This window comes from Excalfactoria chinensis, chromosome 19 (genome assembly GCF_039878825.1).
Source record: "Excalfactoria chinensis isolate bCotChi1 chromosome 19, bCotChi1.hap2, whole genome shotgun sequence".
Lineage (NCBI taxonomy): Eukaryota > Metazoa > Chordata > Aves > Galliformes > Phasianidae > Excalfactoria > Excalfactoria chinensis.
This window is the reverse complement of record NC_092843.1, coordinates 8,557,211-8,628,361: the sequence shown is the minus strand read 5'-3', so window position 1 is coordinate 8,628,361 and position 71,151 is coordinate 8,557,211. Positions and strand designations below refer to the sequence as shown.

General features: G+C 46.0%; 1 protein-coding gene across 4 annotated transcripts; it reads right to left on the bottom strand.

Annotated features, from left to right (window-relative positions):
- Positions 1-42,393: 42,393 nt before the first annotated feature.
- Positions 42,394-65,377, bottom strand: WSCD1 (WSC domain containing 1). 4 transcript variants are annotated; one of them, XM_072353218.1, is made up of 9 exons: positions 65,239-65,377; positions 57,795-58,586; positions 54,698-54,812; positions 54,074-54,258; positions 51,642-51,763; positions 47,247-47,412; positions 45,715-45,879; positions 45,204-45,404; positions 42,394-43,838 (listed from the first exon to the last, which is right to left on the bottom strand). In XM_072353218.1, the coding sequence occupies exons 2-9, from the start codon at positions 58,204-58,206 to the stop codon at positions 43,819-43,821; spliced, it is 1,386 nt and encodes a 461-aa protein (XP_072209319.1). In that variant the 5' UTR covers positions 58,207-58,586; positions 65,239-65,377; the 3' UTR covers positions 42,394-43,818. The 4 variants fall into 4 exon arrangements, with proteins under 4 accessions (XP_072209319.1, XP_072209317.1, XP_072209318.1 ...); XM_072353216.1 differs by having other exon boundaries at positions 42,394-43,427; XM_072353217.1 differs by having other exon boundaries at positions 57,795-58,397.
- Positions 65,378-71,151: the final 5,774 nt, after the last annotated feature.

Genomic DNA, 71,151 nt, shown 5'->3' with positions numbered 1-71,151 from the left:
GAGGCCTTATAGTGGCCTTCCAGTACCTGAAGGGAGGCTAAAAGAAAGCTGGGGAGTGGCTTTTTATGAGAGCAGGTAACAACAGGACTAAGGGAAATGGTTATAAACTAGAAGAGGATAGATTTAGACTAGGAATTAGGAAGAAATTCTTCACAGTGAGGTTGGTGAGACACTGGAACAGGTTACCCAGCAAGGTTGGGAATGTCCCCTCCCTTGAAGCATTCAAGGCCAGGCTGGATGGGGCTGTGAGCCACCTGATCTAGAGAGTAGTATCCCTGTCTATAGCGGGGGGTTGGAACTAGATCTTAAAGGTCCCTTCCGACTTAAACCATTCTATGATTCTACAATTCTTTGATTCAGAGTGTGTGCTCCTTGTAAAAATATTAGCAGTCTGATAAATATTTCTGAGCAAGCAGATTGAGGTCAAAACAAGCACTTCTCTCACTTTTAGAGTTCAGAGTTTCAAAGCTCCCGAACTGAACAGCTCCCCACAGAGGTTGCTCCTGGTGAGGGGCCAGGACACGGGCATGGGTAGCAGTGCCAGCTGACCACCAGTGCAGAGCTTTACAGAAAGTGCCAGGCCAAAGGCAAGTGCTGTTCATTGCAAAGAGCCTGTTCCCTCTCCTAAGAAAAAGGTCTCCTTCCCAGACAAAGGCAGGTTGATTTTGTCAATCCTTGAGCTCATGAGCTTCATTCACAATGTATCTTCCAAAGCAGGGCTTATCTGAGGTAGATGAAGGGTGGTTCTCTCCGTTGGTCATGGGAAAACAAGCACTCCTTTTGATTGGATTGCTCCTGTATAGCAGTCCTGTGGTCCTCTGCTGTCTCTGCATTTCAGGCTGAGTGCACATCAAGCACTCCAAAATTTATCTTCCAGCTTTGCAGCTGGAATGGGAACAAATTCAATTCCAGAAAATTCCACTTAATATAAGAAACAACTTTGCCATGGGGGTGATTAAATTCTGGCACAATTGCCCTGAGAAATTGTATGGTCTCCATCCTTGGGCATGCCCTGTCTAGATTTGGTCCTGGGCAACCAACTCAAGGTTACTTCTAACATAACAGATGAGGATTTGCACACCCCTCTCACACTGATTAAAACAAGCTGTTCCATGCTGGCATGCACCCACTCAACTCCCCAGCCTGAACACCTCCCTAACAAACCCCAGTGCACTTTACAGGGGTGGACAGCCACTGCCATCCTGGTGGCAAACAAATGGCTTCTGCTAATGAAGTCTTGTTTTTCCAAGTCAGGCTTTAATTCCTTGTAAATGTAATTTTGGGTTGTTTGTCAGCATGCTGAACACAGAATGGGCAAGGTGATCATGTCCTCGTTCCCTGGCCTGCCTTGTAAATCAGGGAGGTGACATGTTTTCCATCTCCAGGGGATAGTTTGCAGAACAGATGGAGATTGCAGAGTACAGATGACATTGAGAGACTCATTTGAAAATCTCCCCTATATTAAGTTGGATGTTGACCCAGAGATTGAGTGATTGTGCAACTGTGAGTGTCCCAGTGATTTAGGATCAAAAATGACAATTTAAAAACATGGATCTGGAGAATGCTACTTCACTGAGGCGCCTAAAAGACACATTTCTCGAGGTCTAAAGCCACCGTGTAGGACTCTCAGATATTTTAAAAATGTCATTCACTGCCTGCTAGTACCTTTGCATATCAGTGAAGTCATGGCTATGGATTAGAAATACCCTAAGAATTAGCCTGGAAAATAATGTCTAAATTCCACATGATCCTGTACACTTCATGGTAGGTTTCAGATTGGTGAGATACCTGCACCTGTTTCAGTACCTTCACCTTTGTGCTGAAGTGCTCTATGACAGAGGGGGATGGGGCTGTCCCACAGCTAACAGGGCTTTCCCAGACAAGAGACAGCTGTGAAACCATGCTCCCTCCTGCAGTATGCAGCTCACAGCTCAGGGTTCTGACTGCCATGCAGAGCAGCCATCACTGAGCATTAATGCAGGCATGAAATCCATGTCAGCTGAAGAGAAAATTTCATTATGTTCCCAGAGCTGAAGAGGTTTTGTTCTGCTGAGATGGTCCACAGGCTGCATCAGCCCCAGCACAGCCATTTCCACAGGCTGCATCTGTTCCTTCTCTGCACGCATGCAGTGTCCCATCAAGGCACAACATACCCTGTACACCACCAGCCAATGGGAACAAGCACCTTGCCAGGAGTGGCAAAGATGCTCCTGCTGCAGCCTGAGAGCAGCCAACGTTCCCAGCAGTGAGCAGCACCCTGCAGTGCATTGCATATGCACTTCGGAAGAACCATCTAGTAGCTGGGTATTGCGACAACACACCAGCTCCCAAACATACATATATCACTGTTTTCATCTGCACAGGGAAAAGTGCTTTATGAACAGAAATGGAAACCGATGCTTTAAAAACAGTGCATATAGTTGCAGGAAGAAAGAGAGTGTGAAAGTCTGGCCCAGCTCAGCCAGGCAGTTCTGCCTTGCATCCATGGAAACAGCCTGCCTCAAATTTGCCAGCATTTGTTTTTCACCAGGATTTGTATGACCACATAGTCATCAAATGCTGTGTAATCAGTCGGTGTTTGCTGCTCAGATGCTGTGCTTTCTTCTGGAGACACTGTGCCCTGCACAGTGGGGATGTGGCAGCTGCCCTGCTAGTGGCTGGAGCCAATGGTAGTCAGGAGCCGAGGGGAGCTGAGGGGGCTGGGCCATGTCTCTGGGGTGCACAGGGGGCCTCTGCTCAGTGGCACTGCAGATATTTGATTTTTGGAGTAATTTTTCAGAAGAAGGAGTTAGCTGTTTTGAAAGTGCTTTTCTGGGGCAGTGGTTCTGGCCTGACGAGAATGGAGGTATGTTGCAAGAAAACCAGGGAAACTTGGACTCCCTTCCATCTGTCCTATTCATGAAGGCCAATTTTCTTTCCCTACTTAATGCAATTGTCACGTTGTCAATCTAATATTCCAAGTTTATGAAGAACAACAAATCAATACTCATTTTTGAAAACTGCTGATTAATTAATTGCTGGTGTCTGCTTGCATGCTATGGTTCTATTAGATGTCAGCAGTAATTAATTCCTAAAGGAAATTGCTCTTGCTGATTTTTGAGCACTAGGTCGGTTCTCCGCATTGCTGCATATTCATCAGAGGAACCTTGAGAAGCTCTGTGATGGGTGCAGCTTGGCCCAGCAGGGCAATGGGTAGAAAAGGGGCGCTGCACTGCAGCTATGGGAGATCTCACAGTGTGCCCAAGTGAAGTATGCTCCTTTGGTCCCCCCAAAAAAGTGAAAATGCATGCAGGTCATGAGGTAGAGATGTGTATTCCTTTAGAAAAACAATCAAAAATTTGCTATATTTAACAATTTGCAATATTTAACAATTTGCGAAGTCCCCGTCTGCTGCTTTACAAAAAACCAATCCTCTTGTATCATAGATACTTTGAAGTCAGATGAAGCCTCAGTTTTTCTGACTGGCATAGAAACTGCTTCTTGTTAACAGCCAAACAGAGCCCAGCTCTCATCGGTCTATAGAGTACTCCAGGATAAACAGGAAATCACCTATCCTCTTCTCCTTTATCCTCACCAGTGATAAACATAATGTGCTTCTGAAAGTTTTATTTAGATCAGTTCTCTTCCCTGAAGATCAAGTGAGGCAGTTCACGGATGACTCACAGCTGGTACCTTCTGAGCCAGCTCGAAAGGTATTTGTTCACCAGAAAGGGATCTTCAGGCCTGAATTCTGTGCTCTTAACACAGCCTCTCCTTAATAGTACCACTTGGAGCCTTCTCTTCTTATATATAACAGATAAACAATACAATTATTCTATCTATATAGTCTTTCATCCTGAAGCATGCACATTAAGCTATCTCTTGTGGGTACAGGAATGGAATACAGTACCGTTTTACTGGCTGGTGAAGCACAGCCGCCCCTTGGACTAGAAGCTGCAGCTGCTCAGCAGCGCAGAGATTGAGGAAGGCACAGCAATAGCAGCTTGTCCTCCCAGCTACAATGTGGGTATTTGGGAATACGAGGTTACAATTAAGCAAACTGGAGTTAAGCCGGGACACCTGAGCTAACAGTGTCATAAACTCCGGTGTTACCAGGAGTCCCAATTCACTGTGATTCTGACAACTTTACAGCCTAATAAATGACACAAACAGCCTTGGAACATCTGTATAGCACCAGTGTGAGCCTCAAGCTGGTGACATACCTGCAGGTTGGCCTCATTACAAGCATGTGCTGAGGTCCCACGGAGCAGTGGCTGAAGGGAAGAATGCTGCTTGTAATTTACAGTTATACTTTAGAAATAGCCCTTCCTGAGATTTGACAGGGAAAGTTTCTAGGGAAACCTCAGCTCTCTCAGTTGTTTACATGGCATATTAATTTAGTTTCTTAATCTGATAAGCTTTTCTTTCTACCTGCACCATGTTAGTTCAGGGTTTTTCCTACCAAATCAGTGATATGGGGCATAGATGTATTGTAATGCAGGCAGCATTTTATTTATTCTGTTTTACTGAGAAGTAACAGATCCTTATTCAATGATGCCCACTGCAATAAATATAAATCTGAGGGTTGAGCTGTCAATTTCCAGCTCTGACATGGCAGGGGGAACTTGGGAACAGTGCATGGATGGGAGATGACTTTAGCCTAGATTTCCTGCTCGTTTTACAGCATGTGCTTTATTGGATACTTTTCCTTATCCTGACCTTTGTGTTCTTTCAGCAGCTTCTCTGCCGCACTGCAAGGTGAGAGGACATCAACTTGGAGGTGCATCTCCTCAGGCTCTGGAAACAAATATCTCGTGCTGCAGGAGCACTGTATGTCCATTTACAGCTTCTGGAGGACTCCAATAAACTTACTTCCATATTGGAGCTCTGTTTGAAGAAGAAGGGGAAAAGTCCCTGAAGACTGCAAGCCCTGGCTGCTGCAGCAGACTCTGCTTCCTTCAGAAGGCTGCTTCTGCCCTGCCTGGGGAAGCGCTCCTGCTAGACAGCAGGAGCTGTCTTAGAGAACAGAGTTTTGACTTGAGTATCCAAAGAAAACAATATTCATTAAACAAAAAATCATTCAGAATAAGGCTTGTTGATGTTATCATAAGAGCAGGAGCTGAGGTGTTGCATGCGGGTGGAGATGGGGTAAGCACAAGTAAATCTGTAGCGAACTTTGGAAAATTTATAGTGAAGCTAATTTGGGCCAAGTTTGGTAGCTTGGTTTCTGAGTTTTATTTATTTATTCATTTATGTAAATTCTACTTACAGCTACATTTCTGCTCAAACCTTCAGACCATCAGGAATTTCAATTCCTGGAAGAAAACTGGAAGAAAACGCAGGATATAGGTTGTGTGTACTGAATGGTGAATGTTGGTGACAAATCTGCATTGGCAAATGGTTTTGGTTTGCTGTCATTATGCTGGGTGCCATGTAAACATTCCTTTGGGAACTGACACAGGCTCCCTCTGTGTCTGAGATACCTTATCTACCCCTATTGATGCTCTCTCTCCATAAATGCTGTGATGGTGGCATAGCCTAAGCTTTGCTTGTTCTCTCAGCTCCTAAAAACTCCTCAGTGTGGAGCTCTGCAGCCAGAACAGTGTCTTGTGGTGGTGCAGGGTGGCAGATGAGATTGGCTGGGGCCTGTACATAGTGTGGTTGCGGCTAAACATGGAGCTTTAGGCATGAAGGAGTGAACAGTGTAACTGCAGGTCAGGTCTGCATGGTGGGTATGTTGGTCAGAGAGCTGCCTCTTTGTCAAAACTTTTTTGGACACAGGAAGGTAGAGTGGTGCTAAATGTTCTGACCATTTGTTTAAAAGCATTTTTAATTGCAGGGCTCAAAATGTCTGGTAGTAAATCTTGAATGTGGCAGTTACATTTTCTATACCATGCAGGAAAAAGGATTACAGTATTTACTGCAGAGACAGGAAGATTGATTCTCACTTGGAAAATCTGCCAGATTTCTTGATTTAGAGGACTGATGATTGGTGGAGTTCTTAGACTTGATTTATATCATGTTTCTTTTTATTCTTTTCCCTGCTTGTTCTTATGATAACATCAACAAGCCTTATTCTGAATGATTTTTTGTTTAATGAATATTGTTTTCTTTGGATACTCAAGTCAAAACTCTGTTCTCTAATATCTGCTTGTTTGCAGTAATGTGACTCAATTTCACTTGCATGAGATCTAAACAAAGTTAGGGCGGTGCCTTAGAGAAAGACAACCCACATTTTCTGTGCTAGAGACAGGCACATTATTTCAAAAAACAACAGTCCCTCCCAAGGACATAACCTGAAACCTTTAATAATCATGAAAGCAATCTAAGCTCCTCAGTATTTTTCTTCCAAAGCACTTCAGACCTGCTCCTACGTTTGCATATGATTTGCCACAAGGGAAGGCAAGTCGCCCCAGCATGGGCTGGGGTCCCCATGCTGGGCTGCCCTGTGGCTGTGTTGCTCCGTGCCCTGAGCAGGAGGTCCCATGCAGGCTGAAAGTGGGTGGCAGCTGTAGTCAGCCCTGTTGGTTGTCAGTCCAGCTCAGAAGCTCCAAGTTTGTCTGGGTGACTTAAAATGGTAGAAAGTGAGCACAGAAATGAAGCCATTAGAGATGAAGAATATTAAAAGGATAATTGATACCCTGACATTATTGCTACATCAAGCATCTTAGATCATCAATGTAATACATGACACTTCTATATTTTACCTGGTTCTGTACAATTAATCATATGAGAAACTTCCTTTTTGGCACCCTGCTTTCTGCCCTTTCAAGCCAGGCTCTCAGTGCCTGTAAATAGCCTGAGCTGATGTGGAGCTTTTCCTCCAAAAACAAAAACCTGACTCATCAGGCTCTTCTGCCTTCTCTCTTTCCCTTATTAATTAATGGTAAGGATAATGCTTTTAAATGAGCTTTGTTACTTACAAAAACTAATTGACCAGCTCTCATTCTTGTTTTCTGGGACTTTAAGCAAAGTGCCTTACAGTGTCTGATAATCTGCTTGCAGGTGGACACACAACTTTGAATTGCTTAGAGTTGATCTTTGCACATTAGAAATCACAGAATCACAGAATTGTAGGGGTTGGAAGGGACCTCTAGAGATCACCGAGTCCAACCCCCCTGCCAAAGCAGGTTCCCTACACCAGGTCGCACAGCTCGGCGTCCAAGCGGGACTTGCATATCTCCAGAGAAGGAGATTCCACAACCCCCCTGTGCAGCCTGTTCCAGTGCTCCGTCACCCTCACCGTAAAGAAGTTCTTGCACACATTAGTGCAGAACTTCCTATGTTCCAGCTTATGTCCATTTCCCCTTGTCCTGTCTCCACGTACCACTGAAAAGAGACTGGCCTCACCACTATGGCCCCCACACCTCAGACATTTATAAACCTGGATCTTTCCAAGAGGTCCCTATCTTTTTTTGTCACAGGAACGCACTGATCCTGAGCCTGGAAGAAGAGCAGTTTAAATGCTAACCAGCTCTCACAGGCCCCCTTGCCTTCTAGCACCCTGGCCCACGGTATAGCTCCAAGTAGATCCCAGAAGAGATCAAAGTTGGCTCTCCTAAAGTCCAGGGTAGCAATCCTACTTTTTGCTTTGCTTCTTCCACTCAGGATCTTGAACTCCACCATCTCATGATCACTACAACCCAAGCTGCCCCCGACTTTTACTTCCTTAACAAGTCCTTCCTTGTTGGTGAGAATAATAAAGGAATAAATGCCCATAAAATTCACACTTGTCTTCATATTTTGAAGGGGAGTTTTGTTTTGTGTTCTACTGTTCAAATATCACGTAGCTGAGTAGCAGCAAAGTGAGAAAGAAATGAATGTGCATAATTTTGATCAAATTACATTGGTATTGAATTGCAGGTGAAGCATTAAATTGATTTGAAAATAAAAATCTTTGCAAGTATCTAGTATTGATGGAAAGGACATTATGAATTTGTAGTGAAGTCTGCTTCTGTGCAGTGAGGTCAGATGAAGACAAATGCACTAGTTGTGCTTTCAGGGTCTGAGTGAAACTGTACGTCAGCATAACGCAGAATGGCACAGGCGTGAGTTCAGCCTAACTTCATGTAGCTTTCATTTCTTCATGAGAAGACGTTTAAATTTGCCTCCTATTAAATCTTTAGTGCTCTTTTAACAATAAATTAATGTATAATTAACACAGATAATCTTACTCAATCCATATGAGAGACCTTACTCGAGACAATTGAAATTTTAATTGCAGATGTTACTAAGGGCCTCTCCCTGCGACAGTAATTGTAATTGCTCACTCACTAAATGCATCAAACCTGGATAGGGTAAAACCTGCTGGGGATAGATGTCCAACCTCTTGGTGTGTCTGGGCTGCATTGGGAGGGACTGTCTTGGGCTGCATAAACATAGGTCACTCCAAAAGTAATGCCTCCTATTTATTTCCATGGAAACAACAATAGATACAAAAAGCAAAATAACACTGTTTGATGGAGCAAATTCCTGGCTACAAAACGCTGTTTTTCCACATAATCACCACTATAAGCTATGCATTTTTGCCAACAAGAGCCTGCATGCTATGCTTATAAAAATCTGTACCAGCAGAAGTGACCACTGTTGCTGTTGTTACTGCTGAAATGCACCATCTGCAGCCTTACTGGTTAGTCTCTACAAACATTAAGTGCTGATGAATGTCAGTGAGTGCATGGAGGAATTCAGTTCCACATCTTTGCTCCATGTGCGCTTCCATGTCAGACGCCATCGTGTCAGACAGCCCCTCTGCTGCCGTCTGTCGCACAGCAACAAAATGTAACGGGATATCGATGGGAAGGTTCGTCTCTGCTTCCATTGCGCCGTCATCCGCCTCTGATGTCATGGGCCAACATCATAAAGTAGGAGGCATTATTTTTGGAGCAGCCCTCAGTAAATATATAAGACAGTTAATGCATATAAGGAAGCTAAACTTGATTTAAATTCTCATGATTTTTATTGAAACATATACAAAAGAGAGCCAGGCAAACCTAAAACTAATGGGATACATGACCTTACCTTTGTGAAACTAATGCATCAGTCTGCTTGCAATTGTTAGTGAATTTCCAAGGTGTTCACCAGAGATTTTTTATGAAATTTTACTTCTCCCATACTTCATCCTTCAGAACAGTTGTTCACCAAAAAGTGATGACACAAATAAGGTGTGACTGTGAAGTGAGGGATGTTTCTCTCTGGTAAGAGAGGTCTAATACAAGTCTGGTAAAGAGACATGATCATATTTTTAATTGCAACTCTGTACATTCCACTTGAAAATTCACAAGTTTTGCATTTGTGTTTACTGAAAACTGAGTTCCAGATAAGCCAAACAGTTGATGCTTTTATCATCAACTTTGAAACATATTCTCAAATTCCTTTGTCAAAGTGGGAAGCTCAGCATCATATTCTTTGCTGTTCACAGGGCTGTATTTAGCCAGTGCCTCAAAATCCACTGAGTTCTTTGCTGTCATCTAAGCTGGCGCACTCTGCACCCTGTGCTTGGGTGTCAGCCCAGATGGACTTCACATCTCTCTGCCCTTTGATTGGTGCTGCAGCGCTGGGCCAGGCCGCTCTGCCTGGTGCAGGTTGGACGTTCCTGCCATCAGCTGCTGCTTGGCTGGCATCTCTCTCCCCCTGAAATCAAACCAGTGGATCATATTGAATCATTTCACTTTTGATTACCAGTTGTGTTACTGATGTATCGAGTGCTTTGCACATGGCTTCCTCATCTGTAGGAGTGGCTCCAGGTGGGCAGTACCTGTGGGGCTGGCAACAGGGAGCACCAAAGACATCCCCAGAAAGCTGAATTTGCCCCAAGTCCTGGCAGCCACATCACTTCTCTCCATTGCTAATGAACACAGACTTGCTTCTCTTGCTGGCCTGAGTGGCAGCTCTCACTTTTCCTGATTTAGACCTCTACTGGTGTCTCAGCACCAGGGAACTTGGCAGTGTCTTTGCTCTGAGCAGTTTGCTTTTAACTCTTCACTCTTGTATCTAAACCTGCCTCTCTCTGTCTTCATTACTTTGACGGGAATGCTGAATTAGTTGACCTTGTGCTGGCTGGTTGGATTTTTTTTTTATATATTTTTAATACAAAACAAGCAAGCAAACAAACAAACAAAACACAGCTTTTAAAATATCTCATTCAGCTGTGGGTCAGTTCTAGCTGGATGCTACATGAGTGCCAGACAGTCTTATTCTTACATCACCTTTCCCAGCAGCACCTTTCTGTGCAAGTACCTATAGCTGTGGTGGTGCCACAGGGTCAGTCCAAGGCACTGCCCTTGTGGGCATGATTTGTACAGGCAGAGCAAGCTGGAAGTCATGAGAAAATAGGAGACACTGAAATGAAGCAAGCAAATGCAAAAGCAGATGGAAGTACCTCAAGGTCACTTCCTTGTTTTCCTGTTTTCATTTTTCAGGCAAGCAAAAATAAGCATTTTCTAGGTACAGCTGCTGTCATTGCTGCTACCATTTTTTTCATCATCTTCCTCTTGATGAATATGTTCAGATTATATGCCAGAATTTTTTTTGAAAAATCATCTATCGTGCTTGAAGGTAGAGGTCAAGAGAACATCTGCCTTTCCTACTTTATTTTATACTTACCAGTGTAAAAATCATGCACAGGAAACATCTGCTATGGAAATAACTTCAGAAGCTCAGAAGCCCAGCTCTGAGTCAGAGCATCCTGCTTGTCATTACAGTTCTTTGCTTTTCCTTTGCTGCAGTGAGCCAAGCTACACCTTAAATTTCTCCATTCAAACAGTTCTCTTTTCTGCAAGTCAATGAGGATCACTGGACCTGCAGGCAAGCCTGTCAGACCAAGTTTCAGAGAAGGAGCAGATGACAGGGCTGTGGCTGCCTGGGGCAGGACATCATCCTTGTGCTCTTCTGGCACACCTCACCCACGGAGGAGGCAATTTGCAGCAGGCTTAGGAACAAGTGAGTGGTGTGGGTCACAGAGTGCACACGTGTGCATAAAGATGCATCAAAACCTGGCCTTTCTCAGCGTGTGCATTTGTCATCCTGGGTCAGCCATCCTAACCCTACTGGGGGTGAACAGTCCCCAGGCAGGGACCAGCAGAGGCAAGGGTTAATGCTCCCAGGCAGGCTTTGTTATATTTCTCTTTTCCAGTACTGCAGGCATTGCTGCATGATCATTGATTTTGTAAGAGCTACTAAACTGCTGCACTTCCTGAATCATTTGGTGTTTTATCATATCCGGTAGCAACACGTACATTTTAGAAACATCTTTCCTATTCTTTCACAGCTCATGCATTCAGATTTATTTCCGGCACTCAAAATGTCAGAAAGATCCAGCCAAAAGAAAGGTTTCTCCATACCCTTTTACAGGAGCACTCACAGACCAAGGTTTTCAAAAGACTTGAGTCAGGTTTCCATGCTCATCAATAGAAACTTAATGTCTCGGTGTTACAAAAAGCCTGCATTGCCAAGGCACTGAATCCAGTATGTAGTTGTCCCAGACGTACACAGCGGTCACTTATGTAAACTCTTACATTCCAGGGCTTATTAGTAGAGTAAGAGCAAAGCCAGATGTTCTCAGCTGCAGTTCTAACTGCATTATGAAGGAGTAAAAGATTGGTACCTGCAGTGAAACAGATGCAGAGAGGGAAAATGACATTGTTCAAAGTCAGCCACTGGACCACTGACAAGCAGGAACAGATGTAGTAGGCAAATATGTCTGTGGGGAAAACTGTCTCCTTCAACATCAACCAAGAACATCCTCTTGTGGTGTGAAGTTCATGTTCCTGGTAGAACAGTGCCAGGTGGTAGCTTGGACCAAGAACTGTCCTGGTCACTCCCCAGGACAGGAGATGAGTACTCAGAACCATTTCCTCCTGGCTGCTGATGTTTGCAAAGACCCGGGGACAGGAGATACCCAAGGCATTTGGAGAGCAGGAAGAGCCCATTCTCACTGATGCTTGTGGAAGTCATTGACTTGAGTGGGCTCTTTTTGCCCCACTCATGCTCATGGAATTTCTCTGTTCCTTTGGTGAAGCCAGATTTGGGGCTCAAATCTCAAAGCACAACAAAAATTTATCTGGGACTGCAAGTGTTTTTTCCAAGAGAATGTTCCACAATGACTTTTACTTGTTTGTCCGTATGATGGCTGTGACTGAAGGACTTTGCCACCTATTTTTGTTGCTGCTTTTATTGCAGTATGTTGATTGTAATTAATGTAATTTATTTGGTAAATTATCCGTTATTTAGTAAACTTATCTTTGGGGATTTGTCCTGAAGAACAGTACTTCATTAGAAATAATCCTTAGCTACTCAGTTCAAATAACATTCCGTAGCTGGAAGTCTCTCACAGAGAGACCAGTTGTGACTATTAAAAGGGATTTGGAGAAGGAGGAGGCAATAGTGACATTTTCAAATATTCCACAAAGTTGAAGACTAAACCAGCAATATCAGTGAATCCCTTTTCAGGCTCTCAGCCTCGTGTTGCTTTGTGTTAAAAGATTCTTGGCTGAATTTTAATTGTGTACATAAACTTATTGATATTTACCAATTGCTTCTGTCACCCTCCACCTTAGTCAGCGTCACAAAAGACAGCTCAGACTAACTGGGAATTAATTTTCTGGCTAATATTTCTTTCCATCTCTCAAGAGAACCTGATACAACAGCCAGCAAATCAGGGATCAAACAGTCAATTTCATGGACCCACTCTTTCTCTGGGCTCCATGTCAGCTCCAGTTGAAATGAAACTTATTTTATCTTGCATTATGAGTGTATGGATTCTGAATTTTACAAGGTAAGCAGCTGTTCTCACTAGTTCAGGTGGGATGTGCAATATGACTTGTAATTACACATGAGACACAAAGAAAGCAGTGAGATGTTGACCCAGATTCACAAAGACTCACTTGTGCCCATGTGTAAATACTCTGCTTTGCCGAGGGCAGAAAATTATGGGAGAGCTCCAGGGGTGCGGCAGGGCTCCTTCCCATTAGTGCTACCTGTGGAGGTTTCCAGTGCTCCCAGGCTGCCAACCCCTGTGGTAATCCAGTGGCAGCTGTGGGGTCGGCCCATGGTGAGTTGTGGCTGTGCTCATGGTGCTCAGGGCCAGGGGACAGTGGTCAGGAGGCCACAAGTAGCAGCTGCTCAGCGGGGATCACTTCCGCTAAAGAGCTGAGTGTGGACCCTCAGGGCAGTGCAGGGCTCAGAGTGTTTGCTCCAGGTATTCCTCAGTGTTGTTTTGGCTGGGACCACTCCAGAAACAAGTGTGGAAGCAAACAGCCTCATTTTTCTCTCTGCTATTTGCTTTTTGTTTGTTTTTTTGTTTTTGTTTTTGTTTTTGTTTTTTTCCTGTAGTAGTTATGTACAGCAATTTTTGTAGTTAATACAGTGTTTGTTTTGTCTGCCTGAATTCCCTGCTTGCCATTGATTTAATTGCTTGGTTGGGAGCATGTTAATTGTTTATTGACACTGTTCAGCTCCCATGCTGGGGTTAGAAAATCTTCAGACAGAACTGTGCCGTGGGCTGGAATCTCAGCCAAGTTGGTGCTCAGCGAGCAGCGAGGTGGCTGTTCCTGCTGCTATGGGCCGCCAGGACTGGGCTGTGCTGCCCTGTGGTGCTGGGTCTGCCCATTCAGCTGTGCCAGTGCAAGCAGCAATGTACACAGCTGCTCTGCATCATCAGTATGTAAATATCTGCATTTCTTGGGTTCTGTTCATGTGTTGGGTCTATGAAATCTGCACATGAGCTATAATGCACATTCAGTGCAGATGCTGGTGCTGATCCTGACTCACAGCCGTGGGCTGCAGAAGCTGATGGCTGTGCAGTAAAGAGAGGAAAGGCAGGGTTGCTCATTACAGCCTCTGCTTTAGCAGCTGTGCAGCCCTGCTTGTCTCCCTGGATTGTGTTTTGGTGGAGTTTGTCACTCTGAGCTGCACTTATTGGTATGGAGCAAGATGTTTCAGGATTGGCCCTTCTCCAGTTTTCAAAGCCTTTGCTCATTGCATTGGCTGATGGTGTCATATCTGTGCCACAAATGGTACCTGTCCTCTGTAACTAGCAGCTGTTTTGCTTTCCACCTGATCACCAGACATTAGCCAGTGCTTTGCCAGCAGTTGCAGATAAGCACTGCAGGGCCATCTGAAACCCATTTTCTGATATGTAAAACACGTTTTCCTCAATGAGCTTTGAATCAAGCTCTAACAGTTTCAGAGTCAGTCAGAAGTGGAAAAGAAGGTCATTTGGAGAGGGAAGAGGCTGCATGTATTATAATATCTTCATGTTATATATAAAAAATCTGCTCAGCTGCTCTAATTTAAACATGCACAGCGTGATAACAGAGCCGTGACTGGCCATCACCAGATTATCTGGTAGCAGGGAAGTTTTAATTTAACCTTTTGCTATTCTGAATGTCTCAGAAGGATTGCTTCTGCTGGATACAGCAATGGTTTTTGTATCACTAAATTTTGCTAACCATCTTCACCTCAGCAGGGAGCTAAGAGCTGCAGTACCTCACAGTTTGGAGTAGTGTTTTACTGTGAGTCAGCCACCTGTGGCATAGTGCTGGCTGTGTGCAGCTGGCACACTGATGGGGCTGTGCTGAGGTGTCACCAAGGGCCATGTGCTGGGGGGTGTGCATCTCTCCCCAGAGAGGCAGTGCAGGAGGCAGTGGGGGCTGTGTGGGTGGTGGGTCGTGTTGTGTGTCCTACTGCAGGTGGGAAATGCCAGCAGGGAGCTGCCGGCCCTGAGCACCTGCCAGCCTGTGGGAAAATATTGCCCAGCAAAAGGAAATAAATTAATTCTGAGATTCACCACTGCCAGAATAACTGAGTGCACTCCAGGACCCGATTTAATTGAGATAACTGTAACTGAAGAGCGAGATTTTCTCTTAGGTAACACTTAACTCCTACAGTTCCTATCATCAACACCAAGATGTTCTACAGACACAGGGCAGTGCTGGAGCAGGGAGGCTGGTGCTGGGAAGCAGGGCATAATGTGGATCTCCTCCATGCTTCCCCATCTTGGGCAGTGCTGTGGCTGCTGGGCAGTGGCTGCCATGTCACTTTGTGCTTGCTTTGTGCCAGAAACTATCCCCCCTCAGCTTGGAGTGCAAGCTCCATCCGGAAAGAAGACAGCAGTGTTAGCAACGCCGGGCACCATGGCCTGTGAGGGAAGGGACATGAAGCATCTGACTGAAACAACGGGGGAGCAAGACCTTTTCTTCAAGTGTCTCTCAGTTCTTCAGGAGTGATTCTTTTGCAGGGTGAATGTTTCTGCTCTACCACTCCTGCCCACAGAATGAGACTTTCTGCTAGCATTAAACAAAGCTGGGAGCAACCTGCTCTTGCTGGGAATGCAACCTAGTTCTGCCTTCATGGGGCCTCTGGTACAGCACAGTCAGGGGAACATGCTCCTGGATGGCTTCTTGTTTTTTTCCGGTCTGTGAGAGGTGGCTCCTGACGTCAGCCCCTCAGACACTGCCCCACTGGGAGCAGCTTCATGGGGCTCCGCATCTCTCCCGGCTCCCACCAGCAGAGTGATGTGCAGCACAGCCTGCCTGATGGGAACCCGCGGCAATGTCAGCTTGGAAACCCACTCAACCATGAGCAACCCCAGAGGGCTGGCAGCAAGGAAGCAACCGCGCCTTCCCAAGTTCATCTGAAGACAATGCAGCATTGAGAATTGTGAAGTAAACAAGAAATGCAAAAAAACAACAACAAAAAAACCCAAAGCAGCAGCACCACTGTCACCTGCTGGATAATTACGGGAACCTGAGAAACATTGGGTGACCTAATAAGACTTTTTTAAGCTCATTCTCTGCTTTACAGGTATTTGGTGGGATTTTTTGTTCTTGCTGCTGATTAAACATTTTGAACGAGCACATATTGCAGAAGGGATTCCGCACTGGTATCCATGGAAACAATAGAATGTTTCTTTCAAACATACATATTAATTTTTTAAATTTAAGCTTTAAAAAGCTGTTATTAGCTCTTCCTGCCAACGAGGTTTAAAGCAGCATTAAGAAATCAAAATCAAGTAGCTTGATGTGAAACAGAATCACAATTACAGGTATTATGAGGAAAGGATTTTTTTCAGATATTTTTCAAACTGTGCTCATGCATGAGACAATTTGAGGCCACATCCTTTAACTCCACAGGAGTCGCTGGTGTCAGACACTGATTTTGGGCTGTCACCCCAGCAGTGCCAGAAGACCTGTTTGAGACCTGTTTGTACTCTAAAAAAGATGATCAATATCAGAGGACTTTCCCAATGTGAATGGGGGAAAAAGAAAAAAAAAAGTCTGGTTCAATTCCATCTGTACCCACATCTCCATAATATAGATTTCTTGCTATTAAACACTCCCCCTGCCTCCTCCCCCCCCCCCCCCCCCAATAAATAAATAAATAAATAAAGTTTTACTCCAGCAAAATCAACAAATGAAAAAGGACCTGGAATGACATTTGATTTCTGGAGAGATACAAATTGGGACGAATTTAAGCTGTGCATTCACAGAAAACTTATGAAGGACTCACAAAAATTGTACTTTGGTCAGGATGGCACCAGGACAACAGTGCCACGTTGCCTGTGGTAGTGACCACTTCTTCCCTTTGGTGGGGAGTAGGGAAAAACTGCAGAAACAAGACTATGGTACAGCTGTGATAGCATAATCCTTACTTATTTCTTTGGCATCTGTTCTTGTTAGATGAATCATAATGAACTCATCTGGCACTAATATAAATGCAAAATGTAAATTCTAGTGTAAGTCATCATCACTCAGTGTACCGTTAAACTTCTTCATGAGCTTCTCCTGACCTGAGATCTTTCTTTAAAGGAGTCCAGCTATTACTGACAAATCGAGAAGTAATAATGTGACTACAGGGCGCCTTTGGGACTAGCAGAAGGTGACAGGTGCTGTCAGGGACTTAAGAAGAGACACATTCCTTAATTTGGAAATTAAAGTTGAGCAATGTAAGGACACTGTGCAATTCTAGCATCAATTAAAAGCCAGTTATTTTCTTTCATAGCTCAGTAATTGCTTCAGATCTGGGGTGTTTTGACTGAAGGTCCATTTTGTTGTTTCTCCCACTTTCTCAAGCTACTGATGTAGCTTTCAGCTGTAACTTTCTTAGGAAAAGGCAGCAGAAACTCTACTGAAACCCCTCCAGCATTGCTGGCCTGCTTTCTTGCTCCTCTGCTGCTGCAGGAAGCTGGCCCTGACACAGTGCAAGAGCTGGGTGGGCAGCAGGAGCTCTGCAGGGCCTCAGAATGAGCAGTTGAAGGCAGACCCTCTCATATCTATGTTGAAGTTGTAGCATGTTAGCATTCTGCTTACTTTCCAGTTGCCTTGCTCTAACAGCCTCTTCCAAAAGGCTTTGAAAAGTGTCCTCCATCATCATTCTGTAGGGTAACAGGTTCAGCACTGACTTCTAAAGTTTTATTTCTGGGAATGTCTGCGTGCAGCTCCAATTCAATTTCCTTTGTGTTTTATCCACTCTTGCAGAAGTTCTCCTTGGCAGGGACTTCAACAGCCGTCCTGGTTTAGACAAAATTCTCATTAAAGAAAAACCAACAGTCAGTGTCCTATTTGCAGAAACCCATGAAGTGTCTGCACCGAGAGAGGTGAGCTTTTATACCTTTTCTTTCACAGATGCATGTGGAATACTTTAATACATAATGAACACACGGCTTTCACTGTTCAGTAAGGCTTAGCTGTGAAGAACAGCCTGAATTTGTCTAAGTTAAATTCAAAGGGAAATGTAATGCTTTATTCTTAACTGAAAGAACATGCACTAAAGCTGTGGAAAAGCTTTTGCAATGGAAGTTGCAGCTTCCACCCTCAGGTACAGGTACGCTGGAACCAGCGCTACTTGGCATTTCTTGTGAGGTTTAAGAAGACTTTACTGATGAGACCATTCCCACTCTCTCCTCTTCTCGTGGCAGTGGAGCCCCTCCTTGGAGCTTTGTCCAGGCCAGTGCCGACCTTGCAGGAGAGCAGGAAGGGAACCACAGGGGGAACCAGTCATTTTCTTAAGAGTGATTTACAGGCCTGTAACATTGCTATAATTAATTATTTACTGTCCTTCCAGTCAAAAGCAGTGCAGAACAAAGGAACATATTATTTCTTTTTTGTAGGAAATGTATTGAAAATCAAAACCCAACTTATGACACACGAGACACCTGCATGATTATCATAATTAAATTACAAGTATTTGTTCATTTTTGAAAGATGGATAGCATTAAATATGAGGTGTCACTTCCTTTAACAAAACGTTGCTAGCCACTTTAAAACCCGACACTCTGAAGTCAGATCAGTTCTCATTTGAGCAGCATCCTTCATGCAGAGAGCAATGAATTCACCTCCTGCAACCTCCACCCCATCAGTTCCAGTTAACATATTAAGTCTGGCACAGACCCGGACATGTACAAGTGTCTCTGCTGTGGCTGTGGAAGGCATCCATGAGCAGCCAGAGTGGGACAGAGCTTTATCTGTCAAGTGACTGCAAGACGTGTTCAGTAAATGAGTGTAAATTCTTTACATGGCGTGAGCAAAACTGGGATTTGTAGGTGTGGTGAGTTAGAAAGGGAAGATTTTTTGGTGTATTTTGATGGAAGGACAAAAAAAAAGAATCCAGTCACCTTTTGCATGATCAAGACCAAACCAACTGCTTTTGTAGAAACACTGCTGTGTTTATGAGTGGTGAGCTAAGGCAAAGCAGAAGTAAGGAGAGAGGCAGGTGCTCACAGGTCCTGGCTGTGCACTGGCCCTGCAGCAACCACCGCAGCAGATGCTTGGAGCAGTGCTTGGATCTGCGCAGCACAGGGAGTTGTGTTCAGCCCTGAGATGGTTCATGAGAGAAAAGGATCTGCTTTACTGGTTGGTGGTATTGATCTCTCTGAGCAGAAATGAATCAAACTGTTTTTCTCTTTGTTGCTTCAAGGCTTGCTGTCTAGAAGTAAAAATAATTTGTCTGTTTTTGATTCTCCTTGCAGTTGCTTCTTACAATAATACCTGGCCAATATTTCCCCATCTTTGTTTCTTCTCTTTTTAAAATGTGCGCATTTAAAACATTTTTCACACTGAATATGGCTTGGAAAGAAAGCTTTGGTGCTTAACACCAGGCAAGATCACTTCTGATGATACAGCAGGCATTGAAAGAATAAAACTGCCCTCCAAGAAAGGGTGCACATTTGCAATAGTAAGTTATGAAGGAAGATTATTGCTCTCAGTGTCTAGGTACAGCTCTTGCGTGCTCTGGCTTCTTCCATATTGGAGATAAATGCATGTCCTTTTGTTCAACGTGACAAGTTATGAAACGTCTAAGATTTTGTTGGCTGCTTCCTAAATGGAGTGCAACTTTTCACATTTAAATGCTATCTCTATACATGTAATAAGCATCTGGGAATATAGATAGCATGTGGCTTTTGGATCAGCCCCAATTTAACATACTCAGCTGTTTTCTTGTCCTTACTCTACTTCCAGCTTCTGTTTAAATGTTCTCCCCTGACAATTGAATATGTAAAACTCCAACCTTGCAAGTAGCCAAGGATCAATGAGGGCTGACGCTGAGCAGTGCAAATATATGAGCTAATGGCTCGCCTTTTATTGAACCAATTTAACACTCTGTGACAAGGGCTTGGTCTCCCCCTCACTGCCACCATATGAGTAAATCTGCCCCTACTCCCCACTGATACGTGCCTGAATTTAGCATCAGACATTAGGATTGTTTGTATGCTTAATCCTGCAGAGTCTGCTGAGTCAGGGCTTCATCAGGACATGTGTCTAAAAAAAAATCAAGAACCGGAGGGAGAAGGGATGAAAGGCAGCAGTGCTGTATGGGATGTAATTGGCCACTTCCAGGACACATTAATCAAACTAGCTGAGAGGAGGGTGACTTAGCACGGCACGTCCTGCAAACTCTTTAATTGCTCCAGAGCAAAACTGGACTTCAGCATGAAGCCAGCATCCCCAGAGGACACCAGCGGGGCCAGAGACAAGAAGCTGTCAGGAGCTGCTTAGCAGGGCGGCACTCCCGGTGGAGGCATGGTTCTATGGCTTGCCGAGCCGCTGTGCGGTGCAGCCCTGCCGCGGCATCAGCCTGCCGCACCGGATGGAGCTGATGTCCCTGGGACCTGGGGAGTGAGTGCACCAAGTCACTGCCCATCTGCGGCCTTGCAAAACTCAGAACCCTCAAGCAGGGGGATTTAAGAAGTCAGTAGGAATACACACAATTCGGGCTGTGTTAAGCAAGCCCTGCTTTGTCAACAGGATGTGCACGCTTTGCACAAAAAACTCTTTTCTGTGCATCCATGTATTTTTCTGAGATAACATGAAGTGTACCAGATACAGAACTTGGTGGCCCTGCCTGTGGCAAGGGGGGATTGGAACTTGGTGGTCCTTGGGGTTCCTTCCAACCAATACCATTCTACGATTCCATGACTCTGCGATTAAGTGCAATTGTAATTTAATATTTGGGTTTGTTTGAGTTATGAGTTCGTTCTCTTTTCCGCTGCCTGCAAGCATATCACAGCTGAACTTTTTAAAATCTACCTGGCACTGTGCAAACAGCAAAATGCTGAAAACTACTCTTTATTAATGGCACAAATAAAAACCTAATCTTTATTTCCTAACCCCCAGTGAGGTGTACTTACCTATTATATTTTTCCTGGCTATCTCCTGCACTTCTGAACCTCTCAGCTGCAAGGACAGTGAGGCAGCAGCCACCCTGTGATGCTATCTAATTATTTAGATAAGTCGTTAGTGCCTTCTCTTGGCAGAAAAACCTACACTCTTAATCATGTGGCACAGCAGGCATTGTGTAGCTTTGATTTATGGGGAACAAGGATGCTCTGGCACGTTTTGGGCACCAACAAAAAGAGACTCATTCAGACTACCAAAGTGCAGTCATACGCTATCGTGTTGAGTAGCAGTCCTGAATCTTTGTATGCCTCTGTTCAAATCACATTTCCATTTGTTCAGGTGTTTTTTTTTTTCATTTCCCAGAAATCCTTATGCAGATATCAGAGCACTTTTTTTAGTTTTTTTTTTCAGCAACGCTGATCAAACTCTGCTCAAGTGACCAGGATCCTCTTAAACACCTCTGGCCACCAACTAACCTCAGCCTGCACTGAGGCTCTTCTAGGGCAGGGGGGTCACCTTGTTTGTCAGAACCTTCTGCATGTCTAAATGTGCGAGCTGAGGGTGCTTGCCATGCATTATTTTCATTGGTGGGGAGGCATCAGTCATGGTGAGCTGAGAAATATTTTAATTCCCAGCCCTGCAATTATTGAGTGGCGGTTAGGATCTAGGCATGAGGAATACACAGCCTGAATCCTTTGGTGTGCGGAGGGGCTGTGTAAAAACAGCAAGCTAATAGCAAAGGTGCAGGTTTTGGGAGAGCCTACCTCCTAGTTTTATGCTCAAGAAGTGAGAAATTATATGTTTTCTGCCTGCATAGATTTTGAATGACAAGAGGGCTGCACTGGGTGTGATGAACAAAGCTTTCTGTCACTCAGCATTGTCTCTCCCAGTGCTTGGTACAGACAGGGGCTCTGAAAGTCATGGTTGGGCACAGGACTGCTCAGCCCCTCTGGAACTGTCTCAGCCACAGGAGCAATGGCCACATGCTGCCTGTCCAGTGCTGTGGTGAAGCCAAGCTTTGTCCTCATCCTGGTTACCACCCGGTCAATGAGGCTGAGAGCACCAATGAGAAGCTCCCCAAAGCTTCTCTTTCTTCTTCCATTCTGGACTAACCAAAGTGTTCTGAAGCTGCAGGTTTTTGCAGGGAAGTCACCAAGGTTGTGCAACTTGTTCAGGAAGAGCATACAGTATTTGCTCTCAGCACTTTTGCTCTGGGTCAGCCCAAAAGTACTAATGGAACAGTTTTCTCTGAGCTTTCTTGCCATCCACATGGCATTTTGAGTGAAATAACTTCCAGAGATCTCACATCACTTACATACCTTCACAAGTTTTCTTTTTCTATCTTTCCGGTTCGCCCCTACATGTCAACAGAACATTCCACAAACACTCTTCAGCCGTTCATGCGGGCGCATATCAAATCAGAGCCATAAGCTGTTCTTCTAGAGGTGTCCTTGCTTCTCATGCTCTTTATCTTGATTCACAGCTGCTGCTCCTTACAGTCCTTCTTGTATTCCCACAGATGGAGACAGAGGATATGGTCCACAGAAGTGGCTGCATGACTTAAAAGCAGCAATCTGGGGACTTTCAATAGGCTTCAGTTTGGTCACAGGACTCTGGGCCACTTTATGAGAAGTTTGTGCTTGTTTGTGCTGCCTTTCATTTGGATTTCTCAAAACTGCACGTAGACATTATTGACAGATCCTCAAACCAGGCACGGAAGTGGGTAAAAATGGTTCTAGACCTTACAGAAACAATAATTAAAAATAACACTTCTGTTGTGTTTGCTTGCTAGATTGGTTGGTTTGGGGTTTTTTGGCTGGGCAGCCATTAAGGAGGTCCACTGACACATCAGGAGCCTGACCAGCACCTTGCTGCTGTCACAGCCTGCAGGCACAGCCTCAGCTGCATGCAGCAGCCCGGCCTTGGGCTCTTGAAGGCTTTCTGGCTGGACACAGGCTGCTGGCAGCAATATGCACAAGGCCCTGCCAGGAAACAGCCTGGAGGAGGCACAGGGCTTTGCCTCCACCTTGTGTGCCTTGTGCTGTTCCATCCTCCTGGGGAGGAGGCTTTACCTTGGTGCAGAGCATGCCTGCAGTGTTAAACAGTCCTTTCTGTGAGGAAATGGGAGGGCATTTGAGTGCATTTTATTCACTGTCAAATCATAGGCAACATACACTGCTGAAACCATGACTCCTGAAAACAAGGCTGGATCTTCAGCTGCTGCAGACACGTTTGTAAGTGATACCTGTAGAAACAACCCCTCAGACTTAATCTGATTTCCTTCATTTACATCTAGAAGCACAGAATTATAATCAGCACTAAATCGTAGCTGGAACTATGATAGGACTGCTTGGATCCTTGTTACTGATTAGAGTTTTCTTTTTCTACTTTCTTTTCACGGGATTTATTTGTAGCGCTCAAATGTATTCTTAGAGCTGAAGGGTGAATATCACCTTCTATAATATAATTAATAGAACTTTCTTTCCCTGTCTAAGCCCGTGGAAATGAGAGTTGCACTGGATAAGACTGCACATGAACATTACCGTAATTCTGCTCTGTCAAAGATTTGATCTCATCAGAACTTAACTGTGCCACTAATTGGAGAAAAGGGCACAAGCATTAATGCTGAGGTGCCTAACCTTTAGCAGCCTTTCGTTTGTATGGAGGGTACCCAGGATGCAAACTGTTGGGCATTATGATCTGAAACATTCCAATAACTTTTAAACTGCAGAATCACGGAACTGTTGGAATTGCAGGCACATCCACCCCTCCTCCCACACTGCTCTTCTGCGCTATATTGCAAATCTGACATGCTCCTTGTACAGAAAGATGAATGCTATTAGTATTCAAATGGATTTCCTTTTCTATGTGAAAAATGGAAGACTTCATTTCTAAAAGTAATTTTAGTGTTAAGCTACCTATTTATGGTGGATTCTGCACTCAGCCTGTGTGAAGCAGAAGTATAAATACTCTCTCTAACTAAGGGCTAAATTGTGGCTCTGGCTCTAAGGCCGTGCACTGGGAATAGGCCCTAGATATAATTTCAACCAAGGAATAATTTCTCTGTTTTCTTGGGTCTGAGGAGGTGCAGAATCATCTTTTGCAGTTGTTTGAGGCATGCATTGCTCCATGCAGTTGAAATACAACTGCCAAAACTATTTTCTCTTGCTATCCTGTATGCTTGAACAGCCAGGTGTGGAAGGGAAGGGTATTCCCTGACATCTGTGGGGGAAACTTGCCTGATTTTTTGTTTGCATCTTCTCTAGTCTTTTTCTTGTGAGTGATGTGAGCCCAGGAGGCATTGCAAAGCCTTTCTGTGTTTTTGTTCTGAGAGATGGAGCAACCCTTGTGCAGGGCAGCACCTGGTGCATCCCCATGGGCAGTAAACCCAGGTGTGCATAGGGACCAGAAGGAGGTGTGATCCCTTGTCCTGCTGAGTTGCACAGGAGAGCTCTGGTGCTGAGGATGATGTTGGCAGAAGTTCTTTCATGCTCCTGGCAGAGCTGGGCTTTTCCCTGTGGGAGTCAACTAGCAGTCGTGGTCCTTCTTGCCCCCATCCTTGCCAGCGGGCTCTTCTGCTTCTCTCTGTACACAGGGAAAGCAGCACAGAGAGGCTCTGTGGAAACATTAATGGAGTTAATGGATGTGGCTAAATGTGATTGACGAGATGCTTGTAAATGTGGGTAGAACTTGTCAGTGGCTCTTTAAAATTGAGTAATACCATTTTAATTTTTAGTCTTATTGCTATAGATCACAATAAGGTTATGCTGATGGAACCATCAAGCATAGTAAATGCTATAAGCACAATATGTTAGTGTTAATTATAAACTAATTTAACAACAGCGTATATGAAGAGGGCAATTTTGCACTCCAATTCACCATAATAAATTTAATTGTATGGAAGTAGTGGAAGGCAAAATATTCTCAATAAAGGATAAAATGATGGCTACTGGGTTGCTTTTCTGGTGCTGGTGAGTCACCACAACTTCAGCTAATTAAGCATGTAGCCAGGTATTGCATGTTTACAGGGCAGAGATTTGGGACCAATTGCTGGACAACCAGACAATTGTTAAACTCTGCCAAAGCCAAAAGGAGCTTTTTTTCTTTCTTTCTTTTTTTTCTTTTCCTCTGCTCCACTGAAGGAGGAAATTAGGAGTTATATTGATGTGGAATGTTAAGAAGACCACTCACAGGACTTATGCTTTTGGAGGGCAATATAAAGATAGGTCCCTGCTTTTTCCTTCTTTCCCTCGGGCTGCAAGAAGCCAGAAACTGTTACTCACTGAAATGAATATTTAATAGCTTTGATCTTTTTTCTCCCAATTATTGTAATTTGCAGACCTGAGAAATGGCTGAATTTAAGAGGAGTTTCATCGGCTTAAGTAAAATTTCCTTCAAGCCTCAAAGACTTTGTTCTTGCACTGCAGTTGCCTCTGATGGTTCTGGAAAGACCAGCTCTGGAGAATGTCTGTGACAATCATCTGTGCTGCTAAAACCTGACTTTGTCTGGCCCAAATGGTTTTGCGGTGCAGTAACAATATTCTTAGCCTCCTTGACAGCATTTGTATGAAGAGGTTCCCGGGAGTTAATGTGCTTCTGCCAAATTCACGGCTGATCTAGAATAACTGAGAATTTGGTCATGACCGCTGCGTTTGGCTGGGTTCAGCACACTGTGCTGTTTGCCTTCACACTGAGATCTCTGACAGCCTTCGGATGTGTGTGTCCTGGGATCACCCTGGCCAGCCTGAGCTGTCTGCAGGGTGGTGACACCCATAGTTCTATGGAGCTTCTTTATAACTGCTGCCTCTCCTGCTTCTACTATTGAGAAATCCTCTGGCTCACACTAAGCCCAAAGTATTGCAGTATTTGTATGTCAGAGCTTTCTTTGCTGCTTTTGACAACCCAGCTCATCTCTGTAAAGCTGATAGTGCTGAACTGTTCCACTGTTTCAAGTGCTGAGACATTCTCTCCCCATCAGTGACTGGGCAAAATACAAATAGGAAGGTGACCTGCTCTGTACTGAATCTTAAAACAGCCAAAATATTGATAATCCCTTCTTCAGGGTAGTTACAAATTGTTGTTGTGCTAGCAGTTGTTACACTATTACTGCCCACGGAGCATAGCAGCCAGTGGATATTAGCAGACCTCTGTTCTACTGTATAAGGCTTTTCCATTTAAAACTACATCCCTGTTTATGCCAACCTTTAGACAACCCTACTCAAACACAAATCTGTCTCTACAACTATACTGCATCTCCTGCTGGTGCTAAGCAAGCTGGTGCTTGTTTCAGAGCTGCCTTGTGGTGCAGGCATGGCCTCTGTCTAATGGAGAGCTAGCACTTCAGAGACCAAATGCTGAATGCTTGAGGGCCTTGTGATAACCTGTTTAAAGACAGAGATGTTCTCTGAAGTTTTCTCCCATTGCTGCTATTGGTTTGAGGCTTGGTGCTGATGTACTGACTGGAAGGGGCAAGTGTTTCAGGGAGTATGTTAACATAAACTTATTTCTGCACTAAGAAATACTAGATGGGAACAGCTAATATTTACTCTGAATAGCTGTTGCACTGAAAAATCAAAGACTGGAGAAGAGAAAGTGCTGTTTTAAAGCAGATGTTTAAAATGCATCACAGCAATTGTGCACTAATTGTGCTCTCTGGTCTCGGCTGACTGAAGAAGCAGTGCAGCTGTGGGGCTGACAGCAGGCCCATGTGCTGCAAATGTTGTTCAGGGTGCAAACCCAGCCCAGGTCTGTCGGCAGAAAACTGGGACTGTCCTCATTCAGAGCAGAGGAGCAAACAGAGCTGATCTTGTACAACCCCTTGATATGTTCACAGAGATCCTTAACAGAAGCATGACTAGCTTTTGGATTGATGCAAAATTCAGCTCACAGTACCAAGACTAGTTTGCAGTAAATTAGGTACTGCATGGTGCAAATCCCTTCTGACTTAAAAATAAAGTATAATAAACAAAAAATCTGAGGCATCTTTGTGACTCAGAAAGCTGCTTAATGTTTTACCGCATCTAAATGTTGTTTTAAAGCTCAAGGAAAACAGGGTCTTTGAACCTTGCCCCATAGCCAATACACTAACCCTTGCAAAGTGCAAATTACCATCTGTCCTCTGGCAGCTGGGTCTGATTGCTCTGGTGGGCTCAGATGGGATACTGGACATAGGAGACAAGCATGTGTCATTTCCATGAATATTTGTTTTCTGCTCCTCTGTAACATCATTACATATGCATAGAGTTGTAATTATACTAAAATGCAGTTGTAATTACAAAGTGAATGGATAGCCAAAGGATATATAAGAAAAGACTCAACAGTGTTGAGGCTCACAGTCAAGATGGATGCTCACCAATGTTGAGGCTTGCCACAAAAACTCCACACAGGAGCAATCACCAGAAAGAGATGCTACCTTAGTGGTGGTCAGCCCTTAAATGGGATCTAGGAGAGGTGGAGCTCCTTCTGGAATTACCTTCATCTGTGCTCCCACAGCTGACCATCATTTGTCTCAGATGGTTAATCAGAGGTTCAGGCTGGGATTAACAGTTTCCCATACAGTATAGCATATGGCATATGTAATAATTTAACAGTGTAGTGGAATTCCAGGGTCACAGCCTGACCCAGTGGGTGAGCTGGGAGAGTAAGTGAGCACCTGGAGAGGCTGGGGGGTCTGGAGCCGCCCTACTTCTATGCTATCTGAGTCTGCGTGGGTTCCCCCCTTCCACCCACCCTTTTCTCCTGCAGTATGACTGTACAAATGGGATGGTCACATTCCTCAGCTCGTCCCTTTCTCCAAGCTGTCATCGGGAGGGATGAGTTAATTCCTTTTCATATCTTTTCCTATAGCACCAATTTCTCAAATAAAGGCTCTGTCGTTGCCTTCATTTGCTCTATGCACAGCCTTCTTAATTTTTATTTCTGTTTCACATAGGACCAACAAAAGACAATGTCTTGTATTATTACTTAATGGTACTTTTGAACTAGTAGTTAAACACTGCATCATGGGCAGTATCAAAGCTAAGAAGACATAATGTTTATACAGCCTTGTGTATATGTAGGTATAAATGTAAAATTATGTTTATACGCAGGTGAAACATGGGAAAATGTTCTTTACAAGGGAATCTTTGGGAGTAGATCTTAAAAGAATGAGCATCTGCAGTTGGGGTTAACGTTTATAAATATTTTGCTTCCCTTCCCAGTGCCAAAACAAGACGTGGACTGGGATCCAGGAGAGAACTGTGAGTAGATGGTGTAATAAGTAAGCAGGGCTGCCCTGCAGAGAGTTACAGGGATTGCTGGTTGGGGGACAGCAGAGGTTTGTCTCTATGCAACAGACTCTGGGCAAGGTCCAGAGCAGTCAATTAAAGTTACAGCTTGATCACAAGGGTTCATCACAGATTTCTAATTTATATTAACACAATAACAATTAATGATTCTCAGTTGATTAACATCTTCAAAAATAGAAACTGAACCAACATGCTAAATTTCTTGTAAATCCTCCTGTGTTTTGGTACACGTAGTTTTCCCCTTTCTTCTGTGTGATACTTTTGAAGGAGGTAACAACTATACTGCCTGTGATACTGTCTCTTCCTAATCTAATTATCAAGAAACGTTTCCTGAAATCCACGCTGCTCCAGTACAGCACCTTCCCCTCTATTTGCCCCTTCTGTGCATCCAGCAGAGCCCCTGCCCTCACCCCTCAGCTGCCACCCAAGGGCTTGGTGCTGTGCAGGCACTCACCAGGGGCTGGAGCCAAGGCACTGTAATGACAGACGGCCAGGCATTCTGTGCAGCACAGTGCCCCAAGGGAGGGCTTGTCTCCTCAGAGAGTGAGACTCCTGCCCAGGTTCTGCAGTCTTTCAATTTCTGTATCAGACTTTCTTTGCAGAAATTGCTGTTAGGATTCGTTGTGAAAACTGTGCTAAGATGTACAGTACCACCGAGTAAAGTTTAAAATTGCCAGATGAAGCATCTGGATAACAAAAAGCCAATAGAAGCCAAAGCAGAGCTATCAATGGACTTTTTGTTTAAAGACAAATTCACAAGGGGGAGGAAAAAAATAGACCATTTTCAGTCCCAAGAAGGTCAGGCTGTGTTCTTGCTTCTTTGATGTTGCCTCTTAGTGACTGTTTAGTTCCATTAATGCCTTGGTACAGCTCTCAAGCTGGAGATTTCTTTCTCTGGAGTATTTTTTAGATGTGTGTTTCTAAATACCTCTTCTACCCTTTAACAATCACTGGCTGCACCTTTGCACTTACCATAGTGAAAATGGAGTTTTATGGCAGCTTTGGACTAATGGAGTCATCCTTTTGTAAGCTTTCTGGCTTCTTCCCAATATCTACTTACAGATGACAGGATAGTCAAAGTGCACATGCCTGACTTGTATGAAATCCAGCCCGATCATCCCCTGCGGTGGGAGTCTTTCCACAGTTCCAACAAGCTTGCTTTATTGATTGCCAGAGAAACTAATGAATTTAAAAACCATTTACGGCTTTCATTAAAAGTTATTTCATTTGAGTGTTGACAGAATGACTCCTGGCTGTATTACCCCTAGTCTAAGCCCTGTACAGATAGGGGATAATGGGCACTATGGTAATGAAAAGCGTTCTGATAATCATAAAATTCTTAGAGTTGGAAGGGACCTCTAAAGGTCATCTAGTCCAGCTCCCCAGCAATGAACAGGCTAGATCAGGTTCCTCAGGGCCTGGGAAAGTCTCCAGGGATGGGACATCAACCACATCTCTAAGCAACCTGTTCAGGGCCTCACCACCCTCACTGTCAAAGACTATTTCCTTATATCCCACCTAAGTCTACTTTCTTAAAAGCTTGAAACCACTTCCCCTTGTTCTGCTACCACAGACCCTGCTACAGATTGTGTCCCCTTCTTTTTCCTGTGGCTCCCCTTTAGATAATGAAAGGCTGCTGGCAGGTCACGTGGGAGCCTTCTCTTCTCCTGGCTGAACAGTCACATCTCTCTCAGCCTAACGTTTACATTTGTGTATAACTCACACAGTGCAAAGAGGTCCATTGGCTTTGGTGGGGGGTACACAGATGAAAATTTAGCAGAAGAGTGAAAAAGATTTTAAAAACTCCTGATTCTTGTTAGGAGACAGGCCCACACCTTGTCCCAGCACAACCAGGTGCAGCAAATGCTTTCAGCAACATTCCCATCCCCTCTGCAAGCATGAGCACAGTTTGGAGTCCCATTCTTACCAGGAGAAGATACCTTATATTCCTCTAAAAATGTCAGCTGATGAGGAACACAATTTTTGTTCCTCTCCACATCAAAATTAAAAAGCCTAAAAATAAAGGTTTAATAGAGGAAGAATGTAATACTGTAAGGCAGCTTCCTCAACTACAGTTTGAATTGCAGTTTAAAGATTAAAAATATATACATATATATTTCTGAAAGCTGAAGAGAAGCATGACTTTTTTTTTTTTTTTTTTTTTTTAATTCAGTCTTGTTTTCTTTATTTTGGGCAATAAACAGATTAAAGATACAAAGAACCACTTATGAGGAAAACAGCAGGGAAGAAATCTGACTGGAGTGCATGTAGAGGGGATTAGTGAGTTAAGAGCACAAAGGAGAAATGCTAAGCACGTACCAGTGCTGGAAAGAGACTGAATAGTCCCTTATCTGTCAGCTGGTCAGATAGCAGCTAGTTATTTCTAGACCGACTTCTCAGAAAACAGTGTTCAGCGATAAGAGTATTCAAAATGCTCTTTTTAATTTGGGAGAAAATGAGGTAATATGAGAAAGCTCTGCCTGGTCTTATTAACTAAATTGGCATGTTTTCTTTCCCTCAGCAAGGGCTGCATCTGTTTACTTTGGTGCTAGAAGCAGGCTGGTTCTGGGAGCTGCTGGGTCCCCATTCTCTGCTGTGTGGTGGGTTCAGGCCAGGTGGAGCCTGGCAGGCCACAACTCAGCTCCTCACCACACTGGGCACTGCCTCCCAGTCTGTGTCATCGTGGTTTTGTGCTGAGAAGATCACAGACTGTTGCTGTGCTTTGGGTGAGCTTCCTGTCAGGGCTTTCCTTCTGGCCTGAAGACTCACCAACCAAACTTGGTGCCTCGTCTTCCCCAGAAAGACCACAGAGCCATCACAAGCACTGCATCAGCATGAGTTACTGTCACCAAGAACATGCCAAAACAAACAAACAAAAACAACTGACATGCCCTCCTGTTCATCAGTCATCAAAGGAAGTTATTCTTGTTTTTCCCACCGGTGTTAACCAAATTGGTTTAGAAAAGCCCCAGCTGTGTCTCACCTGTTCCCAATCAGCAGTTAGGAACAGGTGAGGAGGGGGTGGGCCAATCCCCTGCTCTCGGTGGGCCTGGCTCTGCTCTGCTCACTGGTGCTGTGCTGCTGAGGGAAAGGAGTGCTGTGGCCCTGCTGTGGAGGGGCTTCTGCTACACTTTGCTTGCCCAAGGGCAGATAGAGGGGTCCCCTGGCTAGATGGGTACAGTCAGCAGCTGCGGGGTTGCCAGCTCCTACAGGTTTATCGAGCCTCCACCTGGTAAGTAAAACATTCTCACTCATTTGGATTTGGGCTCTGGGAAAGCCTTTGGCCACAGCAGGCATTAAAGATTCAGGTGTGGAGCATAACAAGCTTGCTAATGGCTTTGTAAAAAAATAAAAATACGTAAGAATTGGTGCTTAGAAATTAGTTTGTCTTGGGGCAAATGCCTTTTGCTGGTGCTGTCCGTGCTGCCAGCTGGCATCCCCTACATCCTGCTGCTGGACCTGCCCCAGCACTGCCAGGAATGCGGCACACATGCTGAAGTGTGCCATAGATGTTGTTTCCTCTTCCTTTGGTGGAGAAAAATCTGTTTTTTTCATGTTTATCTTGGTGTTAGCCATGTTAGTGGCATTGTGCTGAAGGAATATGAAATGCGTTTATTTGGTTGGTGTTGGATGTTCTTTAAAATTTTGAGCCAGACAAGAACAAGACAATGTGCAGATGGGGCATTATTTAATCTGCTTGGAAACCTTATGCTAACATTTAAATTTCATCTCATTTTAATTGAAATATTTACTTCTGGGAAGACAGAGGGTACAGACACTTACAAGCCTTCATGGCACTGACACAGCCACACTGGGTGATATTATCAACTGGCTTAAAAAATAGATATGCAGAAGCATTTTCTCCAGAGGTTTGGCACTGAGAAAGCAGAAAGTTAAAATATTTCTTATGTGTTGGAAAAATTATCAAGAGCCTACATTAATTAAAATTTGGTCCTTTATGTATATCGATTCCTTTTGGGATTCTTAGCAATGAGAAAGATACAGAGCAATGGATTAAGCTAAATGTTGGCAATGACAGAAATAAATTGAGAGTTTATAGCCTGTGTTGACACAAATTACTGAAAACCTGCTTGCTTTCTTTTTGTGGCTTCTTATAAGAGCAAGTACACAGTAACACTGCAGAACTGTTCGTTGTAAGCTCAGGCAGGATTTCAGCTTTGTGTCTGAGACCTGGCAGCCTTTCAACCTTGTGCATTGATGTCTGTTTCTGTAACTTGAAAGCAGGTTCTTTGGCACCCTTTGGCTGCCTCTTCTTGCAGCCTATTCTCAGGTTCTCTCTTTTCCCTGGTGCCTTCTTGTCATGGAGTTATCTAGATCAACCTATGTCTGTAACCGGGGGCAGTAGGCCTGTGGGCCCCTTGGCCCCCGAAAATGGGAAGGGAAAAAGGAATAGGGAGATGAGAGCTGGGCTTAAGAAAAGAAACAGAGCAGCAGCAACAATCTAAGGAGGAAAACTTATTTTACTATGATATCAGAATGCAGGATAACACAATATAATACAATATAATACAATATGATTAAAACTGAGGCTAATAAATCAAGTAAAATGAGAGAGAGAGAGTTTTCCAAAGACTGAGGAGCCTACTTTGAAATCGAAGGTGCATGGCTGGGAAGAACACCCACAGCTGCTGCCAGGCACTGAGAGAGAGTACCAGCATCACTTCTGTGACGTATTTTCCTCTCTGACCGTGAGGTCCTCTGGGACGTGTAGTTCTTTTTCTTGGTGCTCCACATGATGTCATGATGTGGAATACCAAGAGCAAAAATTACAAAACCATAACACTTCTGTAACCTGTATCTGCACAGGGCTGGTGGTGCTGCAGCCCTCACTGCACACAGCATGGTTGGGCTGCAATGCTGCAGGTCCTGCTGTGAGGCTGGGTGTGTGTGCAGCTGCTAGGCTGAAGCTGGGAGGCAACGTGTGTCAGCTGTGGGACTGGATCCAAAAAAACCCCCCTCCTATGGTCTTTGTGGTTTGCTTAAAAGTACATGTGTATTTCATGTGTGGTTCAGGTGGGACAAACCAATCCATCTAGTGCTTTGTAGTATCGTTCTATTCATTTCCATCTATATTATCCCCTTACAGGTACTTGCTAAATTTAAAAGCCTGTAATGAGGGTTGGTAAATGTAGTAGATTTTAAATCAGCATAAATAATGCAGAAACTGAAATTGAAGGAAGTAGGAATGCTTTGAGATGTAGGCACTATCTAATGCTTTAGCTGCCCTCTGAGTTTTCTGCGTGTTGCTGATGCACTGAAAATTATTTATAGACATATGTGTCTTTAATTTAAATGTGCACTGAGTGCTTTAAGACCTGGAGCCAGACCCTCTGGGAGAGAAAGGCTGCTCTGTGCTGTCAGCAGTGCTGATCCTCATGGGCAGATAGCCCGAATCACGATGTTGTGGCACAGGAGAGTTCTCCAGGGTCGGCATGGAGAGGTTTCCTGCAAAACAAGTGGAATTTACTTCTTTTGCTTGTTGTGACTTTCAGCAAGCTGGTTGGACCATGTCTTATTGAATTAAGAACTCAGAGCTTCAGGGCCACAGCTCAAAGTGGTAGCTGTGGAACTCAGAAACATAAGAGAGAGTGTGTCTCTGGGTGCTGCTGTTATTTGTGCACGTTCCCTTGTACCAGCTCAGCCCTGTCACTGCTTCGTGTTCAGGAGTCGCCTATTGGAACCGCAGTGCCAGGCCCTGCCTGTACCTGGAGTTCACCCCCAGACCCCCTTTGAATTGAACAGCAATGGCTGCATTTGTAAGAAAACAATTGTTACTGAATTTGCTCAAATATTCAGTTTGCTCCATCCCAAGGATTTGTAATCAATATTGCATTCTAGCAGAAAAATAATGTAATAAGCCTTTAATTAGTATGTGTTTGTTGATGCTCACAACTGACAGCTAATCTTTATTTTAATTTATTTTAATTAATTCTTAGGTTAGTTAAATAAAAGCCTGTCTCATTTTTCACTCTACATTTATTAAAAAAAAGAAACAACACAAAGCTTTATTATGACCTCGGCACAGATACAACCGCTGGGATTGGCTGAATTTTTACCTTCTGATAGTGCCTAATTTGTCAGAGTATTTCTCAGCACTGATGCAGGCCTGTGTTATTTTTGGAAGTTGGTTAAGTACAAATCCAATATCAGTTTTTATGAAATGTTGTGGAAACAAGTCGTTCTGATATTCCCCTCTGCATGGATTGATGGAAGGTAATTTGCATATTTGCCTATGACTGCAATTTCCTCCTTGCTGTATTTATGTTCAGTATATCTCAGCGTGACAAAACGAAGCGGTTCAGTTTTTACTTTGGCAGAAGTACACTGGTACTGCTGGGTTATGGTGTAAGCCAACGATCTTTCTCATGCATCCTGGAGGATACCATGCAGTATGCATCTTCCTCTTCCTCCTTGCCTGGAAACATGTGGGGCTGGCCATAGGACAGGCAAGACTGGTTGCCTTTGCTGTTCTTTGGATAGCAGTTCTTCACATTTGCCACAGAACAAATCCAACTTGCAGTAAGTGTTCTGGTTGCTGTAGTTCAAGTTGATGATGAAACTGCTTCTTGTAAAGGCTTGTTCCTGTGATGCCTCCCTGGTATCTGCAGCTCCAGGCCATGGGATGTATCAGCATTCCTTAGCAATACAATTAGCTTGAGGTGCTGCATCAACACAGTACTCAATGATGACCTCAACACAGCTTAAGATAATAACCTGGAAGTCAGGGGAATACTCACTGCTACCAAAGAGCTGGCCTGGATAGCCTAATGGGATTTCTGTCCCTAACAATTAGGATTAATCTTGTTCACCACTAGTAAATAGTTGTCAAATGCAGAACTCCTTGTCTTTCTCCTTTCTGAATGAGTGTAAGAAGAAGTGAATGTTTCCTTAAAGCACGGACCTGTTTGTACTTCTGGTAAGGAAATTTAATCACAACAACAGTGGTGGGTAATATGGTATTTTGACAGAAGAGCATAGAGTTTGCAGGGATATTATGTGTTGAGAACAGTTTTGGATTTGTATATCAAGGCATGAAAAAGACTGATTTATCCTGAGAAGCTGTTTGGGGTTGAATTTTCTTTGATTCATTTGTTGCAATCCCATTTGAGAAAGCAACTTATTTGAGCTTCTGTGAAAATTTAGTGACTTCTTTTTTCTCTAGTGTAGAAGCATTCAGTATTGGGAATTACCCCACCCATGTCAGGGTCTGTAGGGACCTTGTTAAGTTGTGTAGCCCATATTACTACTCTGCTTCTCTTCTTGCTCCTGGCTTGCCTGTATGCAGCAGGAAACACTCTTGTGTTCAGCGTTCATTGACCAATTCACCTTTGCAGGTTGCTGAGATCTTACTAGCAAGTTTTAGCTGTCTCTCTTGCACACTTGGCGGCATTTTCTTTTACACATATCAGAGACAGCTGATGAGAACCAAGCTGCTGTAGATAGAATGAGTTAGAAAATGCCCATTAAATTTCACAGTGGAAGTTGAAAATTAGTCATGCTTAATTTAAATTTTATGTAATCTCCCAGAAAACTCTTCTTGACAAGGCGATTACAAGCAAGGACCTTCGCAGAATCTTCCTCCTAGCACATTTCACCGCTAATGCTCCAAGGTGTTTTCTGCTATGTGAGTTGCTACAGGGACCTTTGGCTTAAAGATGAGAGGCTTACAGGAGAAGAGCAAACTCTGGGTTAAGTAACTCCCTGCAGGCAAAGCAGGCTGCCCTGAGTGTGTGCAGGCAACCAGTGCCAGCCGCGGTGCTCAGCTCAATGCTGCCGGAGGTGCTTGGTCCAGTCCTGCCGCGGGCAGAAGCTGGCTATTGCAGCCTCAAGGTAAAAACGATGGAGGGAGGCCACTCTGAAAAGCTGTGGGGGCAAAGCAAGTCCTGTGCATCTGGCTGCCTGAAGCATCCAGGCTGGGAAGGAAGGTAGATGCGCAATTACCTCATAGTCATTATTCTTGAGAACTAAACTACTCCTGTTTGATCCTGTCGGAGTGTTGCTATGCTAGGAAAATCCCTGCAAGTAGAAATTTTTGCAGACTATCTATGTAGACAATGGTAGTCTAGCAGCTACACTGTTTTATGTGAAATTAAAATGCTTACCCCTCTCCATTTCTTTCTGGAAAACCTTCAGTGTGTTTGTAGGCTGTCAGATCTCTGGGTGATGTAATCATATTTGATATAGAGAAGAGCATGTGCTCATTTTAGGCTGCTTTTCCCCCTCTATGCTATTTAATATTAATGATGGAAGTTATTGTGTCAAAACACTAAATAATTGTGACCTGCATTAGAAAGGAATTTTAATTAACCTTTGAAAGCTCTATTTACATGTTTTAGTGTATATGAATAATGCATGAAGTCGTGCAGTAAGTTTATCCTCAAAGTCATTTCAGGATCAAGCTGCCGAAAACAAAGAGAAGAGTGGTTTCTTTTCTCTTGCACTTCCTGAATTCTGGGGGATTAAAGAAGAGGAAATAGAGTTGAAGTCTTCCACCTATAGGATTTCTCACTGAACTTCAAAGCTTAATTTAGTCTCTGCTGGAATGAAGAGAGGCATAAAACAGGCACAGAGGAATCCATTTAAATGAATGGCTGCAGAAGAAATACAGCTTTGAAGAAAACAAATGTTCTGCACAATAGCTTAACAAAAACCTGCTGTGCTGGAAGGCAGGTGCTGAGGTGCGGCAGCCTCAGTGTGTGGGGCTGCCTTGCGATGGAGTCCCAGCCCTGTGCTCCTCGGGGCTCCTCTGTGTGGGGAGAGGCAAAGCCCCTCGGTGCCTTCCCGGTGGCAGGTGCTAGCAGGGCCAGCTTGCAGCCCTGTGCGTGTACCTGCGAGTGTCGAACAATTTTCCAGAACATCATTTTAATAGGGCATGGCAGCATGGAAGATTTGGTTTATTTTCCAGCATATTTGATGCTTCATGAAGGATACAGTTTTACTTCAGACTGCTCCTTCATAAGGCCGCTTGTCAAGAAAAATTCTTGTCATTAGCAAGGTATTTCTTTTAAATCATTTTTCTATCTGTGCTTCTTATCCACTGCGACGTGAATTTTCTTCTATGAAATGAGCTGTATAATTTTGCTAAGGCAGTGCTAAGTGCTTTATTTTAGAAGCATTACAGGTTAATGCAGACTTTCAACGTATCTTAAAGAACTAAAGGCTGCGATCATTTGTTCCAACTCTGCAGCAGTTTTATGATAATTGCTTGTAATCCAGTCACTGCAGATCTGCAGGAAGTGCTCCAATTATGCAGTATTTCTCCTGATGTGCTCTGCTGATGTGGAAGTGACCTTGGAAGATCTCTCCACTGTGGTCCACACAAGAAAATCATTGTCCTTTTTGGGGATCTTAAGAGCCTGTGATGACCCAGTGCTGCTGGTCTGGGGATGTCACCGCTCTGCTTGGTGCTGCTGGAAGGCAGTGGGTGGCTGGGCACTGCTCTGAGCAGGGCAGGACTCGAAGGAACTGTGGCTGAGGCCAGGTGAGGCAGGAGCTGGGTGCTGCTCAGCCAGACAGTGTTACACACTCCATCCCTGCCTGCTCCCGCTAGTGGAGCTTCTTGGCAAATCCTCTGAGCAGGAGCTCAGTTGTGCAGAGGCCCCAGGGAGCAAGGCATCCTCTGGTAGATTCGCAGCTATGCTCCCTGGTTCTGTCAACACCCACCCACTGCCACACGGAGCTGCCGTGCTGGACTGCTGCGCTTCTGCCTGCAGTACTGGGCAGGAACAAGCAGGCACAATGCTCTCAATCAGCATGTCCTTTAGATTTAAAGCCACCTCACACATCTGCCTTCTGCCACCAGCTGTGTTCTTCTGCCTCTCTGGAGGTGCAGCGCTGGGCTGCAGTCCAAAGGGGTGGCCCAGAATGAGGGATGGAGCTCTGTAGAAATGGCAGGGAGTGCTGGCTCAATGGAATGAGGTAGCATTAATTAGGACTGATTTCATTTAATAGTCTTTGGTCTTATCACACAGTCTTAACTGTTGCATAAAACATTTCATTTTAATAATGCACTGGAAATGCATCTCTTTTCATTTATGGGAGTGCTCAATGCCGTTTTATGTGACTAAGAGCAGCTGTTTGTTTCTTTGCTGCTCTTACAGATAGTGGGGCTAAAACTGTGGGTCAGTTAACAGTGCTTGTGCCCAAGGTGAAGAAACGATGCATTTCCTTGAACACTTGTGTGAGTTGCTGTAAGAAAGTAAACATTAATTTACTGCTTGAGAACCTGGACCGTCATGTTCAGGTGGTGGATCAAGTACTGCAGTAGGAAAAACTTCTGAGCTTAGAGCAGTCAATTGAAAATAAAGAGATGTTATAAGAAGAACAAGTGCTGACACCAGCATCTCTTCTCATTTGAGTATGAAGAAGGCTAAGAAATGCCTTCCTGTGAGATGTTGTGGTTCAAAGGAGAAGAGCTGACTTATGCTCCTTTAATTTGTATGTCTGCAAATTTGTTAGAGTAATTAAAGGCTAACTTAAAAAGCAGATTAAAAGGATAGCTTCCTTAAAGATTGCTCTCGACTAGCCAGGGTCAGAAGTAAATTGTAAGTAACACAGTTGAGAAGTTAGATCGTTCTGGCTGCCTATGCCACATGATGCAATAACTCAACTTTCTATATTTGAACGTCTCGTTATATTCAAGGCCATTGAAAGACACATTAAGTTCCAGAGAGGTGACACATGAGGTCCCTTGCTGAAAACCCATCCTGTAATTATTTTATGGAGGTTAATGTTGCTGTAGTAGAGTAGTAGCTTGGTCTTAGCAGTGAATAATAGGTTTCAGTAGAAACGAGTTTAATGGAGAATTAATAAAGCAACTCAGAATGGCTAAGTTGCATAAAGGCTGGTGAAAATATTCATGATTTTTACTGTTGCTTTCGAGGTTTTATTTTGCAGCCAGTTTCCAGGAAGCAAAGCCATTTTCTCTCCTATTGTTTGCTCCTCTGTGCCTGTGAAGTTTACTTTTAGTTCTTTTTTTTTCTCCTTTTTTCTTTCTCTACTTCCACCTCTCTAGAGGTCTCTCTACAAGAGCTAAAGTGAACATGAAATAAGCAAATCTCAAGCAGAGATACCAGCCAGTGCCTCTTCCTAGAGGGATTCTCTCCTTTCTCTGTGTAAGAGAGTTATGGCAGAGGGCTATAGGGCTATAGGGTAATTGCTGCTTATGTCTTCAGGATGGGCCTGGCCAAAATTATTTCTGGTTTTATGCTTATGCCCATATGCAGGCTTCATGTCTGCTCAGTGTGGTAGGGCATGTGACCTTATGTCTCTGCTGCCTGTTGTTCAGGGGGATTTCAGCTTCAGTGGCCAGGGAATCAGCATCAGAGCACCTGGGGAATATGGCTCATGGAAGGGTGAGCCTTGCACAGGCTGCAGTGATGGGTGGGTGTCTGCGGATGCCTCCTGTGGGTCCCAGCACTGCTGCTCTGGAAGGAGAGGAGGAATGCAGAGCATCAGCAGCTTCTGCCTTTAACAGAGAAGTAGGTCAAGGCGGTGGAGAAGCTGGATGTTGACACTGAGCTCCTGGCTGACAGGCCAGAGTGGGAGAGGTGTGGATGGGATGGGCCGAGCCCCGGTGTGCAGCTGTGAGCAGATGGAGAGTCTCCACTCTGCTTGTGTATTGTGGCAGGGCTGCTTGGAAAGTTCAAGGGCTAAGCTCTTATTTTTTGAAATGTAGCATCTCTGTTTTGTTCTAACTGCCTGCTTATGATTCATCACAGCCTTAACTTCCTGAAGGAAGCTGAAAGCTTGAGGGAATTGCATGCATGCTTCTGTCTCTGCTATCTTACTGCTGAATATAAAATAAAGAGAAGAATATATGTGAACGTCAACATGGCTTTTAATGGCATGGTAGCTTATTTTTTCAGACTAAAACATCCTGGTTAATTAAAGCTCAGTATGATGAGCATATAGATTGTTGAGTATAGGAAAACCTGCCTTGCAGGGAAATCGGTTTTTTTTGTTGTTGTTATTTTTTATTTATTTCCTTCATCCACTCCCATGATGTGGATGTGTGCATGCAATGGATGCAGTAGGAGGAATAATTCAATAAAACCTAACATTCACTACTTGGCTTTTACTCATGACAGCCTGAGATACAACTGAATTTTACTGGTTCTAGGAATTTCGTTGCTAAGTGTCATTCTGTGACCTGGCTGAAGCAAGGGAGTCCCAGTAAGATTTGCTCTGCAGTCTATACTAGCTCTAACAATCTGCTGCTTCTGAGACCTACTCTGTCCCTCTGGATACAGAATTCACCTGCAGCATACCAGGAACTGCTACAGATAACCTCTGTTTGCAGATAATCCCTTGGGAAGAGGGAAGGATGAATGATCTCTAAACAAGTTGTGGGGAAAATAATTCCAATATAGGCATCTGAGTCGGGTTTTGTGGGTCTTCTGTCAGAAGTCCTATGGAATCAAGGTAGTCCTGTCTAATCAGGTTTTGAGCAACCTGATCTAGTTGTAGGTGCCCTGTTCATTGCAGGGGAGTTGGATTAGATGACCTTTAAAGGTCCCTTCAAACTAAGGATTCTGTGATAGTCCATGACCTGGACTGTACCAACTACGTGTTTAGTCTTTCTCCTTCTGTGTCTGACCAGAGTCCATGTATTGAGCAGAGATGCAAATGAAACTTGTACCCTGTCTGTTTAACAAAAACCAAACGCTTCTCATATTGCATGGATCAGCATAATGCCTGCCCAGCCTTCTTATGCTGCAGTATGTCAGCATCAGTGTCTGCTGTGCAAACCTGCTGCAGTGTTGAGGTCAGTGGTGGTAAAGAGCTCTGTCTTTTCAAGTGCTTTTGAACTGCTGACTTGGGATAAAAGATTAAAGCTGCGCAGATCATTTATACTTGTGAGATGGTGTCTGGGAAGGGAGGGGCAGTGATCAGTGTCTGTGAGCACATCTGGGGACAGTTAAGGAGGGCAGCAAAAGTGACAAATGTGTGTTGGGCTGTCAGTTTAGAGATGACTCCTAGCCATTAAATGGCAAAGGTTCTGCAGCCTTCTTTCTATGGGAATAAGGGCTAAAAAATGTTGCAATTCTTTATAAGATGGAATTCAGTGTATTTGTGAGAATCATAGAATCACCCAGGTTGGAAAAGACCTTGAAGAATAACTCATGAGGTGGTGCAGGCAGCAGTAGGGTTAGTATGCTGGCCCAAGAAGTACTTGGCTACTCTTAGTATCTTAAGTATCTTAGGGAATATGTAACAAACTGATATATCCATGTGTTTATTTACCTATGAATTTAAGGTGTGTGTATATAAGATATATGTATATATCATATATAAAACGTAGAGACAGACCCTGTTCCTCATTTGTGGGCATTGGTTGGCTATAGCAAGCTGGGTTTTGGCGTTGACAGATGTTATATTTAAAATATTTCCCCTTCTAATTTTAGCCACCTAAAGTCTTCCTTATAGGACATGTGTAATTACAAAGCCCTCTCAGAGTCTGCAAGTTGTCCTCACCCTCACCATTTATGAGGATGAAACAGTCCAAATATTTCTTTACACTGATTCCACAAACCTATGCCAGGCTTGAAAGGCAATGTAATCAGATGTCATTCTCACAGTCCTGATGGTTTCTTTTCTTGGACACGATTTCTGCTGTGTGGTTTCATGTGTGTGAGGCCAAGAGCAATATGTGCAGAATTTGCACAGTGTGCATAGGCCCAGGTTCACTCTCATCAGGATGTGATACTAGCCATCAACAGTAAGTGGTGCCCATGCAGGCCTTCAGAGCAATTAATGGCATTTTTGAAAAGAGCCTGTTCTCTGTTAAGTCACCACAAAGGTGAGTGGTGCTGAGGCCCAGAGCCATGCACACTGGGGTGTCCCAGCACTGCCCCACAGTGCAGCTCAGCCCTTTGCTTTGCTGCCAGCTGCCCTGCTGTGGGGAGGGGCAGCTCAGGTTGGTATTTGCTGGCATGGCGGTATGGTGCCCTGCCTGTATTGCTTTAGGAGTATTAACTGTTGGTGTTTAAAGCAAGTGCTTCCCTTGCTGAATTTCAGGGATTCTTTTTCTTTTTTTCAGTGGTCTAACTTTAAGGATGTTTTACAGCTGCTTGGAGTGGCATTCAGTAGCTTTTCCTGCTTGGGTGAAAAAGTAAAGTGCTGGAGGTTAGTGTTAAGTGGAGTTCAGGTAATGGAAGCTGAATAAAGCTTTCCAGATCCCTTTGCTACAGCTGCTTTTGTTCCGGATTGTATTATAAATTTTTCCCTATTTGCATTTTCCTGGACTTTCCTGGGGGGAAAAGGAAAAAGAAAAAAAGAAAATAAGTGAGCTACAGAGCTACTTTTCCTTCACTTACACCACTGCCAATGGCAGAGGGCTTCTGGCTTTGTGAATTGGCCCTGCAGCCTGGAGGCAGCTCCCCAGCACCAACAGGGGCTGTGTGGGATGGCCTGAGGCTGAAGTGTGTTTGATGTCTCATTTGTGGTAGTTTTATTTTTTTCAGTGCCAGTGACACAGACGGAGGAAGCCCAGCTCCCTTTATACAAACTTCTTGTTTTATTAAAACTAATGTTTTTGGGCAAGTTTTAAGGAATCCCTTATTTCATGTGAACAGAAGTGCCTCGCAGTCCCTCCAGCTGCACCGCTCACTGGGTGCTCCCAGGCACAACACCCGGCACAGGGGCAGTGAGCAGCTGAGCAGACCTTCGTTCCATCCCTGGGGCTGTGGCTGGTGACAGCATGGGGCCAGGCTGGGCCAGGCCGGTGGTCCTGCAGAGGGAAGCTGTGGGTCGTGCTGAGAAGGAACAGGTTTTCTGAAGTGCTCGGATGAAAACTGTTTATCCATGTTGCCACGCTTTTCCTCCCTTTACATATTGCCCACTTCCAAACTGGTAGCCCAGCAGCAACTGGTAAATCCCCAGCAGCAAGGAGCAGCAGAGCTCTGCAGTTAAGACTCTGGCTGTCTATGTGCAGAGGAGTGCCTGCAGGCAGACGATGCCACCATCGTGGCTCAACCTTGTTCTGCTACCCAAAATTCTATCCTCTGCTTCTTGCCTTTTGGAACACCTGAAGTGCCCTGAAGAACACTTCAGGGTGGAGAGAATTTGCACTGCTCAGCAGGCTCCTCAAGTATCTTTGCTTTAGATGCTATGAAGGTCTAGTCTCTTTTTCTTTAAAAAATTATTTTTAAGCACAGTTGAGTGCTACCATGCTATCATCTTGGCACATACTCTCTGGGCAGCCCTGTGAAGTTTCTTCCCCTCAGGGCCTCATCCACTGTCAGGATGTATCTGTTGATAAGATCTTTCATTTCCTGGGTGAATGGCTCAAAATCCTTTTGCTTAGCACCAGACCGCTTGAAGTTCCCATCCCTGTTGTTCTCAACACAGAGCAGGCGGTCCTCTGTCACTGTCATGTTCAAGAACTCCACCATCTCCTTCAGCTTGGGGATGAGGCTCTGTTTCAGGTCCTCATAGTGGATGACAAGCAGACGCTTTCCGTACTTCAGCCAGTCCAGAACGTGGGAGGCCCACCAGGAGGCATAGCTGTTCACAAAATCCGGCCAGTCTATATGATGGGAAAACCAGGAAAACGAGAGCATGTTAGCCATGATGTTTCCACAGTGTTCCAAATATTAAGTTGGAATGAGATTAGAGGTGCTGGTCACATATGAGGTGGTTGGATGTGAGTGCTGGAGAAAGCAACATGGCTGGCTGTAGCTACTCAGCTCTGCAGCCACAGTGAGGAGATGGGTACCGCTCTCCTGCTTTGCAAAGTGGTGAGGATGCAGAGTTCCCAAACGTACAGCCACCAGGCACCTGGACTTCTTGGTTTCAGGCATTAGCAGGGCTGAGAGTCACCCAGCTGCCTGGGAGCCACCTGCCTCAGGGGCAGAGCTGCAGCTCAGCATCCTCACTGTGCCGTGCTTCTAGGAGCAGAACTCTCCTCTTTCAACAAGCTAGCAGCTCCATGCAGGGGCTAGGGAAGGGCAAAAACAGAAGGGAGAAGCATTTGGATGAGAGCAGTGAAGGGGCACCAAGCAGTTCCTGCTTGGCTGCTCATTTGAGCAGTTTTTCGCCATGTTATTTCAAGCAGACCTTTTTGCCTCTGTAATTTTCCTACCTTTATACCTCTGTTTCAAATGGAGTTTGAGAAAGATATGGGGGCTATTCTACATTTCATATATACGTATGCATATAAATCAGTATACATACAAATGCAGCACTGAGACCCTGGTTTTGGCTGGGGCACTTCTCAGTCCAGAGGTGTTGAGTAATGTAATTTTCTCACTGCTTCTGGGGAGATGATTTAAGGAAACAGGATTAATAGTGAAGGTGCTTCTGTTCCTGGCACGTGGGAGGGATTTGCCATCACTTGCCAGGATCACTGTGACAAAGTTTACTGAAATATTTTCCCTCTACTGCCATATGTGAAATCTTAATCTCTTAATCTCTTGCTGGTGCCCGTGATAATTTTCTGAGGGCCAAGCTGAAGGTTTTGCTCTTGATGAAGTGCAAGTGTGGCCAGATTACAACAATTTGTAGTTTGCTGTATGGGAAAGCCACGCTCTCCAGGCTTTGCTTTCCCTTTTCTGAGGGCTGTTTTGTTTAGGTTTTGATAAATAGATCTTGAGCTGTGGCTGATAAAAGGTGATCTAAGGACTTGGGAAAGAAACATGCTGTGACCAAGGGCACTCTCCTGCTGTCCCCTGAGCCCTGTGATAAGTGGTTTGCCAAGTCACAGCTTTTATGCCTGAAACATGCAGGGAGAGAGATGTGTGCTGAATCCTTCCTGTGCTGCAGTCTGAGTGCAGCAGTGTGTGCAGCAGGGCAATCACAGTCCCACCATCCAGCAAGTCATTTTGTGCGTTCATGGAACTCTGAAGTCCCCTTATTGCTCCTATCTTTATTTATCTGCAATGCAGCAGCACCCGTACAGTGCTGTAAAATTTCCTTCAGGAAAAGTCGCGCTTCATCAAACCCTCAATTTTAAATTAGATTTCTCTCTGTTATTACATGCTGCAGGGGCAAACTTCCTTCACAGAGCACAGCCTGACAGATGGGCTGCACACCAGGCATTTGGTGCCTGGATGTGTTTTCTCTGCTGTGTGCTTCTTTGTTAGCAATGCTGCAGTGCAGGTGCTGCTCTGCTGTCAGTGGTGACAGAGGCACAGCCTGAGTGCTTCTGGGCCTGGTCTTTGTGTGGTGGTGCTCAAGTCCCACTGAATGTCTGCAGTGCTCCCTCAGGTTTTGTGATCGTGTCCTTGTGTTACCCCTTCCCAGCACGCAACAGCTACAGACTTTGAGCCCTGACCACAGCAGCCCTGCGCACCCATCACGCTACCTTTGCTCTTCCAGTTGCGGTCTGCGGCATAGCCCAGATGCCCGGCGAATTTCCTGTTGAACTCTGCCATGAGTGATTTGTACGGGTTTCGTATCAGCAGGATAGCAGAGTCAAACATTTCAATCTCCGTCTTGCCGCTTTCATGTGTCTTCACACAGATGGTCCGTCTACTTCGCCAGTGGTCTTTTTCTCCCTTAAAGCCTGTTTATAAGACAATATTGTTGTTGGTTTTTTCCCCACGTGACCATATGTCCGTGACTTTTTACACTCTTAAACAAGGCCTTACTGCTGCGAAAACATCAGTTGATTAAACTTGCTGCCCAGTACCTGGGACCAGGGCTGCCGCCAGCAAGGGGCTACTGGGGCAAGAGCCACCCTGTGAGCTCCTCCACAGTTGCTGTGGTCAGCAGCAGTGATGGCCTTGGGTGGCTCCAAGCAAAAGGATGCTGAAGCAAGAAAAGCCCCATGCCTCAGAATGGCTGTATGTCCCATCACTCCCTGAAAATGGTACCTTTGTTGTAGAGGGCTCCATCGAAGTAATAACTGCCCGTGTAGTAGCCTGTGGCGTGCTCAATCAAATGGCGTGCCCATGTGTTGCCAGCCCCTGGGAAGCTTGACAAAGCAATGAACCATTTGGATTTTGTGGTTAAGAATTTCCTGTCTGTGCAGCGGGTGTCTGTGGGTATAGAAGATAATTCATTGTTAGCATTGTGGTTTTTTAATTAATTCCACTGACAGCCCTTGATTACAGAGTTTATTGCTTTTTTTCTCCCTTACAAATATAGGATATCAATTTGAGTTCAGTTGTGAGTCAGCTACTTCTGAAAATTAATTCAGCCGGAAGGGGCCAAAGAGATTATCCTCAGAAAAGGTTCTCCCTGGTTTTGTGTTAGGTGACACTTTTTGTCAGAGTTGCAGTGAACCATTCTACTTGCCAGCAAGTTGTGATAAAAGCCCCTTGATGTCTGTTTGTTAACTGCTGTTTGCCTGGCAGGCTGGCTCTGCAGTGAAACCCCAAATACACCACTGTACCTGGAAACAGCAAGTTTTACAATGCAGGAGAAACTCTTCTACTGAAACAAACTGGCACTCAGTCCAGCCTCTGGGCTGTGATTCTCCTCCAGAAAAGGGCCTGAGGCAGTTAGGAGCCCTCTTGGGGCTGACCACCAGCAGGGGCTGAACAGAGCTCTCCTGCCAGCTTCTGTAAGTCCAGCCCACATGGCTTGGTGTGCATTAAAAGCAAGGGCAGAGGGAAAGAGTGAGCATCAGCTATGTAATGACTCAAAAAGAAGCCAGAAAATAAATTAGAGATCAGTCTTTTTGTTCTTCAAAGTAGCCTACAGATGAAGCCATAGCCTGAAAGTGCCAGCACAGTGCCAAGAAGGCTGTCTTGTGCTGCTCCTTATCTACACAGATGGGGCAGATAGTAGCATTTTCGTGAAAGCAAGCATTCTTACTGCTGTTATTTGCAGTCAACATCTGAACTAGGAAATGGAGCAAAACAATGGATGTTGGGAAAAACAGCACCTCTCTTCACTTTAAGCTTGTAATAGTTTTGCAGAATGTGGTGCAAAGCACTGCATGGAAGAAGCTGTAGGTGTTATCTTATGGTTCAGTAGATTGGGGCATTACTCTGCTTTACTCTCTGGCTTTGACATACACAGGAAGGTATTTTGGAGGAATATGGGCAGAGCAGAATCAGAGCCTGCTGAGCTGTCTCTGTGCCTGCCCAACATGCTGGCGTGTGCTCAGGGAGCAGGTGAGGAGGCAGGCAGAGTCCTGGTCCCATTGCCTCAGGTTTGGCTGCCCGGGTTCTGCCTCCTCTCCATCTGAAAAACTTTATTTTTCTCAGTGGAGGAGCTGTGCAGCTGAACAAAAGAATGTTTGGAAGTAATATTTGGATAAATGCATACATGACTGTGAGATGAGGATTTAGATAAGGGGTGTTGTCTCACTGCCCGCCAGTTGTGCACTGTGGGTAAGGCTGCTGTGAAGCAGGCATTCCCATGTGCTGCAGGAGGGACCGGGGCTGCAGGGCTGTACCTTGCACGGGTGTCTGGTAGGCCAAGCAGTAGCGCCCTGTGGCAGCACTGCTGGCGTTGGGCATCGCGCTGCAGAGCCGCCTGTCTGCACCATGCCGCAGAGGAAAGCGTCCCGTGGGGTACCCGCAGTAGCACTCCTGCCCCCGGATCACTGCCAAGGGAAACTCCTGCGATGGAGAGAAAATAGATTAGTGAACAAATGCCACAGCATCAACAGCCTGTGGGGAATGCTCCTGTTATGCAAAGGAAGATAAATCTTCACAAGCCACTGTCAAGATCAAAGCAGTGTTTGATATATCATTGTAAAGCTCATTTCTTATAGTGCTGCTGTCTTTCACACTGCAATTTCTTATAAAATGGTTTTCAGACAGATCTTGTAAGGCTTGAGAGCTCACAATGCTGCTTTTTCATTATTCATAAAAACATATAATTCAGTGATATTCCTTCAGTCCTAGTATGTAACTGCACCTGAAACTTCAGCAGGGGAAAGGCTGTTCTTATTTACCTCTGAAGTGAGCATTTTGAATTGCACCATCTTTACAACTTCCATCTACAGCCCCCCAAACAGAGAAGTGAGCTGCAGTTATGCTTAAAGTCATAAAAAAACGTGTGTCTTACTATGACTGCTTCACAGTCTGCAAAGCCTCAGTGTCTGCAGAGGGGCTGCTGCAGGTTTTGAGCGCTACTGTCTATAGTTTGATGGAACAACTTCTTGGGACCACAACACTAAGCCAGCCTTGTGGCATCTGCTGGGGGGTGTGGAGCCGGAGCTGCCATGTGGGCACAGTACCACTCAGCAGGAGCTCAGCTCTGTCCTTGGGCACAGCGCCTCCTGCATGGCATTTGCTTCTCAGTGGGGACATGTCGTGTGAAACCCAGGCTGACTGCTGTCAATGACAGATGCCCTAGCAGAGCAAGCCTACTGCTGTAGATGGTGTTTGTCTCATGGAAATAATTCACAGTGAAATTTCTGACTCTACAATATTTCTTTTTCATGTGTTTGATTCAGGTTTACTAATCTTGCCCAGAGAAGGGATCAAGTTGCAAAGCAGCTTTGCTGTGCTCTGCAACAGATGCAGAGTGGTGGTGCTGGGCCGCTCTGCTAATATTGATGAGAATAAATAGAGGGGTTTGGAGGAAAACATCTGCTTGTTGTTTGCTGAAGAAATTAGTGGGTGCTTAGGAGTTCCATAGGAAAAGTACATTTACCAGTTTGCTAAAATTGGCCCTAAAATTCAGTCCTCATCTCTGCCAGGGGGCTGGGAGTGCGTTTTCTCTGACTTCCACAGTGTCTCCCGCGTGTGGCACATCAGTATGCGTGGAAGGGCTCGACCTCAATGACAGTGGCTGAAAGAAGCTCGGGGGTTATTCGAGCGCAGAGTATTCAATTCTACCTATTCCACAACAACACTTTTTTGCCTTTTAAAAGTCTTCTGGAGTCTGAGAGCTCGTGCCAGGACTGCTGAGCAGCTTATCTCTTGCTCTTCTCCACATGTTCATCCTCTGATAAGGAGTCAAATACAACACGCATGCCATCTGTGCCCAAACAGCCAAAATTTGCTTAGTGAATGAGATACGACATTGTCAGAATCTATTTAGTGATTTGATCCAAGGGCAAAATAGTTTTGCCTGCAAACAGAGATCTTTCCTTCACAGCGAAGGGATGTTTCTCCATTTGAAAAATGAACAAACATCCTGGCCCTAAAGTGCAGTCCAGAATAAGAATGCGCCATGTCTCCTGCCAAGTGGCACCTGCGAGGGACTCGCTTTATGGGAAGGATGCAGATTTTCTCAAAAGACCTGAGCAGGTACTTCCCCGCTCTTCTGCATTTCTGTGCAATGACTGTCATGAAGGCAAAGCAAGACCAGGACAGTGTAGTACAGTTCTGCAACCACTCTGCATCACTACCTAGGCCTGTATGTGGTTCAGGGCAACAGGGATCTGGGGTGGGTGCTTTGCCCCTGCAGAGGTACCAGGTTGCTCTCCACATGTACAGCCTCCCTTGCTGCTCAGGAAGCACTGTAAGAGAGCTCTCTGGCTGTCCATTTTTTGTTTCTTCAGGTGTTTCAATGCCTTTCCCAAGCTTTCATGCAGGTGGGCTTAGAATTTCATCATAAGCAGCAGAATAACTGTGTACCTGGACTCTGCTCCCATTGCCTCCATTAGCTTTTGTACTAATGCTACACCTCCTGCTTCCGCTGTGAAGTCCAGTAATCCTGCCAGCATGCAGTGTAGTGTACCAAGTATACAAAACACCTATCAAAGAGCTATTTCTGGGATGGGGAAAGGAAACGTGTGGCTGGAGACGGGAGAAGGAAGTGGCTGGAGTCAGAGCCTGCAGCACACTGGGAGAAGCAGAGTAATAATGACTGGACCCAAAGCACCAATGCCAAGCACAGAAATCAGCAACTGATTGCCTGGAGTGCGACTGTCTAACAAAGCACATCAAGTGACTGTAAAATGGCATATTCAGCCCTGACCTCCCATTCATGTTCCATCAGCAGCTACATGCCAGCAGCTTTGCTCAGGCCCAAGCTACAGTTAACACTTGAGGCAGCTGCACACGAAGCACAGAGCTCGTCTTGCAACACACAGATCTGTGGTGCTACACTTCACTCAGAAACAAGTAAGCCAGGAAAATCTGTCTGTGACTGGGCGAACGTCTGCACTGCACCTGACAGAGTATGCTCCAAATGTGTCCATTCTGCAAGCTGTACCGGGAGTCTGTTGTTTATGAGAAAATAATAGCATGTAACTACATCTGGAAACCAAAATAGCAGGTCTGTTTTGAAATTGGAACATCTGTGTTTTTTCCCTGGGAACAGACCAAGGAAGCATCCTAGAGGTGCTCAAGTCTGAGTTTGCAAACTTGCTGGCATGGCTTTTGGATGCATTGAGCTGGTGGGGTTCTCTTCTCAAGACTTGCGTACCTCATTTTTATTTTCATTGTATGTAACTATAAAAAGTAGCTGACAGGTAAAATGACTGAATATTTAAAAATATAAATTCAGATGGAGATGGCTAACTTGCTGTGCAGGTTGGCTTTCAAAAGAGCATATATGAAAATTATGGCTTCTGGCAAAGAGATACATTCATGGCTCTGTGTTATGGGGTGATATTGGGTAGCTATTAAGGCATATCATCACTCTCAATTAAGGAAGAAATTGATCAGTAAGGCTACTTAGCAGGTTTCGTAAAGTTTTTACCTCGAATTCATATCTCATGTGCTTTCAAGGACTAGAGTTTCACCCTTTTGGCTGCACAAAGCCATTGAAAGACTAACAACTAAATGTGCTGTGCTGCAGTTTGATTTTCTTCAAAGTCCCCACAGAGCAAGTGAGTCATTTGTGTATTTAAATATAGGCCTCAAACCAGTCCCATTAAAAGCCCACTGGCCTCTTCAGGATATACATAATTTGGGGGAATTATTCTCTTTCATGTAGTTGGTGAGACTAAAATGAGCATCCTGTCCTGACTGCAGGAGAGCTAAGTAGGCCTGTGTCAGCCAGGAAGCCATCCTTCTTGTTCTGGAAGGATCTAGAGTCAGTGTGAATATTTCACAGGGCTCACTCTGCTATCTGGAGTTAAAGCTCACATTGGTTTTTTGTGCTCCAGCCAAAAAACTTCTCTCAAGTTGCTGGCAGTCAGTGTGCACTGTGGTCTTTTCTTCTTTCTGAACTGGGTTGGGTCGCAATAGACCTTTTTTCTTCTGCTTGATTACTGGTAGGAAGTGCACACCACAAACAAGCTATGAAATTGGATTGTGACCTTTTTCCCCAATGCACCTGCAATCAGCGTTGCGTAGATTTCATGAAAAAAAATCCTAGCACAGACTTCATAAGCTTTTCCTTCCTGCATCATTCATTCATAGCTAACACACAGCTTTTGCATTTGTGCCAACAGCATGCCAAATTGCCTATACCTGCCAACGAGTATGCCCAAAATGGCACTGCCACCACAGGAAGTGGAGAACTTGCCTTGAGGGAAAAGGAAAAACAGGAATAAATGTAACTGTGGTATTATTTTGTGTTGTGTAGCGTTTTGCTTGGAGATAAGAAGCGGTACTACAGCAGACAAGAGGTGAGCACTGTGATATCCAAATGGTGTGTATCAGTGGGGACTGTGGCTATGCTACTGCTGCTGTTTAAATGCAGGGAGGTTTTGCCAGACTTCATGCAGGCAAATCATCGCGATCATCATAGATGTTCTCTAGTGTTTGCTTCCGGAGGTCAGCATGGTGCCTGGCATCGCTGGGTACTGACTCTGGTGAGTTTTGTCCTTCAGAAACTCATTCACAAATTCAGAGCTCTAAGGCACTAATCTCTGCTATTCCTTTAGTAGATTAAAGTTTAAAGTAACAAAAAAGAAAGGATGTGAAATGAGAACTGTTCTTACTTTCTTGGAGCAAAATTCAGAGCACATCTCCACCGTCAAATTGGGCTGTATCAAAGAGGCTGGAAAGGTGTCTGTTAAATTTTCTGGAGCTCTAAAACATCCTCGATAGATAACATTCCTCCCTGCAGGGATATGAAATAGGTTTCTCTTGAGAAAACAATGTCCATAGTATCCTGCCTCTATCACAAAGAACAATATTAGTTTCAGAAGCAAAAGAATAATGAAATAAATCTTATATTCCAAATACTTTAGAAATAAGAGAAACCATGATAATATACTAGAAAAATGTGTTGCAAATCCTGTGGTATGAAAGGAGCAAATGCCTTCGGCTTTTACTAACCCCTGAAATCAGGGCTGCAGCCAAGAGTTTAAATTAAATTCCACCAGTGGAGGGCATCGCTATTGTTTGCAACTCCTGGTTTTCTTTTGAAGACACGCTCTCCTCTGAAAGGCTTAAAAGCCCCGATAAAAATCTACAAAGCTTCCCATCATCTGCACCAGAAAAGGAATTTAAACGAATCCTGAAAGCCCCCGCCGGGACCCACCCTCCTGCACATCTGCTCCTCCTCTTCCCCTTCCCTCGCCTTCTTCTCAGGGTTCTCAGTCTTCAAAATCTGAACTAGGCTTTTGTAAGCTGCTCAGGGAGAATCGCTTTCCTGAAGTCTTTAGCATCAGCCTCTGATCTGACCTGCCCTTCTATATACACTGCTGAGCTAGGCAGAATTGCTCCAGTTTTTGCATCACGATTGAAGTCAAGGTGTGGCCCAAATGGTTGTTACAAGCTGCAGTGCAATTCTTCCCTCCTGCTTCAGAAGTGTCCCTGACAGAACCCGTCAAAAACCCAGAGTATCTATCGTGGAAGCTCCCCGTCCCAGGTGAGGTGATGCGTTCGCACAGATGAACCAATGGCAATGGAGAAAACCTCGTGTGGCTGGGTTAGAGATGGAAAGAAGTGTGAGTGCTATGTGACACTGCTGCAGTTCTTAGGATTCTGTGAGCTTTACAGACGAGGAAAATGTCTTCATCTTTCTGCACCAACTCTCTGTTGACATAATTAACTCTACGTGACTTAATAGGGCTAATGGTCTCTTTGGGTCTTTTGAGTCTTGGTCTGTGCCCACTGGCCACACCATCAGAACTGATGTGGGAAAGGGCTGGTGCTGGATGGCAGCAGACGGGTAGTGCAGTTCTGAAGGCTCCTGGGAACGCACAGCCCCCCAGGCTGCAGGAGCTTCACACTTCAGCACTTCTGGGTGAAGGGGACTCAAGTCCTGTGCCTGCCCATAGACACAGGGCACGAGTAGCAGAGTCCTGTGGTAAGGGCAGTGCTGTGCCCGCTGCACCAGGAGCTGCTGCCTGAGCTGCATTCTGCACTGCTGCCTTCCCTAATGGATTCTGCAGGTTTCAGAGTTACTTCTACATTTTCACAATTATCATTATGATTAATACTTCTGTTGGCCGCTCAGCTATATCACTGTCAGTGGGATTTTTCAAACAGTCAAATATCAGGTGTTAGTGAGAGCAAGCAAAATACCAGTCTTGCTCCAGGCTAGATTAATTTGATGACTTATTCATTAATAGTTAAGAAAAAATAAATGTTGTCTTTTCCTGTGAAATACGTGTATGTATTTTCACACTGAAAATTTAAACACCTGCCAATGTGCCTGTCAGCCTGACACTGGCAATTTAGGCCTATGTGCCTTTGGTGTGTAATTCCTGTGTGGCTGATCAATGATGGTACAAACTTTGACTCTTTAAGAAGTGAAGTGCCAGCAGTGCTGGCACAACCTTGGTCTTGGTGCTTGTTCTCAGCAAATAATATCCAATACCAAAAACGAAGCTGTGCTCAGCCGTGGATATTTCATATGCCTTGTGTTGGCCCAGAAGTTTATCTGTTGTGTCTCCCGTGGCAGCTAACTGAGCAGATGAATGTTACAGAGAATAGATGACAAGCAGTATCATCCAAAGATACAACACCTCAGGTCCTTCTAGAACAAAGACCTTGGGAAAGTGGAACTCTGGGTCTCATTCCTGTCACTGAGACTTCTCTTAAGGTACTGGTGCACTTCTGTCTCTGCCCTCTATTCTCCTGTTGTAGTCACAAGATTGACTTTTGTTTAGGATTATTTCTGAGCTAAGGATGGTATTGGTGGGTGTTTCTAAGCCATTCTAGGGCTGTGTCTTAAGCACGAGGTTTTGTGCCTTCACAGAGGATGCAGAAGGAAGCAGTTTCCTCAGCTAAAGTTCTGTCCCACTGCAATCCCCAGGCAGCACTGCCTGCCTCCCGGTGCCACTGCCATCCCAGGCAGCACTGCTGCTGCAGGGAGGGAGCCATGGACCACACCAGAACCACAGCTTTGTCCCTCAGTTCCCAGCAGTGGCTGCACATGCAGTGCCAGAGCAGCACTGAGAGCAGCATCACCCACACTTACGTCGCGGTGCCGCCGCCTGCAGCTCCTCCACTCTGTAGACTGACAGCCGGTTCACTCCACCGCATACTGAGCCTTTCTCACCCTTGCACTCGCTGTTGCACTCCTCAGGCCTGGATGTGGTGGCTGGGAGCTTGTTCCCACAGTAGCACTCTGCACCGTATACCAGACCTGCGTAGGCGTAGGCCCTGTGGGTGCAGCACAGGCACAGTCAGAACGGACCCTCTGAGCACCCTGTGTGGGGTGGGGGTCTGGCAGTACACTCTGTGCACGCTGCAGGAGCTGCATGCTGCTCTGTGGGGTGTGCTGGGCTGGGAGCCCTGATGCTGCTGTGAGCATAGAGATCTGGGCTGAGGAAGTGCCTAACCAACAGCTGACTGAAGGCTACGTTTTGACCAGATCAACAGAAAACACATCTAAGTCGCTGTGCTACAGTAAGACCAGTAGATGGGCATCAGTGACATAATCTGTCCCAAATGGCAGCAGAGCTGCTATACGTTGGAAGGTCTGAGACAATCACGGTTTTCACAGATGCCGCATGTTTAACGTATGTGGGCTTTTCCCCTCTCAAACACAGCTCTTCTTACTATCAGAAAAGAGAAAACTCGCTGTGAAAGAGCAGCTCACCTCTCAGCGCACGCCTCCTGACAGTGAGCCACTGTCATTTTTCGTAAGTCGTAGAATACAGCTCCCTTCAGTGTCCTCTCCCTTGAGTCATCGCTGAAGCAGCCCACGTAGGTGCCTGTATGCAGGTAAGGCAGAGTCAGGACACGTGCACAGCAGCAGGTCCCAGTCAGGGCTGTGCTGGGTGAAGCTGCAGCCTGCCTGCCCCGCAGGATGAGCAGCACTGAGTGTGGTGGCGCTGGGATGGGCTTGGGAAGGAAGGGCAGCAGCCATCCTCAGCTGGGTTCTGCCAGGGGGCTGTGTGGGCACAGAACAGATGGTCCTTAAAATTGTGAAAATGTGGGATATTTTGATTTCTCCCAAGTTTCCTTGAAAATCTCTAGTTAAGATGGTGCAAGGAAAATGTTAAGAAAATCGATTTCCTTCGGGTGTGTAGAGTTTATTAAAGCTATAATAGAAAGATAACTCCAGCCCTAACTAGGCAGCACTGTTGCATTAAGCTATCTTCTCTGGTGGTGAGAGATTCTTTTAGCTTATGTCTTGCTTTAGTTAGCATATGAAAGAGAAGTATTTCTGCTACACTGCAACCTCTGTTAAGCCTCTTTTGTTGTCCTGAACAAAACACAATGCAAATCTAGCCTGTTTTTTTTCTTATTTGTGACTGGAAAGCTGATGTAGCACCCCACTGTTGTACAGCAATTTTGTGGTTACAGGTGCATGTTATCATTAATATGCGATAGAAAAAGGAAATTTGATTTTGGATGTAGCAGTACTGAGATGACAACCCTGGGAAATTAAATAACAGGAGCTTCAGAGAGGAAGAGAATAAATGATGAAAACCCAAATTAAAAAGCATTATATTAACAATAAAATAGTGCAAAATAAAGTGAAAGCCACTGTCTGCAGGGCAGAGCCCGGGCACAGTGCTGTCTGGCACTGAGCATCCACAGGCACTGCAGCTGCTGGGAGAGCACTGTGCTCAGAAGGGATCACAGAGCAGTAACAAGACTGCACAGCTACTAGGAGCCGGGGGAGATAAAATGCTCTGCATAGGAAGTTAAATTTTTAATTGATCATAATTTCCAAAAGCTTTCTAATGCTTGTTAACAATACTGTTATTAACGATGTCACTTCATGTTCAGTCAGATATTCACATAACGTGTATTTGAATCAACATAATTCAATGGCTAGTAGTAATAAATAGTCCTTCTGGCTGCCTCTCAGTCAGCAATTAGAACTCAAGCAAGGGCTGGCAGCACGCAGAACTCAGGGCCAGCTGTGCCTCACTGCAGCCCAGCAACTCCTGGAGGGTGCGGGTGATTCTTTTCTGGATTCCTATCCATGAGGAGCCCCTTGAGCAGGTTCACCTGGTGGTACCAATACCACGTGCTGCTTGCAGCAGCCCCTCTGCCGGGTAGGCACCAGGTCCCCATTCCCCCACGCTGGGCTTGGGTCAGCACCAGGCTCATTTTGTGCTTGGCCAGGTGCTGCCATTAGGCTGTATGCCCAGAGCAGGCTGGGAAAGGCAGTGGGCTGCTGGGACACCCCTTGCTCCTGTGTCAGGGTGCTGGCAGCAGTGTGTGGAGCACTTGTGGAGTGCTCCTGTGAGCTCAGAGGCTCCAGCAGGTGCATGATGCAGCTTCACACACTGCCACTGTTGCCTCCTTGTTTCCATTCCCAGCAGCTCACACAGTAGGAGTCGCTTGGTGGCATGTTTCTGTGGGATTTCTGCAGAAGGTGCTCCTTTCCATGAATGTATTCAGCAGTGTAGTAACATGATACCTACTCATTCTGATCCCATTCTTCTGGTGCTGCCAGTTCTTCTGAAAAGCAATGCATCAAAGAGAGCAAAGCCATAGCCTGGTGCTGCAGCCTCAAAAGTGTAGGGTGTTGAGCAGCTGGTGTGTGAGGGCATCCTTCTGCTGGTGTCTGACACTGCGCTGAGAGCAGCTAGCCCTTTTCTTATGTGGGTGGGAAAGCCCTGTGCCCACAGGTATCAGGAGGTCAGATCTGTACAGCTGTTGATAGAAATGGCCAACACATCCCTGCCTCCCTAATCGCAGTGACCCAGCATGAACCCTGGTGCTTTCTGCATCCCTATGCTCAGCCTCCAGGCAGGCAGAGCTGGGGCTGCAGCATAGCACAGTGAGAGCAGGCAGTCCCAGAGCAGAAACCGTGCATAGGTGTGAGTGCATGCAGATGCCTGCTTTGCTTCTTTGCTTGCCCGGGGGACTGGTTTTTAAGAGATTTCCTACTGAATAAATCATAGCAGTTCATGTATGCATTTATTAGTAGCAGTAAGTATTGGGCTTGCAGGGAAGTGGGCTCTAATTTCTGTCAGTCCTGAATAACTTTCCATTTAGGATATTATTTAATCACGAGGACTGGAAAATGTACAGTTTTGTACCTTGTGCTCTGGTTGCTAATGCACTGCCCTGGCCCTGCCCCACGCAGTGATGCACACTCCCTTGCAGTGTGTTGGCTGGTGGCAAATTTCCAGCAAATTCACCAAACACTGAGAGTTTGATCCAGGGGTTCTTTCTTGTTTGGAGCTGGTGGTTTGGTGCTTAGGAAGGGTCTAAGGAGTGGTGTGCACCCATGTTTCATTCCTCTGAAGACAGAGGATAAGACAGCTTATGGGGATGGCCCCAGGAAGCAGGCTAGGAAGAGGGAATGTGTTTGTCACAGCAGAGCTGAGGCTACGCTGGAAAGCAGAAACCTACTTCTAAACAGAAGTTACAGCGTGGCTTTGAACAAGTAATGAAATAAAACTCATTTTTAAGCATTCCCTGTTCTGAGGACAAGCAAGCTTCAGCAGGATTCTCCTCTGCCTGCTTGAAGAGAAAATCATTTAAATCAGAGGAGTGTAGTTCTGTCTGGACTTGCACTCAACCAGCAGAAATACATTTCTGGAGCTACAGCTCAGCATGCAGGGACACAGCCTTACTCTGGCCTGTGCATGCCCTTAAGAACTGGTGTGGAAGTGCTGCTGAGCTGCAGGAAGGCACTTCTGGCACACCTTGCCAGGCCTGCTTGGGTTGGACTGGGGAGCAGCAGTTTGTGCATGTGCCAGAAGGTGGGCAAAGCACGCATCCCTTACCTTTGTGCTCGGTGGTACCCCTCATGGCTCTCAGTCCTGCAGTCTGCATGGGTTCCTGGTCACCAATGAACCTGTGGAACCACCTCCTCCGCAGCCACCTCAGCTCTGAGTTGCGGGATGCCATCCAGCGTGGGCTGTGCCATGGTTCCACCTCTGGCAGTGTGTCTATTCCCACGGGGAGCTGGGCACCAGGGCTCTCTGCCAGGTGAGGGTCTCCGTCCTTGGCTCCCGGCCCCATGTCTGGCCCTGGTAGTGCCAGGCCTGAGGCCCCACGTGGTCCCTGCTGGGCTACAAGGCGGGCGCGCTGCAGCAGCACAAGGCTGCCAGCCATGAGGTATGCAGCAGTCAGGAAAAAGAGCAAAAACTGGGTCCGCCGAAGGAACTTCTGCAGCCTGAAGAACACTTTGGCCATGCCCCCACTGGAACGGGCCTTCACGCCTCCCAGTGGGCTGCCGGTCGCCCACCTGGACAGGTGCTGCTTCCTCCCATGGGTTCAGCCCATCACTCCAGCACTGCTGCTCTGCATGTGGCTGTCAGGGCCCCAGGCAGCCACCAGGCTGGGCCCAGTCCTGCGTGGTGCCATGGCCGAGCCGCTCGCTGCACCTGCCATGCCAAGGGGAGAGCATCAGCAGAACCACACCGCTCCTTGGGGCACCTTCCCTGCGCCCTCCCTTCAGCCGTGCGCTCCTCCAGCTGCTACTCATAATTATGCACTTTAATGACAATAATCCTGTGAGAATGACTGATTAAGCAGCAGATAGCTCCAGCTCTTCAGCGTTAATATTTCTTGAGCTAGAATTGTACAAGAAATAGTTATAATGAGGTGATTTCTCTAGAGATGTTTGGAGAAAGGTTCTTTATTTTCTTTTGTCAATAGTTATCTTCTCCCTTCTTTGTCCATGGCTGAAATGGACAGACACTGCACCAGCATTTTTCTAGCAAAGCACTGGCAAATTCCTTTCTTTCAGTTATGCAGTAGCTAAGCTACAAATGCTGATCAGAAGGAAACAGCAGTGTGGGTGTGGGGAGGAAAGAAACTGCATCAACAGACAATGGATAGGAAAATTATTAGTCTCTCTGCAGTTGAAGGCTATGTGAGGGACCGTGCATGGCACTGTGAGAGGAACTGGAGGTCCTGCTTTTTTTTTAGTCAATTTTTATTGACAAATATCAACATGTAGAGGTGCGTGGGAAAAGAACGGTGAATGTCTGGAATAAAAGCTAATTTCAGATTTAACCAAATAACCACTTCTGAGCTTTGCAGGCTTTAATTGTGCTGATGTGTACCATGATGGGATTGCCTGGGAAAGGAAAGCTCCTTTGTGCTATAGGGAACCTTTAACCTTCTGTAACAAATACGAGGTGGCATCTCCCCACAGGTTCCTGCTTCCCTGGTCAACCACTTCTCTGTGGGGCCAGGCAAGTGCTGAGGAAAGGATGCAGTGTTTTCCAGGGAAGAAAATATTACGGCTTTTGCTTAACTTGCTACTGGAGCACCCCCTGCAATCACCTGTCCCAGTAAAGAAACATCCCTTTGCGGTACTTCGCTGTTTCTGATCTACATTTCTGTGGCTATTCACTTATTCCTCTTTTTTCAGTAGATGTTAGTGATTAAAAGCCTTTGCTTTTTCATTCAGTTGTACCATTTCTTTCTATCTTAAACAGCAATCAAAAGCAAGCTAAAAAACTTCCAAGACAAAGCACTCCAAAGCCCAGCTGGATGTGCTGTCTGCGGAGCCGTAATTCCTGGCACATGGACCAGGCTGGCGGCCTGCAGGCAGTTCGTGGTGCTGATCTCAGCCATAACGCTGAAAATACTGGGTGCCTTTGTTTCTGCTGCTGTACTTAACTCTGAGAGCTCAGTGTGACAAGGCCCTGTTCTCCCTCTTCCTGTACCTGTGGGTTTTTAGCAGCTCATGAGCTCTAGAGAGAGACAGCGCTACGGGCTACAAGGCAGCAGCGTGCTTTAATAAATTAAGATCACTTTCCCACTGTGAAAGTGATCCCAACTCCCTTCCGATTAGCTCCAAAGCCAAAAAGAAAAGAATAAAAAAAAGACACTGATTTACGGCCGTGGAAGAGCTGACCTTTAGATTTAAATTATTGAAAACCTCTGATTAATGTTGTGAGTGCTCAGGAATTACAGTAAAAGGGTCAGAAGTACCTAGACAGATGAACAGAATATTAGCTCTAATTAGACACTGCAGAGTGCTGCCGTGCTCATCTGTCCCAAGGAATAGTGGCAGTCCCGCCTCGTCCCCGCACTGTGCTGGACAAGGAGCTGCAGATACCTCCAGCACAGCACGACACTGCTGGGCCCTGCACGGAGTCCTGCATGGGAGAAGCCGCCCCTGTGGCTCACAGGACTGACCGACGGCCCTCACACAGCGGATAAAAAGTTTAAATGGCATGAGGCAGTTTTACCGCAGCCAATCTGAGGGATACGAAGTACCTCCAGATGCGTTCGCCCTCGCTGTGGTTGCCATGACAGTGCCTTGTAGTAAAAACCAACCAAACAAATAAGCAGACTCCCCGCCCACAGCAACTGCTGAAAATGTACTACACAGAAACTAGATGTTGCGTTTTAGTGGGGAGATGGCAAAGAGCGCTGCTGACATTTAAAGAAAAAGTAATTTGATTTTCCCATAAACTGCATATTGCAGCATCATCAGAGTACGCCTAAAAGAACTGAAGTGCATCACTTCTGATGATGGCATTAAAAATGAAAGAGTAAGAAGGACACGGAATAGTATCCGGTAATGGAAAATGTGCCATTTGTCTTCTTTACACAGATTTCACTTAAAATAAATGAAGTGAAATAGAAGCAGAGTCTTCCATTCCGATTTATCAGTTCTGGTAGCCAAAGGGTTTTAGGACTGTATTAATTGATAGTTGAGTTAAAGTCAGTAAAATCATAAAATAATAATACGAAGAACTCTGAAGTGGGTAATGAGAACTGCTGAACAGCCTCTGGGCGAGGAGAGCAATGAAAGGGTCAACACTGCACCAGGAACAAAGGGAAAATGAGGAGCAGTGGGTGCTGTGTCGGCCCTGTGGATCCACAGCGCTCAGCCATGCAGCTCTGATGGTGAGCAGAGCTCAGAGGTTCTGTTTTATAGAACAGTACTGTGTTCTTATTTCATATTCATTCGTATTACTCACTTTAGGAGCCACAGGTGCACTTCTAACTGTGTGGAGGTCAGATAACCATTTGTTTGTTTGAACAGTGGCCTTTAGCTGTTTGTGCCTGGAAATGTCATTATGGAAAAGCAGCATTATGTTTTTCTGTGAGACCTGTAGTGTTTCTGTTTACAGCAGATAGAAATACCCTGTGGGGAAACTTTGCAGTGCTGTATGCCAGCAGGACTAAGTGCAGAGCAACTGGACAACTCCTATCTGAAATTCCAGAACCCCAAAATATAGATCTGTTCCAACATCTTTCCTAGAACAAACAGTTCTGGGACTTCTTTTGCTGTCCTGGGACAGCCAGCTGCTTAAGACAAAGATTTCCCTGAACGCTGCAGCTGGGTGCAGCAGTGTGCTGACCAGGCTCAGCACCATGTCAGCGCAGGGAGCCAGCAGGCTGTGTGTGTGGTGCTGTGCCACCCACCCTGCGCAAACTGCCACACTCCTACCAGCACCTGCACTGAAGCTGCTTTGCTTCCTGCAAGCTGCATCGCCACCAGCCTGCTCCTGGGGCCCTTCTGTGGAGTTGTGCAGAGCACTGGGAAGGGCCAGAGCATGGTCCAGGAGCTCAGCACGTTGCGCCTTGGAGCATGTCCATGGGACCACGCATCACAACCAAGGCACTGCCCAGTTTGATTATCACTGGTTTCCTTCTAGCCCTTGTATTCTTTCATTACCCACATAGTACCAGATTTATAACTGCCATAAAGGAGTTGTTACAAGGAAAAGCAGGTCAGAAACTTGCTTCCAAAATGATCTCACAAATTGTGATGTAAAAAATGTCACATTAGGCAGCTGCACTATCATTATATTGTTACTTCTAAAGAGAAATAAACAACGTCAAATTCTTGGTGATTCTGCCCTCCAGGCTAGTGGTGTAGCTCCAGAAACCATAGGGGAGCACCGAGTGCTTTCACTGGTGCTGTGGAAGCAATAAAGAATATTCTCAGGTGTGCGGGTGAGGAACTGCCCCAAGGCCCATCCTTCTGCAGGGTGTTCAGTGAAGGAGCTCAGGTCAATACTGCACTGAAGGCTGCAGCCCTTCAATAGCAAATCATACCTAAAGACCAGCAGGATTTTGAAAATTCAGAGTTCTTGGCACAGAAGCAAGAATCAGTTTTCTCCTGCGAACTGAAGGCAGCGGGACTCATGGAAACTATTCTTAGGGGAAAAAAAATCCATCCCTTTTCCACATTTGATCTGTATATCCAAGCGGAAGTCAACAAGCCGTAATCTAATCTGCCATTTCCTGGACGCTCAATTTGGGCAGTCAAGGCCAACAGTGTGCTGTGCCTGTGCATGGTGCAGGGCAGAAAGAAGCATCTGGGAAGCTGCAAGTCTACAGTTGGGGTCCTGTCAATAGTTTACAGGTCACTAGGAATAGAAGTATCTTGTACCTCAAATGGAATCAGTAGAGGAAGGCCACATTTTCCCAGCTTCCAAATCATGGGGTATGAGAGAAAAACAAAGATGTGGATGAAGGCTTTTCACATGTAAAGCAGCATGTGCTGCAAGTAAGGATTAGAGGACATCCTGCTGCTCTTCTGTCTTAAGCCAAAACCTACTCAGATCGAGATACAGGTTGATGCTGATGGATTTTGGCTTACATCCATCGGTACTTTTTCTGGCTTGTTTAGAAATTGCCATGGGGCATCCTCTCACTAACTTGACAATGTAACTTAGAAATGCATGCAAGCAATGAGATGAGGTGTGAGGAACAGGAGCTGACCGCTGACCCTCCTGGCGGCTCAGAGGCTCACATAAGCACCACCCACCCTTCCCTGGAGGCTCAGGGCAGCAGCAGCAGAGGAACTGCACTGCCGTGGGCACTGCCACGGCAGCCTGTGCTGGAGGGCGTGGGGCTGAGCAAGCTCAAGGCTTGTGGCCCATTTTACACAACTGGGGCAAATGGAACCAGGCTGAGCCTTAAGAGCACTTCTTTAGCTTAAAAATTGGAGTGTAGGGATGTGAACACACAGCGTTATGGGGAACAGTCCTTTTGGGGTCACAAAAGAGAACATCACAAGTTCAGGGTCTCTGTGCTCTCCCTGAGGGTCGGGCACTGCCAGCAGTTCTGTGGCCCCATCCTGCCTGGGCTGTGCTGTACCCTTCCTATCCCTGCCCTCCATCCATGTGGGAGGAGAGCCCTGGTGGCTGTTCTCCCTTGGCCCCAAGGCTGGTGCTGTGGGCACATCAGCAGTGGGGAGGCCATGGCAGCCCTTTGTGGGCCCCACCAGGTCCCCCAGCTCTGCACTCTGAGTGTTTGTACAAACCACAGGGAAAGGGATTCTTCCCCATCCCTTCCCAAGGGCCTCCCCCTCCCCAGTCATCTGATTTAGAGCATAATTAGGCTTTCAAATATTCCTGTGTAATAACTCTCCCACCCCTTCCCATGAAAATGAAGCTGATCTGCAGGATTTTTGGTAAAGCCACAGTGGGACCACTGACATTCTCCATGTTATCTTTCAGGAAGCATGTAATTTTTTTAAATTACCTAACCTCTCTTTTGTTAAACAAGCAAACACAAAACCATGCGTGCAGGGACCACCAGCCTGCGCTGCCTGCTGTGCTCCCATGTGCCAGCTGTTCCTAGCTGCCAGGAGCAATGTGCACATCCCCACCTGGGGAGTGCCACACACTGCAGGAGGGCTCCGTGTCAGCAGCCCTCTGCGGTGCTGCCTGAACCCTGAGAGCACACCGTGAGGGTGAGACAGGCACCTTGGTGCTCCACGTGCTGTGCTGGCAAATGGGGCAGCCTCCTTCCTCCCAGCAAGAAGTGTGCTTGCTGCAGGATGTATCACGTTGTAAAGTTAACTTTGATACTGATGTGGCGTTAAAGCTGTTGAATTATGGTGGTGATCAAGCAGAAAAAAATAAATCTTTATGCAGAGATGGCACGGAGATGGGGAAATGGTGTCATGTAAACTGTAGACACATGAAGTTAAGAAGACACACGCTTACATAGTATGCACTGTGTGCAGAAGCCAATACAACATAGGAGCTGATAATAATTTGGCTTCAGCAGTGGAAGGTGATGCCACAGAGCAGAGCTGCAGTGTGAGCACAGGGGCTGCAAGCACTCGAGTGCATCTGGTCGCTGCAGCTCTCTCACCAGATGTGCAACTTGCTTAAGACCAATTTGCTAGCACGGGTAGGTGGAAAGCTGGAAAACAGCACTGTCGGAGGCACAGCAGCCTCTGGGCAGGGCTGCAGAGCAGCCTGCAGGAGGCAGCTGGTCTGGGAGCATTTGTTGTCAGACAGACTTGGGAAGTGCTGGGTGGCATCTGGGATCAGAGGCACAGCGGCTGCCTGGTGCTGCTCTGGGAGCTCCTGCCTATCTCAGCAACAGAAAGAACCAGGCTGTGGTTCCGTGCCAGTGGGGAAAAGAAGCAAACATACATGCATATAGACCTACATTTTACATGTATGTACACATATCTCCATGTATGTATCTTGTTCCACAGAAGGACATGTACTCAAGAAACAGCTGTAGGTACATACAGTCCTCTGTCGCTATTCAGTGACAATCTACACCCAATTAGCAAACAGCATTCTTGACCCTAGGAAGTATTTTGCTCAGCGATATGCTGTAGGTGCATTACATGCATCCCTGATACTCAGAACTGAAACACTGCAAATGATGCAGTACATGTGATTTCAGAAAGAAACAAACCAAGCAACAAAACAATCGCCAGCACTGCAGCTCTGTGGCTGTGGGTTTAAGTTTTCCAAGAGCTCGTTGAGGACAATATACCATACGTTGATTTTTATCTCATCCCACCATAGCTGGAGATATTTTCCTGTAATCTGCTGGAATTCAGACACCACGCAGATCTGTAACTACTCACTGCATTTAAGCAGCGTCTTTCATAAAACCCTCAATCCCGATCCCTGCGGCATCCACCCACCGCACACCGTTGGTCTGTAGCCGGCATGTTGACGCTTTAGAAACCGTCCAGGAAAGCAAAGCCTCCCTCCTGCCAACACACACACCGCATCCCTTCCTACTTTCCCATATTTTGTGGATGCTCAGAAAAGGGCATCTCTGCAGGAAACGGCGTTCTTTATCAGTAAGGCAGCTGAGCGTAGCGTACGCCGCGGACAAACGCACCGGGCGCAGCAGCCGCGGAAGCTGCAGCGGATGGTGATGCCCCGGCGCCTGCAAAAAGTTGCCCGGTAATTACTGGCCTCGGGGCCGGCTGACGAGCAGCCCGCAGAAGCGGCCAACGCGGCTGCGTAAGGCAGCGAGAAGTCTCACCTGCGCTCGGCGGTCAGGGAACCCCCGTTAGGGTGAGGCGCGGTCCCAGCCGGTCCGGCGGATGTCGCTGACGGGCACGGCGCCGCTCCCGGAGGCGGCCGATGGGCGCTGCGCCGCGCGCTGACCCCGCGCCGCGGAGCCGCGCTGCCCCCCGCTCGCCCCGCCCGCCGCGCCGCCCGTCAGCCGCCGCCCGCACATGCCCTCTGCGTGCCGCCCGCCGCTCCCGCGGACGCCGAGGCCGGGCCGGGCCGCGTCGCCGCCGCCCCGCCCGCGTTCCGCGGGGCGCCCTCGGCTGCGGCGGCACGCTGCGCCACGCCGGGCGGATGCCGGTGCCGGATCCGAGGGGCGGGGAGCGGCCGAGGGGCGCCGCAGGTCCGCGCGGAGGCGGCTCCGCGGGGCGCCGCCCTGCCCGGGGGGTCCCCGACCCGCTCGGCGATGTGCGGGGCGTTGTTGCGGGCGGGCCGATCTGCAGCGCCGCCGTGCCGCCGTCTGGCGTGAAGAGTTATCGATTCGTTTTAAAAACGGCCGTCCGTACGCGGGGATAGGCGGCCGCCGTACGGCTGCGTGTGCTTTTGGGGCACCTCGGAAGCTCCGTGTCTTGGAAGTCAAGACTTTGGGCACGAGGCCGCCGTAACGCTGGGAGTGCCTGGGGTGGGGGGGAAGAGGGGACCGCTTTTGTCAGCGGAGAAGCCTCTTATTGGCGAGCAGATGGTCCTGGGAGCAGGTTTGCAGTAGCTGTCGTGCAGAAATTGAAGAAGGAAATATAAGGGGTTTCAAGCTGTTACAGCATTCATATAAACCTGACGATCCTTCAGACTCGATAAGATGCAGAAATGAACATCTAAATACAATTTTGCTCTTAGCAAACACTTTCTGGGACTGAATATGTTGGTAGGGCTGCAGCCGTGCAGCAGATTTGGGGTTGTGAGCAACCAAGAACCTGGACATGAGTTGGAAGTTTAACATGCCAGTGCCTGGAGATGTTCTCTCACTCAGTAAGTTGTGCGTCTGCAGCCCATCCAGCCTTTAAGCATCTGTGTGCAGCTTGAAGGCTGAAAAAGTTGGCAATTAATTTTACTGAAATGAATCAAATGTTTAATATAGTTTTTAAATGTTCTGCTGGGTTGAGGCCTAAATCAGTGGGATTACAGGAATATGTCCAGGTGAAGCAGCGGCAGGAAATGAAGTTCACAACAATGTGGGAGAAGTGATGCTGATAATTTCCCAGCCCCTTGATCTGCCTGTGGAGTGTCAGCAGTACAAGCAGCAGCAGCCAGCTGTCCTTCAGCTGCGTTAATGTGGCTGTGAGTGTGGTGGTGCAAAGAGGGGTGAGGAGTGAGCGGTGAGGGGCATGCCAGGCATCGGGGTAATTGTGAATAACAGCCTTCAGCATCCATGGGCGTTTGTTGTGGTGCAGTGCTGCTCAGAGCAGAGCTGAGAGGTTTGGTGTGTTATGTGGGAAAAGGCATGATGCAGCATTTGGGAAGGAACTGGCTGTGTCACGCGTTCTCACAGCTGGAGCTGCAGGACGTGGCTGTGTTACTGCCTTGTCTCCGATATCCTGTTGTCTATGAGAAGCTGTACTGTGATAAGGCCCATGTAAGTGCCTGCTGCAGGCAAGGAAAATGGATCGGATCCTGAATGTGAGAGATTATCTGATGGCTGACATGGCAAAAGTCCTGTGAAAATGAGCAAAGAAAAGGAAACACTGAAAGCTGGGCAGTTTGCACATGTGAAAAAAAAAATGTTTAATAACACTATGACAGAGGGGGCAAAATGTAGGAAAATAAAGCACGTGTGTGTTGTGGTCATGGTGCGAAATCAGTTGTTTGGTGGAATGAGTGGCAGTTGGAAGCTGAGTGAAATCCTGAGCACGGTTTGTCTGCTTGATGCCTCTGCTTGTTTGTTGCACAAAGTGTCAAGAAAGTTGTGTGTTGGTGTCAAGAAATGATCAGAGGGACAATGTGGTTTCGTAAGTGAAAGTAATGTGAAAAATAGTTATCTTGTCCTTTTTATTATCCTGAATAGTCGGGGGTTAGACACTTCATGTGATGCTTACCTATAATTTTCAATTACTTCATGAAATGACTGAGCGAAGCGGCACTGAGTGCAGTGCCTGACAACACTGTTCCTTGTTTGGAATTGTTGATTTCATAGTATAAATGTCGTATGATGCTTAGTATGGGGAAACTATCAAGCTGAGTACAACTACTGGCGAACTAGTGTCTGGAAGGAGGTGAAATGCACTGCAAATATAGGAGATGTAGTAAAGAACAGTAGCGTTAATTTTCCAAACTCTGAAGGAATTTGAAATGTGAAAGTGAACTTTCTGCTTCACTGAGGACTGCTGTAACTACAACTGCTGTTGTTGCTGCTCTGCTGCTGGTTAAAGACTGAAGTTGCTGTGAAAGAACATGCAAATGTGATGAATTTTGGCCAGTGTTTCTGCCCTAGAGATCACTGCCGTTTTGTTTCACAGTTTGAACAGGACATCACATAAAGCAGTGAAGAGAAGCTTCCAAGTAAATAAAGTGGTGGTGGCTCTGCACACATGGGTAAGCTGTGCAGCTCATCGCTGCCTGGCGGATCACCCAGAGCAGTAGCAAAGGAGCATGGGACTGGCTTGCTTCAGCTGGACATAGGGAATGTTTGCCCTCGTGAATGGTTCAGCAGCAAGCTTGCTTGAAGCAGGTGGCTGCAAGGCAGCCCTGGCAGGCTGATGGCAAGCTTCTGAGAGGAAGGGGATTATGTCACACTGTGAACTTGTTGCTGTTCCCTTTCTGCAGGCATGCATTATGTTTTGTTACAGTTTTTGTCATGTTTCATTTACGTTTGTATAAGTTCCACAGATATTTAAATATATTTTTGAAGAAGTGCCAGCTGCACAGATGGCAGTTGCACGTACTGCTGCACACGGCAGTGGTGCTGGTGTGGTTGCCATCCCTAGGAAGAGAAACACAACTGGTGGAACAGAGCTGAGATGGTGATGTGGCTTTTCTGCAGCAGTGGCAGGGAACGAGACAGCTTGGTACTATCAGTGCAGAAGGGAGGATCAGGGGATCGGCACATGTCCGATGTGAAGCACAGCACCACGCGGCAGTGACTTCTGGAAGAGAATTTATGACCAGCTTTGCAGCAAAAATGAACATTTACCTGATCTCTGCCAGTCTTTGTGCTTTCAGCTTCATGCAAAATCAATTAAATAGAGGAGATTGTTTGAACTGACCTTAAAGATATGATGGTGATGCAAAGGAATTATTTTTAAGTGGCTGAGAAAAGTAAACTTGCTAAAAGCACTACTCAGAGATTCAGACCCAAGTAATGTAGTAGCACTCCTGATTTGGTAATGGATTGTGCTTTGCAATATGTGTTCAGAAAACATACCATTCTGTGAACCCGTAACCTGTGAGGTGATTTAATTGTGATCTGGGGACTAACAGCCCTCATTACAGCAGATTGCCTCAGGTACAGCAGAGCCACGTGTCACACCGTGTGCAGGCTGAGGAACGGAGCAGGGAGTGGTGAAGGTGGGCAGCCTGGCTGCAGGGAGCCTGGCCTGAGGGAGCACAGGTGTCAGGCAGGTGGGCACCAACCTTGGTGACTGCACACGGAGTGGGGAAAACAGCATGCTGGCAATCACAGCGGAGGGCTTCCTGCTGTTTGAGTGCCTTCAAAGGCAACTGGAATGTCTGTTCCTTCCTGGCATTGTGTGTCCAACCAAAGTTCCCTTTGTGCTGCACTCAGGGAGAGGCACGGAGCAGCTTGCTGTCTTTGTCCTTCCTCTGTGAGTGGTTTCCAGCCTCAGAAAACACATTCAGCTTAAAATCCTGATGTTTTCCTGCTGCTTCCTTTTGATGTTCTCGACCTGTATTATCTTTTACATACAGCTGTTTGTGGAGAAGGAAGGCCATGGTGCCTGCAGCTCTGCCAGCACGCTGTGCCATGACCGGGATAGGGCAGGCCCTGCTCTGCTCTGCTGTGTTTGCTCTGCAGGGGTTGCTCCCCTGCTCAGAGCCAGGGCTGCACTTCAGCGGAGGCTCTATTGGAGGTGCTCGCAGCTTCCATCTGCTTCTGTTACTGCTTGAAGTCTCAGGCTACTGACAGGTGTAAGTAATGGCTGCTTCTTTATTTTTAGTGGACAATAGTAAACTTGAGTATATAGAAAGTCACCTGAGTAATAAACATTTGAATGCCTGAATGTCTGTATCATAAACACCATCAGTGCCTCTCAGAAGCCTTTGTAGCCTCTGCAGGTTCTGTAGAAAAAAGCACTGGACTCAATGATTAATTATCAGGAAATGGCAGCAGAAATTAGTCAGCCCTGAGTGCCCAGCACAGCCATGATCACACTGATTCAGGCATTAAATGAAGTCAGGGTATCAGTATGCAATGTGCTGCGCTTTGCAGGCTGGCCTTGCTGCCACCACTGCCTTTCTCCAGCTCTGAAGGGAGATGTCGCTGAGTCACAGCAATGTCTGCTGTCAGTGGTGCCCATGAATTAGGTTACTGAGTTGGCCAGTTAGGTTTTCTGTGGCAAAAGCTGTTCCATCCCTCCAGTTTTGAGTGCATCACAGGCAACAACTGTGGCAAAGCATCAGAGACGGATCCAGAGAGACAAGGATCACAAAGGAAGGATGAGGGGCGGTGTCATGAAGAGGTGTGGGAGGACAGGTGGTACAGAAACAGGGAGCTGGAGGTGATCAGCAGAACCAGCAGGCATCAGCAGTGCTCAAAGCAGGCTTCTATGTTTGCATGGTTGCCTGGTGGTTTGCAAAGAGTGTAGTGGATCTATGCAAGGAAATAAGAACAGCCCTGTTAGTGACAGTTAACAACATGAAGCTTCCCTTAGCAGAGAAAGCTCTTCTCAGTTGTTCACAACACCATTTTCCCGGACCTGCACGTAACTTCAGTGTACCCAAAAGATATGAGAACTCTTTAATTCAGAACTGTTTGGGTAACTCCCATTGAATTGTGCTCTTAGATACCCTCACATAAACTAGAGCTCTGCTGTTGCAGTTCTGTTCTGTTGGGTTATTTCAGGTTTTCCTTTGCCCAGTTCCTCTGCCAGCCCCCTGCCCTGTGCTTTTGGAGCCCCACTCTGCTCCCATCTCTGTGCACCCTCCATGCTGTGCCCGCAGTGCCATCAGTACAGCCTGGATGGGAGTGCAGGCTGCCAGCGGTGGAGCAGGGCTCAGCTGTTGCTTGGAAACCAGCAGCCACAAGTCAGAAATGTTCCCTTCTCCAGTGAGCTTCCTAAACTAACAGCTTTGAAAGGAACAGTTGTTCTTTCAGGATCATATTCATTTTGTTCTTTCTTTTTAAAGAAAAAAGTCTTTCAGCCCCAGCTTTGCTTTCTCCTCAGTTCTCTTCCTTCACATCTGTCCCACAAAGGCGGGCAGTGTCACACGCCCGGGAGCAGAGCCCTTTTATCCTCATCTCCCTGGGGCTTCCATGTTGGCATCACTGAATATCGCTCTGAGCGGAAGGAAGCCACAAACAATTCCCACAGTGCCTGTGGTTGTGTTACCTCTGCTTTTCGCTGAGCAGTTCTCCTCTGTGGGTCAGAGGGCCCACATCCCATCCCTTCAGGTCAGCAGGGTTGACAGCAGCAGGCAGGAGCATGTCCTGAACTGAGACTGGCATGGCACACCAGCTCAGCTCCCAGCCCACAGCCCACCTTGTTGATAGTTGGTTTGTACCCGGCCCTCGGGATTTGTATGGCACCGATACTTGGACATCTTCCACAAACTTAGCTTTACTTTACAATGCAGGTATCACGTACGAGGAGGATGGCCCCTGTGTTCTGATCTCTTGGTTGGGAAATTAGGAACTTTCCAAGTTGTGTACGCAGAGAAGGGCACAAATTCTCATACCTGTTAAACTGCTGTGGATGGAGTTGGCTTGTTTAATGGA

Coding starts and splice junctions, on each gene's coding strand:
- WSCD1 (XM_072353216.1), bottom strand. CDS start 58,206: ATGGCCAAAGTGTTCTTCAGGCTGCAGAAGTTCCTTCGGCGGACCCAG. Junction 54,813..57,794: donor GGGTACCACCGAGCACAAAG/GTAAGGGATGCG, acceptor ACCTGCATACAG/GCACCTACGTGGGCTGCTTC. Junction 54,259..54,697: donor CAGGAGGCGTGCGCTGAGAG/GTGAGCTGCTCT, acceptor CTGCACCCACAG/GGCCTACGCCTACGCAGGTC.